Raw genomic sequence first — 71,298 nt, forward strand, 5'->3', positions numbered from 1 at the left:
ATCCTGCGGGGAGTACTTGATACACAGTGGGGACAGATGGCTCTTGGCAGGGCATGTGCCCCCACCCTGTGGGGACAGCTGCCCTGAGCTGGGCATATAACAAAAGCTTCTGGAAAACAGAGAGGGTCTGGGGCAGTAGGAGCCAGGGCACTGAACAGTCTGGAGCCCTTTGGGTTTAGAGGCTCATGGTGGGGCTGGTGTTAGACCTGCCTGATTCCTTCTCCCCAAATGACTGTTGTGGGGGCCCAGAGGTGCAGGGACCCTTCCTGCTCAGTCTGGCTTAAAATTTTCATTGTTTTTTCTCTTTAAGAAAAGAAACATATTCCCATGAAAAATTGGAACAATAATCAGAAAATGATAAAAAGAAACTAGGAAATTCATCCCATTACCTGCCCCTCTTGGGTGGATTTCCCCACTGTCTTCTCTGGGCCAGCCCCACAAGCTCCTTGTGTCTGGGCTGCCATGGTTAACATGACCCAGCACCTGTCCCACCTCCTCAGCATCAGAGTCTCATGAAACATGGTTTCAGTGACTACTGGGTTCCCAGTGCAGGGATCTCTCACTCATGGAACCATCTTTCTCTGGTCTGACACTTAGGTTGTTAGAGTTTCTTACTCTTATAAATGAGGCTGTGGAGAAAATCCTGGAATGCTTGTGTCCTTCTGGTTTCCTCCACAGGATCAATTCCTGGCGGTGGTTCATGGGGCCTTGGTGGAACTGGCCAGTGTCCACAGTCTCAGCAACACCACCACTGTGAGACTCAAAGCTCCGCTCACTGTTGGCTGCCCTACCTCTGAGGTGTGACCAGAATCAGAATTCAGGTATTCTGATTCATGCCCTACCTCTGCATGCTGGGCCCAATAGCAAGCCCAGCCCCACCAGTGCTCCCATCAACCTGACCTTGGAGACATCCTCTACCCTCATGTCAGACACCTTCACAGTCCTGGGGATCACTGGGCTTAGACTCTGTTTAAATCCTGGCTCTGCCACTCCTGGGTCTCCACACTGTTATCTGTCAGGGGCTGGCAAAACTGGCTGTGTGGTCTTATGGGCATTCTCTGAGATGTGCTCCACAAGCCCAGGCTCATGGATGTAAACAGGTACAGGGGGCTTAGGGTTCCTGGTACAAGGTGAGTCCTTAGGAGCCTCCCAGGTGGTAAGGAGAGAACCTTCACCATGCCAGGCTGGGCCCTGCCAGCCTCTTTCCACTGTGGTGGGACAAGCAGACTTGCACTAGGGATGAAAGGCTGTTTTCCCTGCTTGAGTTAACAGCCAGGCCATCCTCAGGGGTTGTCCCCTTGCCCTTGTTGCAGGGATTGGCTAAGGCTAGTTTGAAGGTTTAATAAATTGCTCAGGGCCTGTTGTAGGGTGTGAAGGTCAAGGGCATCAAGTTCCTGAGACAAAGGCCTCTGTAAAAGAGCAACCAGAAACTGTGTGCGGGTCAGATGCACACATGAGCTTGAGTGTGTGGGGGCTAGGGTGTGCTGGGCCTGTGGGCCATGAACACGTGTCCCTTCTGACTTCTTGTCACTCTGGAGGCTGTCAGCAGGCTCAGGGATCTGCCTTTGGATTGAATCTCTGAGTGGTGACTCATCCCCATAAGTCTGAGTTTTGTCCTTCTTTTTGTCACAGGGTCCCCAAGAACCCTGCAATCTTTTATGACCTCTCAAGAACCCCACAGTCCCCCATGACTCCCCACAGCCACAATGCCTTGGCTATGCAGCTAACCCCTGGCCTACCAGTTTGTTCTCACTCTTGAGTCCAACTCCCAATGTTGCTAAGTCCTGGTAATATCTTAGAAGTCCACATAAAACAGTGGCCGGTAACCAAACAGGAGGCAATGTTGACTCATTTGAGTAGCATGCAGCAACTAGGGAAGGCATGGGAGTCAATTAGCAAAGATTTCCAGGCAGTGGGGCCTCCATGGGCTCAGACCTAGGGGGGACGAGGGTCAATCTTAATGCTTCCTTCACCTATGGATTTACCCCCAATTCTGGACCTTGGGGATGAGGGGGTCCCATACTGTCCCAGGAATCTAGACAGGGTCCATGCTGTAGCCCTGGCCCTGGCTGTGGGCTCAGACTACACCCTTTCTAGGATGGACCTATGTCCCAGGAAGTTGTTTCTTACAGTCTTATAAGTTTCACATTGTTCTCCTCATGACCAAAGAGCAGCCTTGCTTTCTGGGATCACTCCCTTCTAGAAATCTAAAGATGCCATATAGGATCAGGTCCAGCAAAGAAGTCACATTGAGGTCCCCCAGACCAGGCAGTGGTCATCACTCTTCCCTCTCCCAGGGCTCTGGTGACCTCAGTTATATTTGCCCTCAAATCTGATTGCATTTTCCTCAGGTCTGGAAGGTCCCAGGGCAACTCCTGCCTTTTCAACATCCCAGGGACCTACTCTCCAGTTGGTTGGGTTTCCAGACACTCCCTGTTATTCCCTTTGCCTGGGGTCTCCTTCCCTAAACTTCTGCCTGTTGACAGCTTCTTCATCCTTAAAGCCTTAATAAGAATGCCATGCTTTCCTGAAGGCAGCTGAGTATGGACTCTACTGCCTCAGAGACGATGATAAGGTACCACACACAGGTCATTGGGATCCCCAAATGGGAGACAAGAGTTTTTTGTTCTTGTTTTTATTTTTGTTTTTTAGTTCTAGGAATTGAACCCAGGGGTACTCTGCCACTGAACTATATCTCCAGCTCTTTTTTATTTTTTGAGACAATGTCTTGCTAAGTTACCCAGGCTGACCTCAAACTTGTGGTTCTCTTGCCTCAGCCTCCTGAGTCTCTGGGATTACAGGTGTGTGCCACCATTCTTGGGAGACAATACACTTCTTAGAGAACTGAAGGTCTCTATGGCCAGGTGTGAACTTCAGTTATGAAGCATCCTCCTATGAGTCATAGACCCTTGAGAGATGGGGACATCTACCTTAGTACCACTTTCCAGCCTCAGAGATTCAGGGCCCAAGCAGGGAAGGGCAAGAGTCTGTTCTACTAAGAGCATTTTCTGATAATGAGCTTCTTCCATGAGCAGGGGAAGGCCCTCTTCACTTACCTTTTATTGCACAGCTTGAGATGTCCAGATAGGACATCAACAAAGCACTGATAAGGAAGCACACTGTAAAGGGCTGCCTCTCCTATTCAGGCCAACAGGGTAGGCTGGACTGTGTAAGGCTACAGCACCTGGTCTGGATCGATGGAGCAATGGAATCCTGTATGTTCTATGACTTTGTTGGACACAACAGGAAGATCTGCCAGATGGGAATCATTTTGCTATTTGTGTGAGGTTGGATTTGTGGACATGCCCACTGATGTGAATGAATGAGGTCTGACTGAGAGGGCTGAACATCCATCTGTCTTCTATGGAAGTCCCTGCATACTCAGAGTGAGCTGAAGAGAAGTGAATCCTGGGGAAACCCTGGTTTAAACAAGGTTCATGTGGCCCCTGCAGGATTTCTTGTGCTTTTAGCATCCAGATGAAGGTTAGTCTAAGAGATGGGCAGATACCTGGCTGTGAATGCCAAGGTTACCACCTCCTTGCTCTGTCCAGGACTTGTGCAGGGTCTTGTGAATGAGCATGGATTGTCTGGGACCCTGGGGCCTGGAGAAACAGTGGGAAGTGGGAATCTCAGTCCCCAGGAGATATCTCTGAAATGGGGTCAAGAGCAAGTCATTTCATGTCCCTATTAGAGACTGTTACAGGTGGCAACCAATAAACACTGCACTGATCAAAGGAATAGCTTTCTGAGTATCATATGGGGTGCTTTTCCTGTCAGCAGGGACTTGAGGCAGAGTAGTCCCCACCAAAATGTGACCATAACCTGTAACCCAGGTGTGACCCAGACCCATAATTGAGGTGTGATCAGAATCAGAATTCAGGTATGACCAGGAACCAGAATCATGGTGTGAGTAGCCTCATAATTCAGGTGTGACCAGTACTCAGAATCTATGTATGACTAGGGCCCAGAATCCAGACATGACTAGGATTGAGGATCCAGAGGTGACCAAGACCCAGAATTCAAGTATGAACAAGATCCATAATTCAGGTGTGATCAGAATTCAGAATCCAGGTATGATGAGAATCTGTAATTGAGATCTGTAACTGTCTCCAGCTTTGAGTGGAGCTAGAGCCACTGGACAAGGGTTTGGGACTTCAGTAGGCCCTGGGCCTCTTGGGATTTCATAACATGCTTTGTTTTCATTCTATTTGCACGGATACCTTCTATTTGCTGCCTGCGATGCTTGCTTTCCATTTCCAGTGGTGCTATAAGATTTTCTTTCAAAATATAATCACTTAAGTAAAAAAATAAAATCCATTTGAAGAAAACCCTCAAGTAAACAACAGAAGCAGGTGGGTGGGTGTAAGGTGGAGTGGAGCATGCTTGAGCCTCCACTGCTGGGTGGTACACTGAGGGTAAGCCCAGAGGAGAGGAGGTAGGGAGAAGAGGTGGGAGAGGGGCAAGGAGCCTCCCGGGGACACTCCCAGCTCTACCCTGGTTTCTGTGGCTGTCTGGTTCAGAAGCCAAGGTGGCCACCTGGTGCTGCTATAGCAGTAATCTGTTTGACCCTGAGTTCCAGAGTTCCCTCTGGTCTCATGGTCACTTACAGCCTTGAACCTGGGACCAGCTGGGTTTTTGATTTGCCTGTTAATCTTCCAGGATAATTTTTCATTAGAAAAGTGACAGAGTATGGGACATCTTAGGGTAAGTCTGGTGTGTCCTGTGTCAGCTGCTCTGGGTGGCAGTGATGTTCAAAATTCTGTAGTCAAATCCACTACAGATGGCATCTTTCACCCATAGATTCACACAGGAGATAGCAAGGACCAGTTGTGTTGGGCCAGGCCCCTATGTACCCCCTTTTACACAGACAGTAAATTGAGGCCCAGGGCATTGCCTGTTACCTGAGGCTGCACACATGGATGAGGCTAGACCCTGAGCTTTGTGCTTCTTCCCATGGGTTGGTAGGCTATGCCCAGAGCAAGTGTGTGGACAGCCAGGAGGCAGGTGCCTTGGGGATCAGACCCTCCTTCAACGTCACCTTACATGCTTCTGAGGCTTGTGTGTTGGAATTTTGTGGAAGTCATCCTGATCTCCTTTCCTGAAGAGGACAGCCAAGGGAACCTGAAGAGTGAGATGTGGGGATGACTGGGACTTGACTGCAGGCCCAGCATGACAGAAGATATTGTGTCTACACAGGCAGTGTTCAGAATGAGTACCTGCTGGAGACTGGATACCCTAAGATGAGTTGGAAGTAGGGGTGATGGATCTCTGCACAGACAGGAGTGGCTTAGGGCCCTAGGAGCCAGAAGATATAGGTCAGATTCAAGTCCTGACTTAATCACCTGTGGTGAGAACATCTTATAGGCTGAGGATGCTCTGCCCAGCTGTCACCTCCACAGTGGGTTTAGTGAGCCATCAGCAACCTAATTGACTAGGAGCTAGAGTGAGAAGGAAAAGGCAGGGGGCAGGTATTCTAGCCTCCCACCTTAGGGGCTCTCCCTGAGTCATCCAGTGGGCTCCACAAGGACTCACAGGGGACCCTTAGCAACTGGGAAGGAGTTTCAGAGTCCAGGGAATGCTCATTGGACATGGGATGGGGAGTTCAGGCCTCCCACTGTGCAGACAAAGAATTTGCAGAAGGTTCTCAAACAAGCTGCTAAGATCTCACAAGGCAGGCAATAGAACCAGGAGTAACCTACCAAGTTCATCAGTTCAGGAAGCCCCAGTCCTTACCACCTTCCCTTTACTTGGGGGAATGACTTCCACTGCTAATTTGAGTGAGGCCTTGCCATCCATCTTCATCCACCTCTCTCTGCAATGCTTGGATCTTAAGTGGGCCATCCTTGGGCTATGTGTAGGCCATTCCTAGGCCATGCTGGGGCCATGCCTGCCTCAGACCTGACAGGCCTACTAAACCTTGACCATTAAGAAGCATGCACCTGTCTGCTCCTCCCTATGACTGTACTGGGCATTTATGTAAAATGTGTGAAACACATGAAGACAGAAGCCACTAGAGCTCAGTCACAGTGGGAATGGCCTGTGTTGCCTCTTCCAGCTTTTCTGCCCATGGGGCCTGCGAGAAGACCATGTTGGCACTGTGTCCATGGCTTGTTGTTGGAGAGCCTGAAGTTCTGTCACTTGTGCACTCAGTCCTGTGTTGGACAAACCCCAGGATCTGGATGTGCTAATTGTGCCCTGGATGTCATGGGTGTAAATGATTCTGGGACAGATTCTTTAATGCCAAGCTCAAGCAGGTGCCACCAATTGATTGAGGGGGATTCCTGGCAGCAGAATCTCAGGGAGCTGGCCTTGGATTCCATCTGCCTTCCCACTCCCAGCAAGCAGGGGCACTTCCAGAAGGTTGTAGATGCTTCTTGTGGGTGGAACAGACTCCCTGCCTAAGGCTGGAAGTGCAATCTGATAAGCAACTGTAATTCTTGAAGCTGCTTGGGAGGCTTCAGAGATGTAGGGTGGAGGTGGGTGGGACAGGGTCACAGGATGGGCAAGGTACTCAATGGGGATTCACAGGGCTGGCTTGAGCCCTGTAGGGTACTGGTATGAGGATTAACAGAGGGGATGCTTTGTAATAAAAAGCATGAAGCTGCTCATGTCCTCACCTCTTCTATACCTTTCTGACCACCCCCCACCAACAAGATCACACCTGCACATGCCTCTGGGACAGGTGCATTCCTGACCACTCCTCTCTAGATTCTCTGCCTGAAGTTATTCTTGGTTCTGTGGGTTCTCTGCCCTAAGCTTCTGAAGACCTAATCCTTCCTCCTAGGACCACCCTTTCCAACTTGGGGTCTTGTGTATGTCTGTGTGGAGTGGCCCTTAGGAGGGGTGGGTGCTGACAGGACCTGGTCATACTTCCCAGGAGACAGAGGTGACAGCTATATGTCAGGACTAATCTTCCCTGGTGTCAAGTCTCAGGATGGGTGCTAGCCAGGTAGATGGCCTGCTGCTGATCTCTGCTGCCTGTCCCAGAGCAATCTTTCTCTTCCTTGCCCCTGCCCTCTGCAAAGGCCTGTGTGAGCACTGATCATATGCCTAGGTTTCACTTAAACCTTAGATAGCAATACAGGTGGGAACCTCAGCAAGACTGGAGGAGCTTGATGGAGGAGGGGTTGGGGTGGGAGGAGAGCCTGGTAGCCATCTGGACCATACTTCTTGGTTATCCATGCCCCTGATTGTCTCATCCCACCTACTCCTGACATTCCCAGCTCTAATTCACATGGGGACATGTTCTCTTCCTCCAGGGAGCTTCCCAAAGACATTTTTAGACCTCTATGTTCTGACCTCCTCTAGGTTGGTCTGCCTTTCTCTGGTGCTAGACCCTGAATTGAAAGGAAACCCCTTTGAGCCTCCAGCAAGAACTTGGTTGGGCTTGTGTTGGCACTTGGAGCTCCTTTCCCTGCTCCTTGGAGTTTCCCTCAGTGACTAGGGCTGCCATTTACTATTGCCCCTGCTTGGCTTCTTTACTCCTTCATCCTGCCTAGGGGTTTGTGGGCTGGCCTGGCTGGACCACTAACCTTGGGAGGGTAGACAGAGAACATTTTCATAAGGGCCCATTGAACACCAACTTCTAGGCATCTCATGATGTTTCACAGGTGAGGAAAAGGCACCTGTGTGAGTCACAGAGCTGCCTTCCAACTCCAACATGTAGCCACATCTCCAGGAAAGCAGGGCTTTCCAGGGGCTGCTCATCAAGGCAACGGAATTTCAGGCACTTGGATGAGCCCTTCTTGAACCTTAAAAGGAGAGGAGGAAGCTGTGAGGCAGGAGTGGACATGGAGAAGACTCTCCCTGGGATTGACTTGCTTGGGTTGGTCTGATAATACCCTTGTCTGTCACCTTCACAGATAATAGATTGATCTATCACATTTTCCTGTTGTGTCACCCTGTGGGGGTCTGGGGACCCCCATGACTTGGACCGTTTGCTCACTTGCTGCCTTTACCAGTTGCTCCCCACTGTGTGGTCTTTCACCATGTGCTGAACTTGGCTGCAAATCCTTGGCCTTAAAATTTCCTCTCTGTGAATATGTGTTTCATGTTCTCCTGGCCTTGTGGAGGCCTCCTCAGCCTCAGTCAAGGCTCCTGGAATGAGTTTCTTGGTGCTGTGAAGGCCAAGGCTTACCTGTCCTCTGTCCCTTCTGGGCTCCTCCTGTCCTTGCCTGAATCCCAGGCCATGGCATTCCCAGGGCAGTGGCAGTGCAGTGGAATCCATTCCCTCAAGGATGTGGTGTACTGGTGCTTGCTATGGCTGGTGACCACTGACTGTTCCCATGGGTTTTTTCCAACTCTGAGAGTAGTGACATCCCATTGGTAGCTTGGAATTTGCAGGGGTGGGAGAATTTACACCATGGCAATTGGCAAGCCTCCAAGTCAGACCCACCCCCTGCTCCCAGTTAGTAGCAACTCACAGGCTGGAGGAAGCTGTCCTCCCATACTGTCCAGGCAGCTGCCACCATGGGACTTGCCAGCACTGTTGTTGGTGAACCCTCTGCATCCTTGGGGTGGATTCTTGGGGTGGATCCTCTGCATCCTTGACTAGAATGTCCATAGCCGGCCCCAGGCCCACCATGAAGGGCCCACCATGAGCCAAGACAGGAACCTATTCAGATGCCTTGTGTGGATAGGAAGCTGGGGATTCTGGAGGGCCCCACACCCAATACTGCCTTGCCTTCTAAACTCCTCTGGGGCTTTCACAGAGAGTGAACTCAAGGAAGAAGGGACTTAAGTGGGGAAAATTAACCTGGGAGTGTCTTGGCTTCTCAGAAACTTACCTTTAGTTTCCACAAAACAAGCAAATAACCCACTCAAATAGGAAGGCCTCCAGGATATCTGAGGCCCAAGAGTGAGCATGACCCAGACCCAGGCATTCATTATCCCATCTGCCTGGTTCTATGTCTATGACTGGGGAGACTGTTCTGGGAAGCTCATTCCTGGGGGGCCTTCAGGGTAGAGGCCCCTGGCTAGGGGGCAGTAGGGTGTGTGCTGGCAAGTGAGACCTGTGGGGTAGGGTGAATACTTTCTGGCTGCTTTGCCTCCATTCATCAGCCTTCAGGCCACCCCCAACCCCCAACCCCTAGCCTTTGAAGCTGCAATAAATATTGATTCAAGCAAATCGATGTGTTTCTGAGGACCTGGGTCGATAGCAAAGTTACAAGGATCAGGGCAAAGTCATACACGTGCCTAACTCCAGCATCAGGAAAGAGCCAGCAAGGGCTAAAACAAGATTGGCTACATGTCTGGGGTGCCAGTGCCATGGCCAGAGGATCCCAAGGGGATGGGGCAGGGGAGGGCTTTGGTAGACATTGGCCCCGAAGCACTCAGCTGGCCACAGGCAAGGCAGTTGATGGGCAGGGTCCAGCTACCTGTTCCTGGCCAAGCAACCAGCTGCATCACTACCTCTCTCCACCCTGTCCAGGCACCAGGACCTGAGCAAGTCTTCATGTGATAGTGCAGAGGATACTAACAAGACAGTCTCCTTTGAGACTTTCTCTTTCTTCTGCTCTTGCCCTCTTGAGAGGAGCTCACCATTTCCTAAGCTGCCTCTCTATCTCTGCCCCCAGTCATACCTCACTCTGGCTCTGGGAGCCACAGAGGCAGTATACTGCCTTCTACCTCTTCCAAGCACACACATCTATGAGATATCTTCTCTCTGCTCAAGGTCACCCTGGCTGTTCCCCTCACCTGGCCTGGCCCATTCATTTTTCTAATAGGTTTCCCTGAATTGAGTCCAAATCCCTGAATGACTGTGGAGTCCCAAAGGACCTGTCTTCCTCATCATCCCCCTGCTTTGGGGCTTTTATACCTGCTGCTGCTTCTGCCTGGAACTCATTTTCCTTTCTCTTATACACTATTCACTGTTGCACACTCCTCCCATCCCATTCTTCCTCTGAGCTTCGCCCCTGCCTGGAACTGCACTCCCCAGGGGGCACAGTTTGGGACTTAGACCCTGGAAGGATACCACCCACCCTCTGAGTCCACCTAAGTGGGGGAACTGACTGAAGTAAGCTTCAGAGACACCAGCTGGGCAGGTGGATGTCTGAGCTGAGCCCTACTCCCCTTTCTTATCATCATTCCCTCTTTCCATCCCACCCAGTTAGTTTCCCTCCTTCTCTAATCAATTCTCATGGCTCTGACCCACTCTGCTGCACTTCCTCCCATTGAACTTCAAGGCTGGGTCTGGTGTGCTCCAGCGGAGCCACTTTATTTATGAGAATTTGGCAAATGCAGATGTGCTGTTTCCAGCTAATAGCCCCAAATCACTCGTGCCGCCCCATTAGCGGGGAAACTGGCCTGTGTACATTACACACCGCCTAAGTAGGAGCCGAGGCAGCGGTTTTATGACCCCATAAAACTTTGGGAGTTTATTGCTATTGAACAAACATGTAATCCGATGCTTCAAGTTCAATATATGTTGCCAGCGGCATATACAGAGCTGGCTGTGACTGTGGCTCCCACAGCTGGGTTGATCTGTGGAGACATTCAGGGTCTTTGGAGATGATTGGTGATTGATCAGATGTAGGACAGGTGAAGGATTTATTGTGGTCATGTGGGGGCTGGTCTTTTGGCACACTGAACAACCTAAGGACAGCAAATGGAAGTTGCCTGGGACCAAGGGCAGGGGGTTGCTGGCAGAGGCTATAGCAAAGAGTGCATGCTCTCTGGGGACAGGTGGGTCCTGGCAGGTAGAGGAAAAGGGACAGACTAGGGAGAGGTTGATAGCTAAGCCTTATTCACTAAAGGCCCTCACCTATCCATCAATCCTTTGGACCATCCTTCAACCCATCTATTCTCCTGCCAATCCTTCGGTCCATCCATCCATCCACCCACTCTTTCATCCACCCAACCACTCCTCTACTTACCTATCTTTCCATCCTTCCATCTATCTGTGTTAGCCAATTTTGTTACTATAACAAATACCCAAGATAATCAACTTATAAAGAGGAAAGATTAATTTTGGCTCACAGTTTTGGAGGTTTCAGTTCACAATTGGATTTTGGACCTGTGATGAGGAAGCATATCATGGTGGCACCATGTGGCAAAACTGCTCACCTCATCGGGGAGAGCAAAAGAAAAAGAGAAAGGGGTTGGAGTTCCACTATCCCCTCCAAGGGCATATTTCCTCCTAAATATTCTACCACCTTCCTATAGTGGGGGCCACCCTTCAACACATGGACTTTTGGGGGACAATCCAGATCCTAAATGTACTACTACCCATCCCTCTATTTTCTATCTATCCACTTATCCATCCACCTACTCACTCATCCATCCATCTGTCTGCCCATCTACTGTGTGTTCTATCTACCTGCTCACCTGGCCATCCATCCTTCCCTCTCAGAGTTCTTATTCCTCATCCAGGGACAAAGCTATCCTTCCAGTTCCAGAGGTGACCCATACCTTTGTGGCTTACACTACCATGCAGAAGATTTTAGCTTTGACCATAACCAGGGTACCACCCTTAATTCCTTTCTCATGTCTGTGTCTCATATATTTATTTTAAATAATGGTGATTCTTGGGGCTAATGAGAGTTTTTTTTTTTATCTCCTCTTAACCTTGTCTATGGGCACACTCTTCCAAGTTCATATGTAACTCTTGGAACTTGTCGATTCTTTGCATTTATCTGATCCTGTTGGATTCCATCATAAATAACACAAGCCCTTCCCTGTTATTGGCTATCATTGTAGTCATTTCCATCTTTTTTGCAAGTTTCATGTAATATTGTGAGCTTTGTCTCAGGCCAGGTGTTTAGTTCTGTCCAAGTTTTTCATCAGGATAGGTTCTAAACAGGGCCATTCCTGGGCTGAAGGCTAAACCTTTCATGATCCAGGATGTCTGTCTTTTGACCTCTAAAACCTGACTCTGACCCATGCCCTCAGAGGAGGAGGGACTTCTGTGGTTCCTGGCCAGAGAAGCGGAGTGTGTTCACTGTGTGTTGGATTGGGGGCGGGGGTCACATGTAGGAAAAGTGGGGGTGGGGCCCCTGCTTTGCATGTCTCCTGTCATTATCAGGGGTGCAGCCATCTGTGTTGCCTCATCTGCAGTGTACTCACGTCCTTCTCGGTGTTTTTGCTTCAGATCAGCTTGTGCCATGTTAATGGTATTAATTTTTTGTCACGTTAGTGTCAAAAATTTACCCAACTCATTGCTTGCCTTTTAACTATGTTTTCTTGGGAGTCACCTGAGAATTTAGCTTTCACACAAAGTGTACTCATCTTTGCTTTTATTCTTAGAAAGTTCTTTCCCATTGGGGAATCAGTAAATACCTGCCTCTGTTTACTTCCTGTTTTTTTCACTTGTTTAAATTCTTCTCTGTTAGCACTGCCTTATACCCTACCCCATATCATTGGGCCCCACATTCTCATTTTGTGGATACACTGGGTCCTTTCTCTCTCCCTCCTTTCCTTCCCTTCTTCCTTTTTTCTTCCTCCCTTCCATCCTCTCTCTTTCCTCCCTCCCTTCCTCCTCACTTCCTTCCTTTCCCCTCCCTCCTTACTACCCTCCCTCTTACTCCTTTTCTTCCTCCTTTTCTTTCCCTCTTCCCTTTATGTATAGACTTTTCTCAGTATTTTAAGGCTGCAGATACTGATGGGACTAAGACCTCAGAGCGGCTATTCACAGACATAGCAGCACAGTCATGAAGAGCATAGAAAGTGGACATTCACTTTCCAAGAATAAGATGGGGCTAAGGGCAGGGAGCTGAGTAGAGAGTGATGGGGTGAGCTGGAGATTCCATAACATTCTTGTAATGATGACTGACATGGGGTAAGCAGGCATTGGCCAGGAGTGCAAGGGTGTCCTGTGCCAGGTGTTCAGGACACCAGGACAGGGCTGATGTAAGTGAGGGAAAGGAGGAGGCAGGATAGCAGAGCTGGGCAGGAACAGCTGATCGTGGACTGCCTCCCTGTGGACTGAGCTGTCATGGGTCCTGCTCAGTGGCTCTTGTTGAAACACAAGGTAAGAACTTTGAGATCACTGAAGGGGATGGGAACTGAAACCAGTTTTGAAGGATGGGCACAACTGGGAATGCTAAGTGTCTAGGCCTGGATGGTACCCATGGCAGTGGGTGAGATGTGCCCAAAGCAACAGGACATTGGTGCACCCTGGATTGCCTGGCTCCATTCCACTTGCTCTACTATGCCCTGTCCACCCCAGGACACCTCTGTCTGCTGGCTTCTCAGAAGAATGTCCTCCTTTTGTCTACATCTATAGGACACAGTTCTGAGTAGGCTCCAAGAGGTCCTTAGCAGGAGTCCCAGCTCTTCTGCAGATGGGAGATGTCAGTCAAACCTCTGCCATCTTGGAACCCCTGCCCATCCTATAAAATGGGATGCTCAGTCATTGAGGTAACGTGCGGCATGCCCATGCCCAATTAAGTTACCTGCTACATGGGAAGTTCTTCTGATGTGATCCAGAAATGTTTTCTCCAAAGGACTCCCTGGGCCCCTTTGTCATTCCAGCTCTGAATTCCCAGCTTTAGTTCCACACTCTTCAGCCCCTCAGTGGGTTTTATGATTGCTCCAGGGGTCCATGTGGATCTCTATGCTTATGCTTTCCCCTATGCTCTCAAGTAAGACCCCCCAACTCTGATAGCAGCAGAGTCTTTGTGGATTGATAGAATTAAGTCAATGGAATAAACCTTTTCACTTTGTGAAGCTGGGCATAAGTCTGGCTCCTGCAGGGCCAAGGACATTCTCCTAAAATGAGGATCTCATTGCCTCTTTCAGTTGCTTCCTGCTCCTGCAGAAAATGCACCATGCAAAGACCCACAGTGGCATTTCTTGCCTCTGAGCAGTGGTATGTTGAGGTGTTAGCATCCCCAGATGTTTTCCTGTGTCCCAAATTTCCTGTGGCAGCATTTCCTGTCACAGGTGACCTTGGCAGTGACTATGGGGACTGTAGATGGGGGTATGATGGAAGCAGAGCTCAGGAGGGGGACCCTGTTCCTGTCCCTCAGCAGTACTAACAGCTCATTGGAGCACCCACCTATGGTGGGGGAGGAACCTGAGAGACAATCTCTCCAGGACCCAGTACTCTTACCCTCAGCTGATGGCCAGCTAGAGGGTAGACACTCTAAGAGGAGGCATTTTCTAAGAAGGGAGTCAGTAGAATGGGGGTCAGGTCCTGGGGCAGGCAAGACAGTGTGCCTGGGGACACTGAAGAGCCATTTCTAAACCAGGTATGGATGTAGACTAAAATGAGGCCATTGTATGGCTGGAACAAGATGGAGCCTCATAGTAATGTATTGGCCCCATTGATGGCAATGAATCCAATGATTTAGGCTTGACTTGTCATGGAAAGGAAATAAACTTAAAACCAGGTTAGAGAGTCCCATGCTTCCACAAAGTAGCTGGACATTGGCTCAGATGCCAGTTCTGGCTACATTAGCAGAGATTGAGTTCTAGAAGGATGGAGGAGATGGGTCTATTCTGACCAGGGCTGACTTGGCAAGGAGGTGCTTGAAGCTGTTGCAGAAGCAGGTACCAGTTGTTTAATGTGGCACTGTGACTACCACGTACAACTGGATATGCGCTGAGTGGCAGCTTAGGCTGCCCTCCCAGGAGGAGGGTGAACTTTGTGCAACTCTGGGGCAGCCCAAGTCCTAGCAGCAGAATTGGTAGGTGGAGGCTCAAGGCAAAGTCTCGAAGAGTTGGATCTGCTCTGATACAGGACTGGGGCAACCTGCTGGATGTATCTGTCCCTTAGGGTTGCAGGATGGTGAGTCAGAAGCCCTCAGGAACAGTGTTCTGAGAAAGAGACAGCAAGCAGGGCAGGGCAACCGTCTGGAAGAGAGTGGGGAGACCCTGAGCCCCCTTACTGGGATAAATGTGTCCCTAGAGCTGGCCCAGCTTCTCCGGTAGAGCAGATGTGTCATCATTATGGCTGAAATTCAATCCATTTGCTGTGGGGTGGGGCAGGAGCCACATCCAAAGTACTAATGGACAGGGAGAGAAGGGACTGTATGACTTCGAAGCTTATTGAGTTAATTATCAGCCTCGATTAACACTTGACCTGGCCTGCACCTGGTGCCTGTCAACTCATTACTACTAATTGCAGGGACTCAATTGGTGGACCCTTTGGTCTTGTCACCTTGATCATAGTCCTCTGCCCTGTGGAGGCTTATGGAGTTGGGGGAAGTCTGGAGGGGAATGGGAGCTGGGGAACTGGAAGCAGAGTGAGCCAGAACCTCTCTGCTGAGCCTCAAGTGGCCTGGAGTCTCCAATAGGTTTGGAGCAGACCCTTTGGGAGAGGGTCTGCAAGGATGAGCATGGTTCCATGGAGGCAATGAGTGTGGGTCTCACTTCCTTCTCTGTCCCTCCTCTGTTCACCCAAATTTTTCTGCTTTGTGACTCTTTTTCTTTTTACCCTTCGCTACCTACAGGATTGATCCAAGTATTTGGAGAGAGATTTGAGATTCAGTCACTCATCACTCAAAAAATCTGGTTATGCAGTGCTGGGAATCTGCACTGGGGAATGACTTGGACCTGCCAAGGCATTAAATTGTTCAAGTCATCAGTTGTCATTGGGACAAATGTCTCTCTGGAGGCGTGGATTTATAAATGTCCCGCTAGAGTGACATGACAGGGCCCCAAACTCTCAGCTACACCTAGGCTCTGGCATACCAGTGGTATGCTTGAAAGGTATAGTTGAGGTAAGCTCTTCCACCAGGGGTGACTAGGGTCATCTCCATGGTCATCCTGGGTGTGACTGCAGGCATGCAGATAGGTCCTTTGTTTGCCTTGTTTATTCTTTAGCTGCCCTGGCCCCTGCAGGCATAGTCTCTCTGGAACAGAGTTGGGCTCCATGATTCCCTGGTAGCAGAGCATAGGATTCTCCATCTGGCATAGATTTAATTACAGTCCCTAAATCCTGACACATGCTAAAGTTGGCTATTGGTCCTATAGAAGTCAGCCTGGGAATGGCCTGGTGTCTGCACTTGGCTTCTCTTGCTGTTCTGATGAACTGGTGGAACTTTCTTTGTCATGGGGATCTAGTGCACCTTGCTTCATTGCATCTTTCCTGAATTATGAATTTAATACTAGAGGAGCCTCATGGGGCCACCTGGGATGCTCTGTGGTGGTTCAGGAACTGGGGGAGGTAGGGGGCCTGGGTCTGTCATCGCCTCAGTGCCTGCCCTACTCCCTGTTGGTGCAGTGGAAGCAAGCAGAGGGGAGATTTATCTTCCCTGGCTTTACGAGGTACTAACCGAGAGAGGGCTGAGAGGCAGAAACTGAATAATAGATGGCTCTGGCTCACTGGATGATCCACCAAAGCTGACAGGCTGGGGTGTGAGGTAGAGGGGCCTTGTGTGCTGACCTCACAGAGCTGGGAAACCATCCTGAGGATGGTTAGCATGACTGGAGGACGCTAACTCAGGATATAGGCATCATAGATATCTTGGGCAAGTATCAGAAGCTCCAGCACCTGGCTCATGCCAGCAGGGTTTTGGGATACCCAGGAGCTGAGTTCAGAGGACCCCATACACTGAGTGTCCTCCCATTTGTCCATCAGCCCAGGAATCCCACCTCCTTATCAGTCCTATCTTCAATGAGACAGGCTGATGGAGGGCAGGGTAACAAGGGTTCTCATTCACTTGAATGTTGGGAGATGAGTGGAAGATGGGGCATAGTGTGGGGGCTGGGGTACCTCCTCAGTCATCCCCTTTCCTGACCTTGGCCTCTCTCCCAGGAGCACTTGCACTTCTGCTAGGGCATTTGACTTCTCCCCATGTCTCAATCTTCTCTGTCTCCTTAGTGCCACTTCCAGCCAAGACACCACTCTCTGCTCCAGGACACAGAGAGGGACAGGTGTACCCCCTTCCCCTAGAGCCAGGCTGAGTTTGTCAGTCTGGCCCTGGGGGTGGGCGAGGTGCCACTCAGGGCAAACTAGCCATAGATCCCTGACCATCCAGGACACTATCCCTTTCTAGTAGTTTAATTTGAACAAGGGCTCTTGGCCTGGCTTATTCCCACAGACCCCCATACCACAGTTCCTTGAGAAAATATTGCTCACAAATTTGCTCTCCCTCCCAAATCCAACCAGTCTCTTTACAGTGTAGGGATTTTCTTATTTGCATTTTATGAAATTTAATTTTGCTATCCTCCCTTCTGGCTGGTTGGTCTTGTGAAGGTTACCCAGGTGAGTTTTCTAAGGCAGTGCTCAGGGCAGGGGTGGGGAGGCATAGAGGCCTGTCTGAGGACTGCTGCTGGAAGTGGCACTAGCCACATGGTCTACCTATCAGGCATCCAGGTTCTGCTGCACTGAGTAGACTTCAGTTCCAACCTGCTTCAGTGTCCCTTCCAGTCCTTGCCTGTGTTCAGAGTCCATGGATAGGTTCTGACCTATAAGACCCTGGCCTCTGAGGCTTTTCCAGTTGCTAGAATGGATGGGATAATAAAAGACTCATGTACAAAGCTTCTCACACAGTAGGCCCTGGGCATCTAAGAGGGTCACAGGGAAGAAGACCCTGTCACAGTGAGAAGATAGAGTCACAGGGTCGAAGGGTAGCCTGAGTCACCCTCTGTTGGTTCCATACTCCTCCTGTGTACTGTTCTAGATGCCCATGACCCTGTACCCCTTCCTGGCCTTGCACTGTGACCTTGGGCCCAGTGGCCTGTGACCTGACCCTGTTCCCCTCCCTATGGCCCCTAGAAGCCCACATGTGAGCAGGTGTTTACTGGGCCAGTCAAGCTCAGGTGGATCATCCCCCCTGAGTTTGTTTTCAATTAACACTTGTTTAGTGAAGTTTTTTCTCACCAAATCTCCCTGCATGCAGGCAGGCACCCTCTTGGCCCAGCGTAATCTGCTGAGCCCTTGCTCAAATATAAGCAGCTTTGCCGCTTTCTAAACATGACTAATCCAATTTGGGTTTTGGGGACTGGAGGTGGGCAGTGTCAGGCAGCAGACGAACCTCTGTCACCTCCAGGTACAAAAAGAAGGAGCTGGAAGTGGGGCTGTCTTGGGGCCTGGAGGGGGCCAAAGGTGAAATACTGGGCATCTCTGACTGGACTTAATTATATTGTCCCCTCCTCATCTCACTGGGACCTCCTGCTGCAGAGTGAGGATAGTGACCAGAGAGGTAGAGCAATCTCATCCCCTGTGCCCATCCTGACCACATTCCTCCCCATCTCCTGGCCCCCCCACTGTCATTTCATCTGCCCACTCTGTACTACAATCACCACAGTGCATAGTGTAGCCCTGTAGCCCTGCCAGAGAGACCAGGCCCAGATTGTGTCTGCCCGCTTCCTTTTTTCCTAAAGTACCAGCCAGGTCTCAGGAGTGGTAATGGTGGGGCTCCACATCCCTGGGGACTAGAGCAGACTCTCCATAGCTCCAGCACCCCTCCCAACTTGCTGGCACTGTGGGAGCTCCTTGTTCCTAGACCACAGGCCTCTTGCTCTAAGTTGTGCTCAACTGAGGCCTGCAAGGGGCCCAAGCGTTGGATTTCGCTTGCCTGAGGCAGAAACTGCAAAACGACCCAGAACACACATGGCTCCCAGTTGACGGATTCAATTCAATTTCACAAATATTGACCCTGAGTCTAATCCACTCGTCCTCCAGTGCCAGCTCATTCCTCTGAGGGGCTCAGCACGGCAGCCGCACATCCTATTTAATCCCATCCAACAACGTTACCAGTTCTTGGTGAAGGAGCTGAGCTCAATTGGGCTCTGGCAGGAAAGGCAGGAGCTGGGGTCCGACCTCTGTGTCCAGGTTGGCCAATGACTGCCATGGAAGGTGCCAGGGGGTGTGAGAGGTCATGGGTCCATGTGCTGGTCAGTTTGGGCTGAACCACAGAGAAAAGACTCCAGCCAGCTGAGGTGAACTGGGAGTCCAAACCCATGTTTTGAAGCCATAGTGGAGAGGGTCCTGGGACTCAACCTAGGCTCATGGGTAGCTGGGTAAGCCCAACTTGCCAGAGTTCAGACCCATGCGTGGGACCTCAGCCTGGCCTGGTGTCTGAACAGGGGCTCCTGCCAAGCCTCTCCATGTGGCTCTCCTTTAGCAGGATAGATCCAGGTACCTGAGACACATAGCAGACACTTGGTATGTGCTCCAGGCATCTTCGGCCCCTTCCTGAGTCAATTCCTCTCTGCTATGGGGGCTTCCTTTTCCTTTATCTGGAAACCTGACTCTACCTCTCAAGGTTTTACCTGGACTCTGTGTGACTCCAGGGCCAGGGGTGGAGGGCAGCAGTCTGGTGAAGAGACAGGCTGATGGAGGGCAGGGTATCAAGGGCCATGAAGGGGAAGGTCTTTGGGGAGCAGTTGGGAATTGGCTATGTGGGAGCCCTTCATGCCTGCAGGGGCCCAGGTGAGAGGCCACCGTAAGGGTAGTGTCAGAATTGAATTCACAGGGGTCTCTTAGACTTTGGTTTTTGGTCAGAGATAGCAAGAACAATCATATCCCATCTTAGCAACTCCCTGTCTAAGTGTCTTGGAGGCTTTCCCAGGTAGTACCCTTGAAGTTCCCCAAGTTCATATGTGCTTCCTCTGGTACTCCTCCCCTCTTAGCTTAGTCTAAGGCTAGGCCCGCACACTTTAAAGAGAGTGAGTGGACTCTAGTATTTCCTGCTAGGCAGGGCCTGGATCTTAGGGGTGGTCTTGGAGCGGGACAGGACTGTACATATGTGGGGAGAAGTGTGGGGAGTATCTGTCCTGAGCTGAGGCCCCAGGACCGTCTCTGCCCACCAAACCCTTGCCTTAGCTTTTCTGACTTAGCATCTAGCATGTGCTGGGCACTGTAGCTCCATCGTGAACCCAGCACAGGGACATTTATCAGAAATGGAACTGATGGATTAAAGTGGAACCAGGTGAATTGATTTTCTTCCCCCTGGGCACTTAAATGCTGCTCTCCATCAGGCAGTCAGGTCCCAGGGTGGGGTGGCTATGGGGACAGAGGCAGGGGTAAAGGAGTTGATGTGGCAAGGGGGTGAGGTTTGACTGTGGGGACAGATAGAGAGTGATAGTTCAGCTATGGACAGTGGTGAAGGACAAGGGGTGGCTATGGTAGGGAGGGAGGGGGTCTGTAGGGACAGACACAGGCTTGCTCCAGCCCAGTCTCTGGCAAAGGGGATTTCATTAGAGAAGTTCTGTCCCCTCCAGGGTGATGGGAACTGAAAGCTGATTCCTCCCCCACCCGCTGTGTGACACCAGGCTAGTTGTCTAGCCTCTGAGCCTCAGTGACCTTGGAATAACCCTGCGGGAGGGGAAGTCCAGTGTTCATTCACTCATTCATTCATGCAATCACTGAAGCAAAGGAAAAGTAATGAGCAGTTCCAGGAAGCAACAGGCAGGGACGGCAGCAATTCAGATGGGGCGTGCAGAGAGGTGGGAGAGGTGGGCTGTCTATTTTCTTGGAAGGTCTGGTCTCAGGTTGTGCTGAGGTCTTGCTCCCATGCATACTCATATCTACTCTGCCGTGCCCCACCTGGTCTGTCTACCCTGCTCGGCACTGGTTTTATAATAGTCCCTCTTTTGCTGGGGGTGCTAACTAATCCTGACCCAAGTGAGGACTAGGTTGAGCAGGCTGTTTCAACTTCTGGGCCTGTGAATACAGATGGATGTCCTATGGGCATTGCAATACCCTGGCTGGGAAAAAGGACCCCATGTGATCCTTTTTATCCACCTTTCATCTTGGCTGCCATGGCATTGGCAGGTGCTAGACAAGGAAGGACAGATGAATCAGTGCTAGGCCTGGCCTTCATGTCAGGAGCTAGAGCCAGCCTGATCCAGGGAGGCCAAGAGAGGCCCAGGGTGATAGGTAAGTCCCCAAGAGGCATGGATGGTGACTGAGTTCTTTGGAGTCTGGGAGAAGAGTACTATGGGAGAATGCCTTGCAGCCTTGGGGCCTAGAGGCAGGGCTAGAACTTGGCCCTAGAGAATATGGGGACTCATTTCAATGTTACACACTCCCTAATGTACACCACCCCTTCCTGGAAAAAGGTGTTGGCACAAATAAAACTCTGGAGTGATAGCTGGGATTTCCGAGTCCAACCTGATTTCCCTGTAGGAAGTTCTGAGTCTGACCAGGAGAGTAGGGGATTCTAGTGCTTGTGAGGGGTGTATCTGAGTCTCAGTTTTTTCCTACATTTGACCCTGTAAGGGTGAGGTAAAGCAGCAGATGCTCCCCTCTCCTCCAGATTAAACACCCAGCTTCAGATCATGGGACCAGAATGAGACAGGACCCCTGTGACCCACCTACCCAGAAGGTTTCTGGCAGCCTCTCCTAGCTGTCAGCAGGAGTGCCTAGTCAGATGATGGCCCCTGACCATTCGTGGCATGGCCCTGATTAATCACAGGAAAAGTGCTCAGCCAGAAAAGCAAAGGGCATCTGAGGGCCCAGCTCCTGCAGGATGGGGCACCAGGGAAGAGGAGTCCATAGCCCACCTGGGCCAATGACTAGGAGGTCTGGCCAAGCAGACCACATCTTTACATTTGCAACCTCCTACCCTTGCCATTCTGGACTCAGCTTTGCTGTCTGCACCTGGGATGGGCAGCAGGGATGGAGGTGTGTCACCCCTCCATGGCAAACTCTGAAAACCTTATTTCATCTTCTGCAAAACAATAGTGAGCCAGGATACTCTCTACCAGCCAGGTGGGCTCCTCTCCTAATCCCATATTGCTTTGGGAATGTCAGTGGTTCATACCCCCATAATCTCCCTTCTAGAAAGCTGGGGTTTCCTGATGATAGAAACTCTTACCTCATCCTAGCTATATATGGGAAACCTCTGCTTCAGTCTAAGGGTGGAGCAGCCCCCAGGGGCAGCCTTGTTCAGACTGTACCCCTTGTGCTGAGATGCCCAAGGCCATGCCTGGTGGGGTTCAGGGGTCAAGTTGCAGGTGGACTTTGATAGGAGACTCTGGAGGCTGAGCAAACACAGCACAAACTTGGTAAACAAGCTTGTTTGATCTGCATGAATTGCTCTTGGCCTCTCAGTCCTAACCAGGGGCCTGCAAAATTGGGGATAGTCAGGGGTTTCAGGCCTGGGCAGGGGTTGAGGACTGAATGAAGCCTCAGGGAGGGGGTGTGACCAGCAGAGGACCCAGATTGGAGCCATGCCATTGCAGATGGCTTGTCCAGATACCCTTTCCCTGTCCTCCTGGCACCAGTTGAAAACCCCCAATCTGCTCCTTCTCTTTTGGATACTTGTTCTGGGGTAGGAAGGGGTGTGGGAGTTGTCAATACTTGCCTCTGCCTGCCTTTCCCTAAGCCTCTTTCCCTTTCCCCCTGTCCCTGCTCCACCCTGCCCTTTCCTCCTTGCTCCTGCTTCCCCTTCCCTTAAGCCCAACCCCAACCCTGTCCACACTGCTCACTTGGGGACTCAAGCTGAGTAGGTTCTTGCTTGGTGCATGAAGGGGGCTTGGCTGCCCCTGGTGAGAAGGACACCTTCATGGCTGGGCCTCTGCCTGTGGTCAGAAACTCTTGGAAGTCAGCCAGCTTGAGCCCCAGCAGGCTCATCTCCTCTGAAAAAGTCTGGCCTTGATGACCCCACAGCTGCCATCACCCTCAAAGTCACATCAGACTGGCAGCAAAAGGCACAGAGAGCCCCATGGGTTGTGGTTGCAGCTCTCATGACATTGCCAGGAGGGCACATCCTGAAGGTCACATGGTTCCCTTTTCTGAGCCAGTCTCTCTGCAGACACAACCCCTGACCTCTGGACAGGGACCCTTATGACCCTCCCAGACCTCCTGATGAGGGTGAAGGGTGGACTGTGGACACTGATGCACTGCTGCTCTCGCCACCCTGCCTGGGCCACTGAGTACTGGCAACTTTGATGCCACCTGGAGGTCTGCATTGCTGTCCCAGGCAGCAGGTTCTGTATGCAAGTTCCACCCTATATTGTCTAGGGAGGCCTACCTGAAAATACCCCTCAATCTAGCTCCTAGTGCTGGGGCCCCAGTGATCAACCTCGATCTTGGATGCACAGCTTAGTTAACCAGGAGCCAGAGAATAGGAGAAGGCTTCAGAGAGGGGCTTCATGAGGATGGTGATGGTCTGACCTGCCAATCCACCACCCAGCTTGGCCCCCTACCCATCAGGATGCTGGACTTGGCTTGTTCCATGAGGATACTCCTAATGAGGTCATCTCAATATCATGTTTTCCAGAACTTTGGAAGTCTCAGGAATAAATTTCACATGGGCAGGGACCTTCACCCCCACCTTTGTGGTCTTATTTCTGTACTCCCTCATCTGGCCGAAGTCCATTTACTCTGGGATCCTGCCTGTGATCTTTCTGCTGTGGATCCCATCATCTTTCTTTACCAGTGATGGCCCTGGACCCAGCCAGACCTTAAACCCTGGCTCCCACTGCTGAGTCTTCAAGGTCCCTTACCCTGTGTCCATTCAGAGTCTCAGGGAAAGTTGGCCCTGTTTTTGAAGTGCTGAGCAGGTGGGCAGCTGAGCAGATACACTGGGGATGGAGTATGCTCCTCACTCACCCCTGGTGAGTCTGGCCCTTTTTCCAGTTTCTGATTAGCCTGCAGACCTGCAGGAAAAGCACTAACAGGGTGGAGATGCCATGGGGGCTCACTGAATGCACCCTGCAGAGGTGGTTGCTGTATTGTCCTGCCCCCGTGAACCCTGATCTCCTCTGGCTAATCTCCACTGTTAGCCATGGCATATGGGCACTGTGCTGTGTCCTTGTAAACCTGGAGGTGAGAACAGCTCTCTGAATGGGGGCGTTTCACATGCGCAGCACGTGTTCCTCGCGCCTGTGGGTGTGCAGGGCTGTTTGCAGTTACATGAAGATTTCAGACCCAAGGTGCCGAGCTGCAACTGAGCAGTGCTCAGGGAGGGGTGAGGAGGAGTGTCTCAGCCAGGAAAATGGGGTGGCTTTGACCTTCACCTGGAATGATCATGGACCTCTGTGCCAGCCTGACTTTTATCTGGGAGATACACTGCTAAGATTCTGCAAGTGGCTTGCATGTTTGTGTCTGAGCAGCCCCTCCCCACCAGGGCATCCTGGCACAGCATAGTGTGCTGAGGGGCCCTGGTCGCCCCATAGACACCATCACACTCCTTCTAGCAGTAGAAGTCTAGACACACCTAGTTTGTTGTCCACCACCCCCACCATTGAGGGGAGCTGCTCTAATTTGGATAGCCCCCTCCACCACACCCCACACCCACCTCCCTCACAGCTATTCCAGCATCTCTGGGCAGGAGTGGGAAGCCGGATACAGCAGGCTCTGTTGCTGTTTTAGGAAAAGAGGGACTTGAGACAGGGAGGGCCCAGCCCATGTTCCAGCAGGGTTGCCTGGCTGGGAGAACTATGCCTTGCCCCTGAGCTCCCAGGTTCTTGGTATCCCTGCCTCATGCACGTGGCCTTCTGCCTGGCAGGCCCAGGGCCCCCAGCCATTGCCCACCGCATCATGGGTGTGATTTCACAGCAGCGTTCTCCTCGCCAGCTTGTGTCTCACATAGGGGATGTTTCCATTTTTACAGCAAAAGGAAGCCGATTCCAAGTGCCTCAGCCACAGTTGGAGTGCGGCAGCCCCCGGGGAGCTGCTGCCATGTCAGGTGCTTTGGGAGGGGGGAGTGGTACAGGCTTTGCTGCCAGCCATGGCCTTAATTGCTGTCACTCAGGGAGCTGGCTCTAGCCTGGGGCAGGCAAGAGCTAATGGGGAAGGGTCCACAGGGCAGACACCAGTCCCTGGGGGAATCAGGACCTCTGTCTGGGTCTCTTGACAATTCCTTCCCAGATCTGGAGCAGTCCCAAATTCCATGTCAGAGGGGTCTGTGATTTTGGGGTGGGGCTTTGTCTGAGGGACACTTGTATCTGGGCAGTGCGTCCAGGCTGAGTGGGCATTAGCTCAGGTAGGTTCAAATCCTGGCACTTCTCCTTCCAGCTTAGGGCTATTGTGGGGATAGAGGCCACTATACCCGGCTCCCTACCTGGCACAGGGCATGACTTGCAGGTGGCTCTTCTGCCATCACCATTTACCTGATTCTGTTCTTTTGCCAAATGCACTTGGGCAATGTCCCTGGGGTGGAGGGACACTGTGTCTGCTGTTACCTCCCTCTCTTGCTTGGGGCTGGTCCCCCAGGATGCATGAACCAGATTTTCTTGGAAAGAAATATTTGCTACTCAGAGCACAGAACAGGTCCATGAGCTTGACATCCAAAGGTCTCATAAACCAGTATGAACGCAACTCTGCTCCTGAGAGTTGGAAAAAAAAGGACAGAAAGGGCAGCAAACGACATACACACTGCAATTTACAAAGAAAATAATAAAAATTCTTAGGAAACAGGAAAAAGATTCAATTTTACCTGTCATCAAAGTTGTACACTTTGAAGGAATAGGACTCTGTTTGCCTCATCACATTGGCACTGGGGGACACTGCTGTATACAGGGGCATCCTGCCAGCACTGTAGTCCTATAGGAAAGGGGAGCAAGAACAAGGACTGCAGCGGGGGGATCCCAACCCTCCAGGAAGGTGGGGCAGATGTTGGATCATGCCTCCACTTACTCTGTGGGTTGACCACAGAGGATATCTAGAGGCTCCAGAAAGGAGGAGAGGGTAACTGAGGTATGCAGGGCCCAGGTTAGGCATGTTCTATGGGGTCAGCATGAGAAGAAGTGTCCAATTTGAGCCCTGGGGTCTCTGCTTCTCCATGGCTGGTCCCAGGAGCCCAGGACCTGGGTGCACGGTCGAAGGACTGATGAGGTGGCAATTAATAAGCCTTGGCTTTGCTTATTAAGACAAGAGGACTGTGGAGGTGGCCACTGAAGGACCAGTGAACTCCCAAACAGAGCAAGGCAGATGCAAGAATGTCATGTAGTGGCACTGGGTCAAGGTCCCCCTAGAGTCCACTGATGGCCATGGAACCAGGCCTGAGGGAAGCTGGTCACAAGTCTCACCTTACTCACAAAGTAGCCAGAGACCTGAGGCCATGTTGCCCTCTCTGCCTCAGTTTTCTCCTGTTACCTGATCTTTCCAGGTCCAGCTCTGGTGAGACATCCATGTTCCTCACTCACTGCAGGCTCAACAGGCTGCTCTAGGCCCAGAACCTGGTGCTGCAAGGGGTCCAGCCTCCAGGCCTTTGCTGATGCCCTAGCCTCCATCTGGTATGCCTCCCCAGCCCTTTCTTTCAGGGCTCTTCCTTTTCTCTGACTCCTCCTCATCAGGGTGGGAGCATTCCTTCTTCACAGAGAGACCCCATTAGCACTGGATAAATAGGAGACTAGGCAAGGATCAAAGAACTGGCAGCTGCTTCTCCTGTATTGTGGACCTTGGTGACACGGGCATTGCTGTTCATTCTCTAGTGGAATAGGAAAGGGTAGCAATGGAGGTGGATACAAATACAACTAAGGCTCCTCATGCAAGGTGGCTGTTTGGAAGTGACATAAGCAAGGGCAGGGAGGGGAGTTGAGCAGTCTAGCTTGAGGTTCCTACTGGGACCATGCCATAAGCAATGTGTTGTCCTATCATTAAACCCATATTCAGTGGAATAACATTTCCAAAGCATCTGCTATAGGCCAAGAATCTTCCCCAGGGTCTCTGGCCCCCACTGGTGGATCTGAAAGTTGGGAGTTCCCTCTGTGGTAGCACATCCAACCCTCCAGAGACCAGTTCAGTAATTCCTGGCTCCTTGGTCAAAGCCTACAACCCGAGCCTCAGTTTCTCCTTGTTAAATGGAGTGTAATCTCTATCTGAGCAGAGACAACTCCCCCACTCTCCCCAGGCTTTCACTCTCTGTCCATCCATGTGTCACTATCCCCAGAAGATGAGGGGAGATGCTTCTAGGATCGCGTCCTTCTCAGCTGGGGAGGTTGCCTTGTCCTTCCCCAAGTGACAGAACCCATACTCCAGGGGGCTGCTTTCTCTGCCTGTGCCTGGATTTGGGTGTGCTGGCTAGTTGAGGGGGTCACTAACCTAGCCTCTGCCCTCCTGCATTTTGGTCTGGGCACAGATGCTTAATGTACTATGGAGGGCAATCTTGGTCCCAGACCATTTAGGAATTTGTTCCTCTAATGTTCTCAATATATAATAGCATAAGAGGATGCAAAGATGCATACACATGTTTACACACATGCTTGCATGGACACACATACTACATATGTACACACCTACATAATGCTCACACATGTATATACATTTGCCACATATACGCACGAGGTACACCTATACATGCACACCCACATACATGCTTCCCAGCCTGGGGCATGCCCAAACATGTACCTCATATTTGCTCCCTGGGCCTTCCCATCTCTGGCAAGGCTCTGCTTTGTCCCTGACCCCAGCCCTGAGGGCTCAGCATCATACTTAGTCTCATCCCACTACGGCTCCTGTCTTGCCAGCTGAGTATGGGGCCATGATGGGGTGGGGGATACATGTACACATCTCCCATTACCCTCTGCTGCATGAAAATGTGAGTAGCCTTCAGAGCCTAGTCTTCCACAGCCTCATCTCTCCATCACATACTTCTCTGCACTTTCTTGCACCCCAGCCTCAGCATCTCCCGGCCCTGTGCCCCTTGAATGCCTCTGGAACCACCCATGTGTCCAGTCACTTCTCTGAAGAAGTGACTTCCCAGTTGGTACCCACTAGCTCCACTGCAGTTGCTAAGTCCTGCCTGTCACCATAGCAGAGATGGATTTTCCTGTTGGGCCCAGAATGGGGAGGCCTCTGGGGAAATTGAGGCTGTATAGCTAGCTGGTGATCACCCTCCTCAGTCCGCTGATGTCCCTGGCCTCAGAGACTCTATCCATCCCCCTGACAGATTGATGTGTAGAAGGGGCAAGAGTGACCACCACTCTAACAGTGCTGCTGGGGTCTCCTGGTGTGGTCGGCTGTCCAGCCCAGGGTAAGGCTCTAATTACAGCAGCCCTGGGCCCAGGTGGTCCCTGGGAGGTTCTGCCAACTTGAGGCAAAAGCTCACTTCCTGATCCCCTGCAGCTGGGCTGAAGCCCAGGCCTCCTCATCCCAGGTGAGAGAGGAGCTTAACACCAGGGCTGGGGCCCAGAAGATGGGGTCACCGTGCCTGTGCTTATCTCTGTACCTGCTGGCAGCACTGCCCTGGTAGTGCCTTATGACCCCCCTTCACTTGCCCTATGAATTCATCCTGGGTAGTTATGGGGGTTGGTTTTATGGCTGCCTGTTTCAAAACAGTTTTTATTATTATTCAGCTGTGGGGAGGATGTCTCCATCAGGAAATGACTGTTATAGAAAAAAAAAACAAAAAACAGTTTATACTCACAGCTCCTGAGAGAAGAGGAACCCCATGCCATGGGGCCCCATCAGAAGTACAAGGACCAACCAGAAAGAGCAAGGGGGCAATGTGGGGTAAGAAACTATATCATGGCTTCTGTTGGGAGGAATGGGTAAGGTAGTGTGACTGACTCTAGGATGGACCAATTTGAATGATTTCTGAAGGCTCTGGGGCCTAGAAGCTGTCCACAGTGATTTCATACCTGGTGCTGGGGTGATTAGGGCAATGGGTGTGGGGCTGGTGGCCTGTAGTTTGAGAATCAATGAAAGAGGTGGTTGGGGTATGGGTTCTTGCATATGAGAGATGTGCTCACAGGGTGTCCTTTACTATCCCTGTTTGTTAATCCTGAGAGGGTCAGCAAAGCCCCAAGATGTCAGAGCATCAGAAATACAGAAAATGAATGGTATGGTTAATATTGCTCCTGCAGGGAAGGTACATGGTGGAGGAGAATAATACTGTACCTAGTAGGTGCTGAGAGTCCAGCTTCCCTGGCTATAAGGGAATCTTGTAGCATACTCCTTGATGACTGTCACCAGTTAAAATCCATGAATTGCCTGAGTGTGGGTGAGCCAGAGCTCCAAGAGGACAGTGCTCCTACCCTTGCCCTAGGCCTGGTCCCTCCTGACTACAGTCCGACCCGTCTTTTTCTGGAATTTTAGGCCAGTGCCAACCCAGTCCCCCTGCCTGTCCCTCACATTCCATAGGGAACTAGATTGGACAAACAGAGCATTGCTTGTGTCTACCCAGATCTGGCACAAGCTTCCCAGGGATACCAGGACTCCCACGAGGAGCCCAGGTCCCACCCTCCTGGCTGTTCCCACACACTATGGGGCTGTGGATTCAGGTGCCTCTGTCACTGAACATGGTCCTCTCCACCCCACCACATGAGGACTGACCACCAAGACCACCTCTCTGAGAGGCCTTTTTATTATAATTTTTGTTAGGAAAAATTTAAAAATACAAGAAAGTACACCACCCACAGACACAATATGCTAATGCAACCCATTTCTCCCAGTCTTCTTGGGACCTTGGACCTGGCTATGGACCCCTGGCTGAGACCAGACTACAATGGAAACAACCTTAGCCCCATCATGTCTAAACATCCAACTCTCTGGTGTTTGGGGGGTTGATTGTCCTGGGAGGGGAGGAGCTGTCCCTTATGGGAGGGTCCATCTATCAGGGACCTCTCTGTCATCAATATTTTTGAAGGAAGCTCTTACTTCCTTCCTCCTGTCCGTGTCCTTTTGAGAACATCATATCTGTCTCTTTAGTGTCCCCAAGCCTAGCACAAGCCCAACCCACAGAGACCCTTCAGTATTGTTGTCCTGTCCACCTCCCTCCTTACATACCCTGCCAGGAGCTCCTGCCTGACCTGGGCCTTGGCCTCCAGTGAAGCTGCACTGAGGGCCTTTCATTGCTTTGACCTATCTAAGGGCGTCTGTCTTTTAGAAGGGCGATTTGAAACCTTTTCATCACAGCGTGACTGATGCCTGGTCTTGCTTCGGTCGTCCAGTTTTATGTGTCCCATTTTACGCTCATTTTCCTTCTTGTTTTTTTCCCCCTTTTAACTAAAATGATCCATTTATTGAGTTAAAGATTGTGTATTCAGGACATTCACTTGATACGTGATTCTGCATCATAAATAATATGATGAAACATATTTTGTATATTTAAAAATATTAAATGGCATGTAGACTTGTAATACTTTTTTTCAAGGGGGAGGAGGGTGGGCTATTCTATTTTTCTTTAATTCTGATAAAATAACCATACTATAAAATTCCTCATTCTAGCCATTTTTTAAGGGTGTATTTTGGTGGCATAAGTACTTTACCATCCTTGTGCAATCATTGCAACCATCCATCCACAGAACTTTTTCATCCTCCCAAACTGAAACTTTGTACCTATTAAACATCTCCTCAACCTACCCCAGCCCCCAGCCCCTACTTTCTGTCTACAAATTTAACTACTCTCTGTATGTGTGAGATCATACAGCATTTGTCCTTTTGAGACTGGCCTATTTCACCCCTCTGTTGTATACCTTTGGTTGCATGGAATTTTTTCTCTTTATGTTCTGTGGCAGTGGGAGGTAAAGTATATGTCCTGCTTTTAATTCTGAGGACTTGCTTCTCAGTTTTCAAAAACACACTTTAATCTCTAGCTCTCCAATTATCAAGCATTTGCCATGAAATTGAGGCAAGAGAGAGAAATGGGGAATTCAGAGAATGGGATCCCACCTCCTCAGATTAAAATCCTAGGCTAAAGCTTGTTTTTCTCTTCCTTCCTTCCTTCCTTCCTTCCTTCCTTCCTTCCTTCCTTCCTTCCTTCCTTCCTTCCTTCCTTCCTTCCTTCCTTCTTTCCTTCCTTCCTTCCTTCCTTCCTTCCTTCCTTCCTTCCTTCCTTCCTTCCTTCCTTCCTTCCTTCCTTCCTTTCTTTCTTTCTCTCTTCTCTCTGCTCTCTCTGTCTCTCTCTCTCTCTCTCTCTCTCTCTCTCTCTCTCTGTCTCTCTCCTTCTTTCTTTTTCTTTTTTGTTTTTTTGACTGAATGACTGGAAGGTCCCACTCATGGTTTGGATGCCCATATATTCTGTGGCTGTCCCAGGTTTCCTTGACTATCCTAACATTAGTCAACCCCAAAGAGTTGTTTTGAACCCAAGAAGTTTTTTTTGTTGTTGTTTTAAGGAACAAGTACAGGACAAACTCAGGTTAACAAACACGTTAAACCATCCCATTATTCCTATAATTTAATAAGAAATTAAGATTGTACACCTTCACTGGGCTCGGTGGTGCACACCTATCATCCTAGAGGCTTGGGAGGCTGAGGCAGGGGAATCACAAGATCAAAACTAGCCTTAGCAACTTAGTGAGGCCCTGAGAAACTCAGAGAGAGACCCTATCTCAAAATATAACATAAAAAGGGCTGGGAATGTGGGCCGGTGGTTAAGCACCCCTGGGTTCAATCCCCCAGTACCAAAATAAAAAAAAAAAATTGTACACCTTCAACTGAGTCAGAGACAGAGAACAATCAAGAGGGACTTTCCACTGAATAGTTAGTTCCTCACCAAGACAGTATAAAAATCCCTCGACAGAGTGCCACTAAAGGTATTCTCTTTGGGACCTCTCCCAACCTGTGGGAGCTTTCCTTGCTTGCCTCTAATAAACTGCTACTGAATTTTCACTCTCTCTGTTCTTCATTCTTCAGATATGTGAGACAAGAACTCTCCTATGCTCATACCACCCTATTACAAAATACTTGCCACTCTCTAATATTGCAGACTCTGGAAGAGACAACTCAGACAGTGTCAGGATCAAGTTAAGTTCCTGGGTTCTGCACCCCTTCTACCCACCCTATTACCAGACAAGAGAGGGAATACTGAGTTATTAGAACATTCACATTAATTCCATAACTATGTGCTCTCCTGGACTCAGAGTTCTGAGTCAGGTAAGTATTTCAGGACAGTGTGGATGGGGATCTTGTGGGCTCCCAGAATGGCCTTGAAATCATGGGGGTTATAATCAGGATTGCATCTCCAGACCCCTTCCAGGGAAGAAGGGGCTTTTTTTCCTGCTTTGGATTTAAAAAATTAAAGGAAGGATTTTGATTGATATGTTTCAAGAGAAGAAATGCTGTTATTGGTCCAGCTTGATTCATGAGCCTGCCCCTGACACATCTGGAAGGTCTGTGTCTTAGGGTTTTGTTATCCCAATAGCACTGCCACCCTGCTGAGCTGTCAGTCCCACTTTGCAGGGTCTCAAAAATGAGAGTGGCCTGTGAGACATGATTTCATGGGAAATCAAAGCTGGGTTTTGTGATTCCAGGTAGATAAATTGAGACCTAGAGTAGGGAAATATTTACTGGAGTCACAAAGCAAGTTGGTGGCATGAATGGTTGCTCTGACACACATGGTACCAACTCTTTTGTGAAGCCTTCCTGGCTTGGCCAAGTCAGGCCTGGGGTGGTCACCACCTGATGTCACATTTGAGGGTGAGACAGGATTTCCCTTATGCACCTATCTCCAGTGTCCAGGACAAGGCCTAGGACAAGTGCGTAATGTACAATTACTGGATTCAGTCAGCCAAGATGAACTCTCCGCCTTGTCCCCAGAAGGTTTGTGGAGATAACAATGTGGGTTCCAGGTTCTTCTCATCTTTCAGCATAGCAACTCTGCTCTGTCTTCAACCCCAAGACTCTAAGCCATGAAACTGGCTTCTTCAGCTCTCTGCAACCAACTCTTATGTTGATGGTTCTAACTGTACCTTTGCCTTGTGCCCCAGTGTCACAGAGCTCTTAGTCTGTGGGATGTGCCAGAGTTTCCCCTCCTGCCCATTGAAGGATATGGTGCCGCCTCATTACAGCCAACGCAGCATCAATTTTGTAAATTATGAACATTTGTGTTTATGGAGCCCTGTGTGATTTTGGCATGTGTGGCTGATGATTCAGGGGGGCACATGAGGAAAAGATGAGCCTTATAAATGAAAACTTGCTGAAATGCCCCATTGTGGAGATTTACACTGATCCTTAAATATCAGAGATTAATTTTTTGAAAACATCTATAAAATAAGAGATTTATACCTAAAACAATACCATATACTGTGACAGGAAAGGATTAGAGTCAATTTATTCATGTATTAGTCAAAAACTCAATTTCATATATTGTGCAAAAAAAATTAAAACTCTTTCTGCATTTTATTACAAATTATGCATTCTCCATATATGGAGATAAATAATTGATGGCATTACAAATACTTAATCTAGAAAATATTTATTAGGAACAGACAACTCATATTTTATGTGTTTTGTTGAGGACAATATTGCACACTTTAAAAAATTAATGATGACTTTTTGCATGAGAAAAAAAAAAGCCACTATATCCTAATTTTTTTGTTTAACATCATGTTCAATCCCAGAAAAAGCAGCTGGGAGGTGAGGCCTGGGGGCTGGAACATCTACTCCCTTGATCCTGACTGTGGATAAACCAGAGGGCCTCAGGTGTCATGGCTCCTAGCTCCAAGACTCTAGCCTGGGAAGGTTCATTTGCAGAGTGCCAGCATATTGTTTTTATTCTTCAAACTCTCCTTGGTTTGTAATTTTAAAATAAGTGTTTCTGATTTGATCTCTGAAAAAGCACTAAGAAATGAGATTTATGGAAAGATTCTCAGAGCCAAGAAATCAGGGCTCACCAACTTTTAGCCCAGAGAATTTTGGAGCCCATGAATTATCTGGACCCCTAGCAGGTTTCAGGCTCTGGGTTTGAAGGAAGATGGGCTTTGTGGATGGTATGAATTGGGGCTTTGGCAGAGGGGCAGTGATCCTGCACCTCACAGGCTGCTGAGCCTGCCCTTTGGTGTTGGGTGGCCCTGCTACTTTCTTCCCACCTTGTGTTGTCCCTGTTATGGGAAGCTCCTAGCCTTTGCCTGGAACTCATCCTTGCCCTGGACTCCCACAATCATCCCATCTGAGGCCTCTGATGAGAGGTTGGAGGAAGTAGACAGGGGTCCCAGTACCTTTCAGTCTCCATACAACTGTGCTGCAGCTCTGACCACTGCCCTCTGCCCCCACTGTGTGCATGGACGATTGGGTTGGCAACTCAGTGGGGCCCTATGACATTACCCTGGCAATTTCTCATTGCCCCTGTAGCAGTTCGCCCTGGGAAGAACTCTGGATTGAGTAAATAACTGCCATATTTATTAAAAAATAAATTTTGTGCCTAATGGAAGTGTTGCATCTATACATAGAAAAATATTTAAAATAAAGACCAAAACAGTTTTCAAAGGCACCACAATATTAATTATTCATCTTTTACTAATGAAAACATGCTTTTGCAGGCTGTAGGGCTCCCTCCCTCCACATGTGGGTCTCAGGTCTCCCAGGAAGCCTGGCTTGAGGATTGATGGTAGAAGAGGTGGGGGCGAGGGGCCTCTGTGTGGCAGCTCCCAGGAATCAGTGTAGGTGGCTCTGAGCCTCAGCGTCCCTTGAGTAAAATGGGAATAACAAGGCCCGCATTACAAATACCCTCATGGGTATTTAGTGAGTATGGGTGCTGGGTCTACCCTGTGGTCAGGTAGGGGCTGCTTTAAGACTTGGGGCTCAGCAGGGGATCAAAGAGATGGACTGGCCTGGAGGAGTGAACAGTGGGCACTGGTCATTAGGTGGGTACTGGTGACCAGTTCACTCCTTTTCCTGGACAGGCCCAGGGAGGTTTGAGGGCTGGGCTAAGTGATAGAGCTGCCTCCTAGAGGAAAGAAATAGGGACAAAGTCTGGAGACTTGGTTCTGCCAAAATTATTCAATCTAGGGAACATCTGGGTGAACATGGCTCTGAACCAGCCTACCTGAACAAAGGGGGCTACAACTCCCAAAGGAGGGACCAACTTCATGGTAGCCCCATGGCCCAAGATTTTTTCCCGTCTTGCAGAGCTTTTGGCTCACCTCAATTAATCCCCTCTCTGGGGCTCACTTTCATGGGGTTCAAGCCTACAGAGATTGCCTGCCCCTAGACTGTGGCCACAAGGGGGCCTTTCTACCCATGCTTCCTAGGCAGCCCCAGATCTTGCTTAAGGCCTCATTTTTGTGTCCAGAGAAAAACTAGTCTGGTCTCTGTTCAGTGTAATAGTCAGGATGAGTGGGATACGCCCATGTTAAAAACAGTCCCAAACCTAATGCAGCAGAAGAGAATTTTAGGCTCTTGCTGGTCTTGTTCTAAGTCATTGGATGACTCAGAGTCCCTTTGGATGTTCCTAGATTCTGGGCAGGGGGAGAGAGGGAGCCTACCTACAATACCTCACTCCTGCCCAACTTATAGGCCAGAACCTTGCATTTGGCAATGTCCCACCAGGAAGTACCAACCTGGTGGGCTGTTAGCAGGGGCATTTGTGAGATTTCGGAGAGCAGTGACAGGCCCGTCCACCCTCCTCTTCCTTCACCTCCCCAGCAGGCTGCAAAGTGCAATTTGCCCACCATGTGCAAAAGGAGAACCTCACATGACATCACTGTTTAACACAGGAACCAAACAAAGCTGGGTTCAGGGCCTGTGAAAAGAGGTCCTATCTAAGGGATCATGGAGCACTTTTCTCCTACATAACCTGGGCCAATTCCAATATGTGGGGAGGCTCAGGATATTTGTTCTTTCATTCATTCATCCACTCATTCATTCATTCATCCATTCATTCACACTCTTGCACATCACTAGGCATACTCTGGCAGGTGGATCTCTTAAGAAGGGAGGGTGCTGATCCTATTAGTCATTCTCAGGCTGAGCAAGGGGTCTGGAGTGCCTGGAGGGAGCCTCTCTGTGCTGCAACTGACAGCTGAAGGCTGGCGGGGCACAGGTGGTAACCAGGGCAACGACTCCCCTGGGTGGAAGATGAGCTGTGCCCTCAGGCAGCAGCAGTAGAAGGGAACCCCAGCAGGGGCCTTTGAAGCTCTTCCAGCCCTTGGGGCAGGTAGGGGAGAGGGAAAGGTCCCCAGGGAGGGGCCCAAGCAAGGTGGCTCCATCTCTAGCAGGCTGCCTGTCTTGGTCAGCAAAGGATCTAACCCCCTATGCAGGGGCCCATAGGGTTGTGGAGAGGCATCCTTACTTCTAGTGTCCATGGGCAGATCATGACTGGCCACAGTACCCTCCAGTATCTGGACTCAGTGTTCCTCTGCTGGGTGTCTCTAAAGTGTAGAAGGAGCCCAGAGGGGCCTGGCCTGTGATTGTCCAGGGTGGCTCACTTGGAAGGCATGTGGGGAGCAGGACTGGAAGTGGTTGGTCTGATTTTAGCTTGTGAGCTGGTGAGGGGAGGTGGCCTGGCCCAATGCCCAGGTGCTCTTTTACCTCCCCTGCCAGCAGGTCTGACCTCACTGGAAGCATCCCTCAGCTTGGTATGGATTTCCTGTCTTCACTGAGGCTGCTGTGCCAGCTGTGCTCAGGAGCTAAGAGAATGGCCAGGTCCTGTGATGCTTTGCTTTGGTAGTTGGGGCAAGGGCTGTGTGGACCCCATCATTCCATTCCTTCTGTTTGTGGTTCCTTACTTGGCTTGGGGCTACCCAAGCTGGACCTGCCCTACAGTGTGGACAGCTGTCCAGCTTAGGCTCTATTTCCTATTCCAGGATAGGATGCTTTGCCTGTTCCCCAGGTCAAGAAATGGGTGCCCCTAGCACCACACCAGGGCCTTTAAGATAGAGTGAATGTGATATAATTTTTTAACTTGGTCTGTGTGTCAGGCATGTAAATAACCTCACTTAGGAGGCAGTGTGGTGGTGGCAGCCCCAGAGAAGCACATTGGCTATTGGTCACGTAGCTGGGTTGGGAAAGGCACACATTCTGCTCCTTGATTTCCCTCACTGGCACTGGGTGGGCTGAGGAGAGGCATGGGGAAACCCTGGGAGAGGAAGAGAAAGACACTGAACTGAGGGGGAGCCAGGACCAGAGGCTAAGATAGAGAGAAGGTAGGGATGTGAAATCAGGAGGGCAGAAGCTATGGCAGGCAGATATACGTATACATGTGTTTACATATGTACATGTGTGCAGCATGCCCCACACATGTGCATACAGAGAAACACACATGCACATGTGTGTACACATTGGCAGCATGCTCACAGACATACTGCACAAACATAAGACCAGGTCACAGACACACAGGTACACAGGTAGCACACTTAAAGATGTGAACTCAGAACATGCTGTGGAGTCTGTGGTGAGAACAGCAGGGGTATCAGGCAGGCAGAGTTGGCTACTTCAGGGATAATTGGACCTGGGTAGAAGGGTCTGACTCACCTCCAAAGCCAAAGGGTGGCTGCCAACCTCTTACTCTGGGGAGGGGTCTCTGAGACCCCCATGTCTACCCTGAAGTAGTTTATGGGAACTGCCAGTACATGATAGGTCTCTGTAGTATGGTCCCTGAGGTTGAGAGTTGCTGGATGTGCCCAGGCCCTGCAAGACCCCCATGTCTCCCATCCTAGCAGCAGTGGAATTGGGGTGAAAATGGAGAAGGGGAAGGTGGTGGACCATGCGGTACAATTCTCATGCTCAGCTCTTGGTGAAGATGGGCACAAGAAACTGGTGCCCCCAGCACCAGTGAAGATGGGCATAGGTATTCCAGACCTGGTTCAGGGCTCTGTGAGGGTCTCAGCTATCCAAGCTCAGGCCTTTGTGGGATCTGTCACTCCCTGAAAGAGAAACTTGATCAAATGTCCTGAGGCTGACTAGGATCCAGGCCTGTGGTCTTTCACACCTGTCTGGGGCCTGGTCCAGGTCTAGGGTCCTCTAGCAGGGCATGGGAGCTCCTGGGGCTACAGCTCCCAGCTGCACAGAGAAGAAAACTGTTGTGTTGTTAAAACAATTTATTTTGCTCTCTAAGAAACTAGCAGCTGTTTATAGTCAGCATGTGGGAGCTGCTCTGGGGGGTGATAGATCTAGCCATTCCTTGCCTTCTAGTGAGGATTGACCATTTCAGGCCAGGGAAGGATGGACTGAGTAGGCCACTGGAGCTGAGCTATGGTCTTCCCAGTCACATCCATGTCCCCTTGACCTCTCTCATGATCGGTCACTGGAACTCAGACACCTTTCTGGGAGAGTGCAACAGTTCAAGATAGAATGGTACCCTGTGAGACTGATTCATGGTGACTGCAGAGGGAGGGGATCTGGGGTGAGAATTGACGCTTTGAGTATTGGAATGCAGGGGGATGTCAGGAAGTTCTGAGAAAATGGCTAGGAGCACAAGCCCAGGGGAGGAAGGGAGGAACCAGCAAGTGAAAAGGCCTAGGAATGGGGTGCTAGTAACAACAACAACAAAAAAAATTGTGCTCTGATACCCTTAAACTTGTCCAGATCTCCTTATCTGTGTCCTGTGAGGGGCATGAGACTGTCTCCCTCCACAGGGTGCATATTCAGGAGGCACTCAAAAACATTTGCTCAATTTGAAAAATGATAGTGATGGAACAGAGTATTTTGAGGCCCAGGACACGCACATTTAGGGTTCTTCTGCTGCCATCTGCATCCTTGAGCTGGTCTTTCTGGATGTAGATTGAGGGGCTGCCAGTGTTGGAGCCCATGCTTGCAAAGGCTCTGAGGATGTGGGCAGAGGATAAGGTACCTCCTACCTCGGACACCCCTGAGATTCAAAACCTTCTGGGGCTTCCTACTTGCCTATTGCAAGACCTTATAGGGGTGAGGGTGGCTGGCTGGAACAGTTCATTTTTCTCCTCAGCACCTGCACCTGCAGAGGCCAATGATCTCCAGAGGGAGGTTTTGAGGCTGGGGAGAGAGTTGCAGTAGGACCAGGGTCAGGGAGTGTCTATCAGGCTGGGACAGATAGGGTGATTTTGGTCAGGATTTGGGCACACACAAAGGCTTCCTATGGGGCAATTTAAGGTCAGAGAGACATGATAAATGCAAGGACATTAGTCAGAGGCTCCCTGTGGGAACTCCTAGGTGCAACTCCTGGTAACATGTCTGAGAAGCCAGATTCTCCCTCCCAGGTCACCAAAGCACAGTGAAATTCTGGCCTGAACAGTCATGGGGTCTTGAGGAGAAAGGTCCCTTGGGCAGTGAGCATTGATTTGGGAGTGACAGAACCAGGGCCTTCAGCCTTAAGGTTCCAACTTTCAGCCAAGGATAAGCCAGAGAAGCCTCCCAGAACAAGGAAGCAGAAGATGAACCCAGGCAAGGAGGCTGAAAATTCTCAACCTGACCCCATAATCTCCCTTGTGCACATAAGCCTTGGAGCACAGCTGCTTACCAAAAGCCCAAGAGGGACCAGAAAGAGGACAGTAGTGTGCCTTGTAGGTCTCTTGTGGAACAGCTGTTCTCTCTGACTCCCAGTCACCTGAGGAATGTTTCCAATGACCACAACTGGGAAACTTCCTGTCCATATCATTGGATGTCCCCCAACAGGGCCTAGTCATTTCTGGTGCTGCTGTCCCACAACTTTGCAAGGGTCCCATGCTAGGGAAGAGCTTTGTATCTGTTTTTTTACTCTGTTGTAGGGCTAGGGCTTTGTAATCACCCTCCCCCATCTCCGGACTCAGCCCTAATGTGGATGTACCCTTCAGGTCAATCTAACCTCTCTCCCACAGTTCACAGCTCAAGGAAGTGATTCAGAAGAATTTGTAGCACCTTCTAATTCTAACAAGTGAATGGTGAGTAACACATCATGTAGCGATGAAGAGCCATGAGAGCCTTTGAAGTGAGACAGGGGTTCTGGAGTCTCTGCGTCTGGAGTCTTCTGGGAATATGCCTCTCCAGCCCACCCATCCACTCTGAACTGGCCACAGGGTCCTCACAGTTCAGGCTGAGCAGTGCCAGGGAGAAGAAGGTCCAGACTGCAGACCCCAACTCAACCTGAGGGCAGGCTTCCTGGCCTGAGCACCATACTCATCGCAGTCCTCACAGATGAGAAAAGTGGATCCCCTTTCCCATCTTTATCTTCCCAGTGATGAGATGACAATAAATGCTTCTTCCCAGTCATCTAGAGATGACAATAGATGGTAGCACAAGGGTCCTTCCTGGGGCTGGCATGTCAGGAAAAACCCACTCTCAGGCAGCTTGGTACCCACAACTGGAGCTGGAATATTCCCATGGGGAGCTGAGCTAGGAGCTGCATCTGGGGTGAAGGTCCCTGTGCTCACGGTTTCTGGACTGGGCTCCCACGTGTGTTGCATGTTGAAGAAGGAGGCCATATGTGAGAAACCAGGTGAGAAACAGGCCCCTCAAATGGAAGATCCCAAATGGGGAGACCTAGACAGGGGAAACCTCAAGAGAACAAATTTGTGAAAATCTCTACCCCAAAAGATGATGGGCTGGCTGACATGGTGGTTCTGTACTTGAATCATCTCTCTGAACACCATGCATACATGTGCCTATGTAACAACCCATGCATAGAGTGTGGCTTGTCCCTTCCCAGGCCCCACCTCCAGTGCTGGGCTATGACTGGAGCCTGGTTTCTTGGGGAGCACAGAGGATTTGGCATCTCAGCTTCAAGGCTCCTGTCCTTGCCAGCATTGCTGTGATTCACACCCATACCATGTTACAGAAAGGACAACTGAGGCCTGTGGTCAGTTATTTAGGAACATCAAAGCCCCTCCAGTAGCAGGTGGCCAGCCTGAAGTCCTTCCCATCTTCCTCCTAGGCCTTGTCCTCCCATCTGAGCCTTTACTTGTAGTTTCTCCAGTTACCAAAACCACATTTACTCTTGGTTGTTTTTGCTGAGTTCTCTCCATTTGAGGAGCAGCACTTTGGGATCTGTGTCCTAAATGTACCAACACATGAGTCACTCAGGACACTGGATCAGTCTCAGATCCCCCAAATGTGCCAACCTATCCTCTAGCAAAGGGAGCTAGACTCAAGTTTTTAACAAGAACCCAGAGATTCCATGAATTGGGCAAGTTGGGGTTGGGAAGAATTGGTTTTGGAGGAGCCTTTATGTTTTGCCCGGTTCTCAACAAAGGTTGTATGACTGGCTTCAAGACAGTTGAAATCTTGCTGCTCTTGGGTCTTGCTGCCCAGGCTAGTCCTTGCCTGATGTTAATGGCACACATTGGCTTAGCCTCATACTTTTGGGCATGGAACGGGCTCCCTGAATCTCTGAGGAACTGTTGGACCCCGAACCAAACAATGGCTTTGAGCAGGTGAGTTTGTGCACTCCCACCCCAGGATTTGCACCCTTCTCTGCTTCTGCTGTGGGACTCCCAGGGCCTGGGAGCTCTTTTGGCTGCACTGGCCTTTCCACTACCTCCAGCTTCAAGCAGATAGTGCAGACATCAACAGAACAGGTAACAAGATGCCCAATTAGGAGGGGAAGCATGGAGGCAGGGCAGGCTCTGCCCAGTACACAGATAGCACTCAGGACTGGCCAGTCAGGGGAGGTCACATACAACCTCAGTCACCAACCTCAGCCCTTGGAATGTACAGCTCTGTGGTGATAATGTTGGGTGGCAGGGGAAGTGCCAAGCCTGCCAGGACTCTTACCCAATGTGTCTGGGTGCAGGAAATACCACACAGGGACACTGTCCTGAAAAGTCATCCAAGGACTGCAGAGGTCACCAGAAGTCCCCACTGACACTTCTTCTTTGGGGTCTCAGGGAGCAATGGAGGGTTAGGTTCAAATGGAGACCCCAGTGCACTTCTAGGCTGGGTGCCAGCTCTGGAGTGCCAGACAGCCATGGTAGAAAAGAGCAGGGCCTACCCATGTGCCTGGGGCACGGGTCTATCTCACAGGGACTTGGGAACAGGATGCTGCATGTGACACCCTTTACCAGGCCAGGGGTCCCCTGAGTCACAAATCCCAAGTATAAAAGCATGCTATTTTCTTTTCAGACTGATCATGTAGGGGAGGAGCCATAAATCCCACCCCAAGGACCAGGAAGGAGGGCTATTGCTCTATTTAGAGGGGGACTTCAGGGTAGGTCTTCCTGAATGACTAAGCTCCTCCTTTCTGCCAGTTCAGGGTAGTTGGAACTGTTTGGAAATTGAAGAAACTGAGATGAGGTGAGGGAGGGGCCCTACTACCTTGCTGTCCCAGGCAGTGCCTGGGCCAAGCCTAGGCTCTACCCTGCCCTGCCTGGACTGGTCCCTGGGGTCTAAAGGTCTGGAGTGTGGGTTTCAGGGAGCAGGCTGCAGGACCTGGTGGAAATGGGCTGGGCCATAGGACCTTGTGGATTTTATTGATCTCCTTTCCTGGGTATCATCACTCACTCCTGGGTTCAGCTTTCCCAGGACTTGGCCTAGGCATGGGACTAGAAGAGTGACTGGGAGAGTGAATCCTGCAGGAGATGGGTGTGGTTACTAAGGGCCCTTCTGAAGGTCTAACAGATGGATGAATGACTGGGCCTGACTGCCCTGTAGCCAGCTGCAGAGGAGCTGTGATGTGGGCATAGGACAAAGGCCAAGTACCTGAGCATCTGTTGTAGATAGTTGAGGCTGGAAGCCAGAGACCCCTTCAACTTACTTAGCTAGTGGAAACTCTTCAGGAAAGCCCCTAGTGGGTGCAAGCCTCCCTTGGGTGGCAGGCTTTTCCTCATTAAGGTGTTCTCAGTGCATATGACAGAGCCACAACTGGGGGATTTCCTGCCACATCCTACCACATCCATCTTGGAGTATACCCTGGCCTAGGTCTTCAGGTGCCTACCTGGTAGGCACAAAGGGCAGGGTACACTCCCAGATGTGGCTGGCAGGGGTCATGGATATGTTGAAAGCTGAAGGAGAAGGGGTCACCAACATGCCAGGACTCAGTGAGTTCCTAGCCATACCCTCTCCTTCTACTTTAATCACTCTCCCACAGGCCTGGGCCAGTGAATACAGAGCTCATGAATTGGAGAGCTGACCAAGGAGGTCCTACATGGAGAAGGCCCATCTTATCTTCACTGGGCCCAGCCTAGGGAGGGGTTTCATCCTCTACCCTTATCTTGTGGTCATGGACTGTTCCATGAACGCATCCCACCTTACCCCCAATGCAGCGTCTTTTTCTTACATGTCATTCTTGGATCACCCACTCCAGAGCCCATCTTAGCTCTTGCTGAGGATGCTTAACTCATGTCCTCTGCCAACCCTCAAGTTCCCTGTAGGCTGGGTACAGTACAGCCTTAGGAAGATGAGGGACTGAGTGGGGTGGTGAGCCCTTCTCAGTACAGTTTTTTGTTTGTTTTGGGGTGCTGAGATTGAACCCAAGGCCTTTCATATGCTAGCCAAACACTCTATCACTGAGCTACATTCCCAGACCTTTCTCTCCTTAGTACTGAAGACCACCCACACTTGAAGCCACAGCAGCAGTGGTTTCAGCTGGAGAAAGAGGGTAGGAGAGACAAAATCGTGTGGGAAGAAGGGTCAGGCAAGCCTCCCATTCAACTCTTTCCACACAAGGGCTCATGGAAGGGTGGGAATGCCACTTACTGTCTACATGGCTTTGCCTACCTAAAGAGGTGGTTCTAGGACATTGGCCACCACAGTCTGGGTGTCCATGGAGCTGAGATATTTTTAGGCCCTCTCTGAAAGTAGAGGCTCTTGGGGGTCATTTGGGGTAGAAGGTGAGAGGTTCCTGGTGCCTGGTTCTAGGAGGTGGAGGACACTGTCCCCTGCATCCTCCATTTTGGGATAGCTGTCTCACAATACTGTGTGTCCTCCAGGCCCGAGAGGGCAGGGACCAGTGTGACAGCTCTAGGTCTCCTGGGCCTTGCCTCCTCTATTCCAACTCATGCCTGGCTGTCCCTAGTACCTGGATGTGAGCACCACCCCCACCCCCTGTGAGCCCATCCATATTAGCTTCTGTGCTTCTCGCTGATTTTGCAAGTCAAATCCTACATTATTGAGCTCCTGCTTTGCCTACAGTTTGATATATGGTGAGCTGGAGGACAACTGGGAGCAGGGAAGGCACTGTGATGCTGTGGCAGCAGCTGCCCAGCAAGGAGACCTGGGACCTCAGAGGCAAGGAGGGAAAACTCTGAAGCCCCATCCTTCTACAGGCATCTAGGATCACTCCCACCCTGCCCACTGACCTGGCTCAGTATTGTTATCATGGGGTCATATCCCAGGACTGTCCCAACTCCACCAAGGGGCCATTATACTCAGGTGAATAGTATGGTCCCTCCCTCACTGGGGAGGACTTCTTACTCTCCTGCCTCAGGGTCCCTGCAAAAGTTGTTCTTTCTGGATGCAGCCTTTTCCAGACTTCTTGCTTAGCCAAGTGGAGGGGTGGGATGATTTCTTCTTTTCATGGATCCTAAGGGATGAAGCAGCTGTGAGGGTGTGCAGCTGAGCATTCAGAACAGGGGAGGACATTGGCCACCTCAGCCTGGGTGTCCATGGAGCTGAGATATTTTTAGGCCCTCTCTGAAGGTAGAGGCTCTTGGGGGTCATTTGGGGTAGAAGGTGAGAGGTTACTGGTGCCTGGGTGCTTTGGCTCCTGGCCCTGTGGTCTGTCTATAGTTTTCTGTCTCTCTAAGTCCTACTTACCTTCTCATACTCACATTGAGGAGAGTGGAGCCCATCCCTCAGGGGCCACAGGAGAGAGACAGCCCCAATGACACAATGGACAACATGGTGCATTTCTAGGATGTCCCATGGAGGAGTAGGCTCAGGTTGGACCCTCAGTTGAACCATCCATTCACTCTGTTTCTGGCTGGTCCTGTGGTCTGAGGACGGTAGATGTTGTTCCAACGTCACAGTTGCTTTCAGTCTCCTCTCTAGACTGACGAAGGCTTTCCAGAAGCTGTTGGTACTCTCTCTTCTTTATGTTCATGGCAAGGTCAAGTACATGCTTGACACTCACCTGTCATACCCAGGAGATGGGGCCACCTGACTGGACTTGGATGGAGTCACCCCAGGCAATTTGGGGATGTCTAACCCATACCTAACATAATTAGAGCTCCAGTGGGCCACACAACCAAGTGGAGTGTAATCAGTACTAATTTTCAGGTGGTGGTGGCCCCAGAGTATGTAGGACTCATTGGAGTGGAGAAGCCCAGGTGTGGAATTCTGTGCCTTTCCTCTTGGAGCACCTACAACACTGGCAGGCACATGGGGACTCTGCCTTATATGCCAGCCTCTCGGCCTAGCAAAACTTGTGCACTAGGACTGGTTCTCACAGGGCTTAGGTACTGATATCAGATCAACATGAAAGTTGAATGGACTGGGGGATCCTCACTCTTCACCAGTTCTGGGGTGGGGGAACTTTTTGTCAGTCAAGGTGCAGTGACTGAAGGTACTAGGTCCTTCTCCAGGCTGTCTCAGCAAGTGGTTCCAAAGTGGCTGTCCCTGCAGCCTCCTGGGCTGTTTGTTTCACTCTGTGGAGACATTTTGGCTCTCTGACTGGCCCAGAAGTGCCCCATGCCCATGGTGAGGGGAATGGGTGGGTGAGGGCCCCATTGTTTAGTCTCCCAGTGGGGGTGCTCAGGGCAGGGTTAGCTGATTCCCCAGTGCCTGCCTAAGGCTGCTGTGGGGCAGGGTGCCAGGTGTTCCCACACCAGGGCAAGTATTTCTTACTTTTGGAGTGTAAGATATGGCAGCTTCTGTGTGGTTGTTCATTGAGATCAGACTTTACAGACTAGACCTTGTAGGGTGGCAACATCTGCACATTCTTAGGTTAATCTCAATGTGGGTAGTAGGCTTGGGGTGCAATCTTGCCCATTCAACCCCAGTCCCCAAGGCATGATGACCCCATCTCATGGGGTCCTCTGTAGGCAAGCAGGTGGGGCCAACATCCTCTGAGTCCCTTGCCTGGGCCCCTGAACAGACCAGTAGGACTGGGAGCCGAGCAGTGGTGCCAGGAGGACCCAGGAAGTTAATACCGAAGGCTTCTCCAAGTGTGGCAGGACTGGGAGCCATAGTGTGATTCTCCTGGCCTAGGGGTTCCCATTCATGTCAAGCTTAGATGCTTCACTGTCAATTTGTACCTTTGCAGGGACTGGTGGGGTCCTTGGATGAAGGTGGGGAAGGGCAGAGCCTGAATAGTGATGACTGTGGATGAGAAAGGTGGTAAGGCCATGCCTCCCATGGACCCCACCAGAATAGGGTTTGTTGAAGGGAAGAGTAGGACCTCTATTGAATGGAGTATGTGGCAGGTGCACAGATGGACAGGCACAAAGGGACAGATTGATAGGCCATTAACTTAGACATTCTAGTCAGAGAAAATAGAGGGAGAGCTCAGTTGTTACTGGGCTGGCAGACCTGCAGGTGACATAAGCAGGACCCCAGAGTGGAGAAGTGGGACTAGGAGCCAGGGAGGGCCAGCAGGAGAGAGTGTCAAGGGGGCAGGTCTAGCAAAGGGACCTCAGGGGGGGTGTCTGAGGCTGAGGCTGCCCTCCCCCAGCTCCTGCTGCTGAGGTTGGGACCATTTTACTCCCCCCACTGGATGCAGTGACTGCCTCCCAGAAGCTTCGGGCACTCCTGGAGGCTGCAGGCCCCTGTCCCCACCTCCACTCTCTGCTCCATCATTTTTCAAAAATAATTGCTTTGCAGCTGCATCAGGCTATGCCTCTGCCCCTCCCTGCAAGTTTTCCCACACCCCAGGTCACCAGCTTGGTGTCCGGAGACTCTCAGGCTAGCCTTACTGGCTGCTGTGTGTATTAAGGTGTTTTCCCTGCAAGGTCTTCATCATTCCCTAATTGTTCACATTTATTTTTCTCCTTCCTTGGTGAGCAGCCCCTGCAAGCCTTGGCGGCATCATTAATGTGGCTTCAATGCTCCTGTGTTGGGAGAGGACTGCCCCCGCCCCATCGGCCAAGCTGCCGCTCCTCTGCCCGCCCTGAGATGGATGTTTCTTTATTGCCCATAAATCTCTGCACAGCCTTTTGTGAAGACAAATCGGAGGCCTCCTGTTCCCCAGTGTTTGTAGGGGACGGTCGGCGGTGGGTTTAATTAGCCCTCAGCACAGGCAGGAACAGCTCTGGAGAGGCTAGGTGTTGGCCAGCATCATGCAGTGTCTGCTGAAGGGGCTGTTCTTTGCCCTCTCCCTTTGTCTAGGGGAACTGAGGCTGGGCCATGTGAGTGAGCAATGTTCTGCTCTTCCCTCACACATTCATCTGTGTAGACTCCACATGCCAGATCATGTAATGTGAACTTGTCTTCCCTGGGCCCACACGGCCAGTTGGCAGTCCAGGCCTATGCTTGCCCACGTGGCCCAGGGAGCGATGCTGATGGCTGCAGGAGTGCCCCTGCCTACCCCCAGGAAGAAGATCTATGAATTCTACTCAGCACACAGTAGGTACTTAATAAATGCATGGTGAACTTGTTGGATATCTGGATGAATGGGCCCTGCACCTCCCACTCCCTCTCCATCAAGCCCAACCAGAGCACTCACTGGTCAAGAGGGCAGAACCCTTAGGGAGCTGGGTGTTCACTGACACCATAGCAGATGGCTCTGCCGCTTGTGGTCAACAGGCCTACTCCCTGCCTCCCATCATCATATGAATCTGCTGCCAGAACAAGGGACATGTGCGTGTATAATGCTCAGAACATCAGGCTGTCATAGCCAGCTATAAGTGACCCCATAGGGAAGGAGGTGTTCGTGGTTGGCCAGGCCCAGCCCAATCTGGTTGCACCATTTGTTACATAGTCTTGAGGGACTCCCTTAAGCTTGGGACTGGGAATCCAGGTGTGAGTTTGGTACTATTATCTGAGGGCTAAGAAGACAGGTTGCTGGGTAGGAGGATGGCTAAAGGGAGGGATAATATGGCAGAAGGGCCCTATCTGATCCCTGCTGGGGACCTAAGCCATCAGAGCAATCTGGTAGTCCCTCCGGTGCTGCATAGCAGGGATTGCTTCCACAAGGGTTTACTCATTCCTCACAACAGCCAGGAAAACCAAGGGCAGGACCTAGGCATTGCAGCTCAGAGGTGGGTTGGGGAACAACCTACCTGCAGGGGCTACAGCAGAGATGTACTCTGGTAGGTTCCCCACGCCCCCAAGAGTAGATGTTAGCACCAGACCCTAACTCTGGGCAGGCCTCAGCCAGCAGAGCCATTTTCAGCCTCCAGACCCAGAGTTGGTGCTCTGGGGGAGCCTCAGGAACACCAAGTCCCATCACATACAACATCCCAACAAAAGCACAGCTCTAGAGGCCACCATACCCACCTTCATCACATCCCCTCTCCATGGCCTCCCAGCAGTGAGGCCCTCATGATCCATCTCATCACCTGCCTTCTTAGGGCCACTTGGGCCTTATATTGGGAAATCTGCCAAGCCCCCAGACTGTGATATGCATGGGATCCAGGCCTGTCTGACAAGGGCCCAGGGGTCTAGGGCAGCCTCAACCTGGCACAGGTTGGGGAAAGAGCAAATTAAGAGCAAGGTGAGCAGGACCAAGTAAGGAACTGGAGCATGAAGCTGCTCAGCAGAGGGCTGAGAAGTTGAGTTTAAGGCCAAGCCTCCCCCTGTAGCTGGAAATGACCTGGAGGCCACTTGACCAGACACAGAATTACCATGGTCGTGTGTTCCCCATAACCTAGAGTGTGTCTCCTCTCCCAAGCAACAATCCCAGGCGGAGAGATTGACACTCAGAATCCTGTGACATCCCTGGGTGTCAGAGTGAAGAGGTTACATAATGCTTTAAATCAGAGCCTTGGTTCACAGCTAAGCATCTGAACAAATGTGGCCTCATGCCCAATCTTGCCTGGACATGTCACTTCATGTCTCTGGTCCTATTTCCTTGTCTGCACACTAGGGACATCAGCAGTGTGTTCCTATGAGGACTTGAGTGTGAGGTCCTGCCCCACGTTGTGAGGCTGAGAGCTGAAGCAGTGGCCTGTGACTGAGACATGTGTCCCCCTGTTGTGAGAAGTGGGCCTTACCCTTCTGCTGCTGTGGCTAGTCCCTGGACCTCAGCTCATCTAACAAATAAACTCTCACTTCCCTCCAAACATGTTTCTGGCATGTTCTTGGTCTCACTGGACATTAGTTGATCATCAGCTGCTGAACATTCTGCTGCTTCTATTATTTCAGAACTAATTTAAGGATTAAAATATAATTCTCCCAATTACTGTGCAAAGCCCAGGGCAGACAGATAAACAGGGGGCAGGTGCTGCTGTCTGAGGCTAGCTATGCAGCCCCTAGGCAGCTCCAGGGATACCTTAGTCCCCAGAGGGCCAGCAGTGGTACCTCACTGCCCTCCCAGTGCTCCAGGGATTGGGGTCATTGCTGCCTGAGTTTGACCTTCAGGAGCAGCCCTGCCCTGAGCCCAGTGTCTTGAGGGCTGTTTGCTCCTGGCTTATTTACCCCAAGTGGATGCAGCTACTATAAACTCAGCTCCAGATGTCAACCTCTACTGATTATGGTTGGTGGCATGGCTCTAGCAGGGCCTGGAACAAAAGAATGAGCCTGTGAACTGTGAAGGAGTCTGTCCACAGGGAGTTCTGTGGCTGGCCTGGCATCCTTGGATGAGGTCCAGGAGCATCCATGGTACACCAGCAGTGGGTATCCAGGGGGAGGTTGACATGCTCAACAGTGCTTCACTTGGCTTTAATTAGTTTCCTGCTTAGGCCTGAGGGTCCTGGAGAACAAGGTTGGACATTAGCTGGCGGCCCACCCAAGCAGTCTAATACCTGACTTAGGGAACCAGCTGGTCCAGGGCTGGGCAGATGGGGATGAGGAGGGGTTAGGATGGGCAAGAGCTGATCCCCCAGGTTCTAGCCCAGCACCCCACCCCCTCCTGGCCTCTCGTCATCACCGGCCGGTGATCTCATCTCTTCCTGGGCTGTAAATATCACCCAACGCTCACGACTCCCAAATGTGTCCTCCAGCCAGGCCCCTCTCTTGAGCTCAGCCTGCACAGCCCACGCGACACCCCCGCCCAGATGTCTCCCGGGCCTCAACAAGGCGGCCGTTCCTCCTGGCACCCCCACCTCAGGGACCGGCGCCCCGTGCTGGCTGCTTAGGGCAGACGCCTGGGAGCCCTGCCCGCCGCCTCCGCCCCATCCTGTTAAGTCCAACTCCAAACACATCTACTGCCTTCTGTATCCTCCCACCCTTCTCTTCAGGACTGGCCAGACTATTGTCGACCACCTCCCAATCCCTAGGCCTTTACTGTGCATGCATCTGCCAGAGGACCATCTGCTAAAGGGACCATCTCAGGGACACTGCCTCATCTCACTATGAACCCTACATCCTCTGGGCACCCTGTCTTGTTTTGCTTCACCTTTACCTTTTGTGTCACCTCCCCAGGCAGGCTCTGTTCAGCCCATTGTCCCTACTAACTTGACATGCCCTGGATTTCTCCTTTAAGGGAAAAAGAGTGTGCAGAGCCCCAAAGGACAGGCTAGGGTCTCTGTTGTTATATAGAAGGACCCAGATTGGGGACCTGGGACTGTCATCTTGGTCATGGTTTTGTGTTCAGTCTTACAGCCTCCTGATTTACCACAGGGGGTTGGCTCTCAGCCCTCACCTGAAATTCAGTTGTTGGTGACAGCACAGAAAGCAACCTGAGGTTAGACAGGTGCCTCTCAGTGAGGAGTGGGCGCAGCATATGTAGTGAGATCCCTGTCCCAGGAGGCATACAAGGAGGGATGGGATTTGCTGTCTTGCAAGTCACTAAAGATATCAATAACCACTGCACGTGGTTCGTGCAGGTGGGCCTCAAGATTCTTTGCAAATGGGAGTTTTCCTGATCCTGACCCACATGCAGGAGCCCCCCACCCCCACCCCATGCAGAGTCCTGCTCCTACCTCAGACCTAGCAGTTTGGCTTTGTCTTCTAGGATGTGGCAGAGGCCACTTGGGATAAAACCAGATGGAGAAATCCCTGTCCACTCTCCCTCTGCCCATCAGATGTGGGCTGGCAGACTTCTGGGGTACAAGGGAACACTAATGGTGGGGCTTATAGGCACAGTGCAGACACTAACATCTCTACATCATGCTGTTCATAGAGCTGTCTCTGCTAGGGTTTTCAAGAAAGAAATGTGATCTCCTGGGGCTGAGAGGGACTGGGACAGAGACTTGGGTAAATAGCCTTCTCACCTACTTGAGCAGCCCCATCCCCAGTCCTAGGAGTGAGCAAGGTTTCCAGGTCCTGTAACTCAGGTGTGCTGGTGTCCACCATGCAGAGGAGAAACTGCACGCCTAAGTGTGAGCAACTATGCAGGGAGTGGGCAGTGCCTGTAGTTATTACCTGATGAGGAGGGTAAGGCCACACAGGACCACAGCAACTGAATCGGCACCTTGGGTGGCAGCACTGAGGAGCTGAAGGGAGAGCTGGGGGCTTTGGTTGCTGAGCACATTCCCCCACCCTCTCCTCCTCCCCTGGGCTTCTGGAGCCCCAGCCGCCCCCACGGCCATCTGGCACCACCAGCAACATTTCCCTCCACAGTTCCCTCCCCCAAATCACTGAATTTTTCTCCTCCTCCTCTCCAGCCCCTGCCCTGTGGGGGAGGGGGCCTTCCCTGTAAGCATCCTGCACAATTTCTTGGCCATGTGGCCCCTTTCCCTTTTGTCTCTGAATCCTCCCTGGCCTAGGCCTTGGGAAAGTGTGCACACGTGTATCTTCGTCTATGCTGTGGGTGCTCTTTTCAAGCACTGGCATGCATGTGTGTGCACATGTGGTTCCTGCCGGGTCATGTGTGTGTGTTGTGCATGCAGATCCTCAAGGGACTGCTTCTGGGCTATGGGTGTGGTATAATGGGAACAGGCTGTGATCTTGGGCAGTGGTAGGAAGGCATACACAGCTCCTTCCTGGCCCTGAGCCTGATTTTACCCTCTCAACTGTCCTTCAAGGTCATCACTGAAAAGGGGTGTCCCCACAAAAGCAGCCTCACCTAGATCCATGGGCCTGGCATGTGCTCTGGCAGTCCAGCTCTCATGGTAGGTGTTTGGGCTCAGAAGCAAGCTGAGAGGGTGGCAGGGATACCATGTCATACCTGGTATATTCAGCGGGGTGACTCCATTTCCTCTCAGGGGGCTTCTGTGATGGTATCCAAGGAAGGTGCTGCATGCACCTGGTCCCACCCCTGCCTCTCACCACTCACAGCACCTCAGCCTGAGAGGCCACAGTTTAAGAAAAGAGCTCTTTATTCCACGTCGTCCGATATTTTTACACAAGTAAAATAAAATGCATATCTCTATATACCGCGATCCGGGTGGGAGACTGCGTTCTGGAACAAACGCTGCCCCAAACCCTGTAAACATGATGGGGTGGAGATGGGGGTGGGCTGGTGGGGAGGCGTCCGTTAGGGAGGACTGGCCTGCCCAACGGGACCTGTCCCTGGCGCTGGCTGGCGGCATGGTGGGAGACCCCCTATGTACACACACCTGGCTGCTGAGAGGCTCTGGTGTCTGGTAGCTGGTCAGCAGGGTGCAAGCATTGTCCACAGCACCAGCACAAGGCCAAAGGGCACAAGGCTGCAGGCCAGGACCGGCAGGGCACCTGAACCCTCTGCGTCGCTTGCCCCACTGCCCCCACTGCCTGCCTGTCCTAGACGGCACTGACTGCGGGTGCGGTTCTTGCGGGAACAGCCTGGCCTCCGACGAGGACCAGTGGTGGGGACCCCCGGTGACTCAGACCCTTCTGGCCGCAGTGCAGTCAGTGGGGGCTCTGCAGAGCTGGGAAGGGTCCCAAAGGGAGAGTCATTGATGTGACGTGGTCCTGAGCCATTGCCTGGTGGGCTGTCACCAGGTGGCACACGCCCCTTGAGTGCATTGCCAGCGGAGGCTGGCCTCCCAGACTCTAGCACTGAGGCCTTGTCTGCAGCGTCTGGCTGGCAGCATTTGGGCAGCCCCAGTGGCTCCTCATCAGTGGCCCCACTGGTCCAGATGGGATGGAAGGGCCTGGCTGCCACGGCACAGCCCTCTAGGTCATTGGCAGCCAGACGCTTGAGGTCACGGCCAGCCAGGCGCATGGGCAGGCTGCAGGGCACCTCAGATGAGGAACCTCGGAACTTCTGCAGCCAGGCCCAGAGTGGGCGTGCCCGGCAGTCGCATACCCAGGGATTGTCGTTGAGCCGCAAATACTGTAGGGCACGTAGAGGTGCCAGGGCCTCTGCAGGCAGCATTGAGAGGTTGTTGGCAAACAGGTAGAGTGTCATGAGGCGGCCAAGGTCACGGAAGGCGTGAGGGTGCACGCGGGCCACACGATTCTGGTGCAGGAGGAGACGGTCGAGACTGTGCAGGCCACGGAAGGCGCGCTCAGGCACGCTGGGGATGCGGTTACCGTGCAGGAAAAGGTGTGTGAGGTTGCCCAGGTCACGGAAGGCATCATCTGGCAGTGCCTGCAGCCCATTGTCTTGAAGGTAGAGGTACTGCAAGGCGGCCAGGCCACGAAACAGACCAGGGCCCAGTTCCTGTAGACCACAGCGGTCCAGGTGCAGTGTGTGCAGGCGGCCCAGGCCTTGGAATGTGGCAGGGTCCACAGCATGAAGCTGTGCATTATCGCTGAGATCCAGTTGCTCCAGGAGGGTCAGGCCAGCAAAGGCGGTGGCATCAATCCGGGCCAGTGCATTGGAGTGTAGCCACAGGATAGTGAGATTGCGGCAGGCGTGGAAACCAGCAGCCGGCACATGGGAGATGCGGTTGCCATGCAGGAAGATGCGCTGGCTGGAGGCTGGAATGCCAGTGGGTACAGCCTGCAGGCCTTGCTGGGGGCAGCTTGTTGTCACTTTGGGCTCATTGTAGCACACACAGGCACCTGGGCAAGGTGCTGCCACCTGCCAGGCCTGTAGCCACAGCACCCATGCCAGCAGCCGGCTTCCTGTGGGTAGAAGAAAGGGTGGTTAGGGGTACGAGATCCCTAAGAGACTGGAAGGTCATGTTGGAGCCAGTGTGGTCCTTGAGACTAGGCCTTAGAAGGGGCCAGGGCCAGGTCTGAGATGTGGCCTGGAAGTTGGAAGTTTTGGAATCCTTGCTTTTCATACCTTATAGATGATGCGAGGCTATAATTTGCTCCTGGAGCCACACGCTCTGGGAAACCATGTCTACAGACTCCCCATTGCACCCTTTTGGATGCTCACAACCACCCATCAAAGTCAGCTTACTAGGGTCACCTAATCAACACCTATTTGAAGGATGGTTGCCTACATATGCATATACCTTCTTGGGACTCTAGTGAACAGAGTCCCCTGGGCCTGGTCTCCATCCTCATACTCCCAGTATTATTCCTGGCCTGCCTCACCCAGTCCCCTAACAGCTTGCAGGTCATGCTGAGAGAGGGGGAGATTAGCTCTTGGCAAACCTGTAGGACCAGTGAGGCTGAGCTTGTGGACTACTAGGGAATGGGGTTTAAGCAGAGGAGCTGCAAGCTAAGATTTATCCCTAGTCTGTTAGCTGCTAAGCTTTGGGTAGCTTCTGCAGCAACCCTCCTCCCAGACTGCAGAAGGGGCACACTGAGGTTCAGACCCCTATGCCCTTCTCAGGCCCTTGAAGCTCTTGATCAACCCTAGCAGCTGGGAGTCTGGGGAGCATCCGTCATGTCACAATGGGGAGCTGTGATTTAATGAAAAATTGCAAACTGTAGCTCCTAGGGGTTCCAGGTGGTATAGGGTGGGTCCCCCCAACTAGCACTTCTGCTATCACAGAAACAGGGTCCTGGGTGTAGAGAGGGCACAGGGTGGAGAAGTACAGTCCCCACCCCAGAGTACCCTGCCCCCAGCAGGCTGTTCCCTCCTCCACACATCCTCCCTTTTAAGCACTTCCTGACTTGGCTTGGAACACCTCCTGCAGCCTCCTCCCCTGGCCTCATTCTCTGCTTGATCCCCTCCCAGGGGAGGAGTTCACTTCTTCCCAGCCAGTCACTGCATGGTCCCAGCTGCCCTCAACCCTCCAACCCAGGTGCACACTCAACTGGGACAGTCTCCCAGCAGCAATCTCCCCTGCTCATGGTGTTGCACCCCCTTTTCTATTGCAGGGCCAGTCACTCCTGGGCCTTTAACAAGGCCCTATACCAGCAGTAGACTTTCCCTGGGGCTGGGGCGACCCAGCCTCAACAGCAGGGCCCTAGCATTCCAATATTAGATTCCCTGCTCCCCTTGAATGCTGAAGGTTCTTTCAGCCTGCCTCGCCTTCAGGAGGGAAGTCTATTAAAATGTGAATCCCCTTGGGAGGGTTATGGCTTATCAGCTAACACTTGAGTTATCAGCTAACACCTTCGTTGACAGCTAACACCTGCGTTGACAGCTAACACCTTCCTTGGCAGCTAGCTAAGAGCAGGATTCTGCAGACAGGAGGCCGGCTAAGTGCTGGGGTTGGAGCTGAGGGGGAGGAGGGACAGAGCCACGGTCCAGCTTCTACCAATCACGCCATGCTGGACCCCCTGACACAAGGGGTCCTCTTTTGCCTAGAACAACACAAATTGCTAACTTTAAATTCAGAGTCCCATCAAACTAGGTAAGTATAACAGTTACTAGACATGTCCCTAGGTCCTGTGAGCCTGTCCCCACAGCTCCTAGGGGGTTTCTTCTTCTGAACTCTGCTTTGCTGGGTTTGGGGCCATTTGTTGGTTGCCAGAGGGATGGGAGCCCAGGATGGAGGTTCAGAGAGTCAGAAGCCCAGAAGTCCCCAAGCCCTGGTAATCTTCCCAAGGTTGGCTATGCAGGGGAGGCATTTTGACCTGATGTTCTATTTAAACTGCTGACATCCCTGCTTCCTTCTTATGCATCCTCCCTGGAAAAGTGGGGCTTGGCCATGCAAGCTCCCCACAGTGTCTCACCTGCTGTCACAGGCAGGCACTGTGCTACATAAACAATTCTTCATAGCCCAGCAACTCAGGAAAACAGGGGCTGGTTGGGGTGGGGGCTCTCAGTGTTCACTGGGCAGGCTCACTGCCATGGCTGGGCCACATCACCAGTCAAGCAATGCCACAGACTGTGCACATCACCAACTGTGCCATGCTGTTGACTAGGCTTCCCTGAGACCGGGTCATGCCACCTATCTCCTTGTGTCATACTGCCAACTTCTCTGTGCCACCTACCATATGTGGTGACCATGTCCCTTACATCATGACTGAGCTAGGTACCACTGCACCATGTCCTGTGGTCCCCAAGACCTGAGGTGTGGTCTGCAAGCTCACTGGTATAGATGCCCATGTTGACTCCAGAACTGAACCACACAGTGGAGGCAGGCAACTGGGGGAGTGGCCATGTGGCACTCAGCCCTGCCAGCAGCAGGTATCGAGCACAAAGACAAGGCTCCATTCCTGCCGAGACAACTGCTTTTTGGAAACCAACTTCTGAGAGTCAGCCCTCCGCACCGGCCCTGCTGTCAGCACAGCGGCCGGGGTGGGCTCTCTTCTGCTGCAGCCACGGTAATTGGCTCCAGCCTGGCCCCCCTTGGGGCCTGCCCGCTGGTCTCCATAGCAACCCCTCCGCTGAGCAAGCATGAGGGGGCATCTTTATATGAGATAATCAAACCCAACTTTGCAGTGTTGTTTCATATTCACAGTGGGTGCCTGGGGAATACAGAAGACCCAGCCAGGCAGTGGGGAGGGTGTCCCCTGACCCTACACTAGAGTTGCCCCATCTGACCTCTTCCTGCCCTACACCTTGGAAGGCAACCCCTCCCTATCCCCCTGGCCTCTGTAGTCTTCTGAACTACAGGGCCCCTGACCTCCAGAGTCAGTCCCCTCCTTGCCCACCTCTCCTATTTCTCTCCCCAACCTAACCACTGATTCTCCCAGGAGATTCTGCCCTCTTCCTGGAGCCTAGCCTGGCCACCCCTGCCACTCTCACCATCTCATTCAGGTCCCAATTCTCAGTGATCATCCAGTGTGAGTGTGACTCCAGGCACACCTGGGGAGAAAACAGCCCTGCAGGACCCCGGTTCTCACACATACAAACCATGTGGATTGCCCCTGAGATCCCTGCAGCCACCCCAAGGCCAGACCAGCCCTGTGGCCTCCTGAGGCTGTGCACAAACTAGTGCCTCTCTTGTCATTCCCAAGTCAATTCTTGTCAGATTTGTCAGGTGGGGGTCTCCTCCAGGTCCTCCTCCTGGATGTCCCCTGTGGTGGTGAGGCTGGGTCATGGTTAGGGGCTTCTACCATAGCCTAGGTCTGGCTCAGAAGCCATGCTGGTAAGAGGACCATGATTGGGAGAGGGCTAGTCATCCTGCCCAGAAGGCTCTGAAATTTCCCAGGAAGGACAGTGACTGGATACTAGTCCAGGGTCCCCCCAGTGCAGCCAGATGGAACAGGATATAACTACTGAGCTACATACTATTCATCCTGCACCATCAGGTCTTATGAGCGAAAATCCCAGGTTCACATTCACTGCAGGAGGGAGGGCGGAGGGAGGGAGGAGGGAGAGAGAAGGGAGGAGGAGAGAAGAGAGTGCAGAAGGGGAAGAAAGATGGAAGGGGGGGAAGGAGAGGGAGGAGGGGAAAGAGAAGAGGGAAGGAGATGGGAGGAGCCAGGAAGAGGAAGGCAGGGCAGAGGGGAGGGGGCAAGGGGGATAGAAGGATGTGCTGAGGGAAGGAGGGAGAAGTGGGGGAGGTTTCTGGGGACTTACCCAGCAACCGCAGGAGCATAGGAGCCAGCGGAACTGGCAGGCTGCTGCTGAGGTCAGCAGCTCACCTTAGCAGCCCACAGAGCTGAGGTGGGATTGCCATCTTTGGTGTCTTCCCCAGGGCCCCTCTATTCCAGGAACCCCCTACTCTGTGCCTCCCCCTAGCCTGGGCTGAGGTCCCATGGGAATACCTCTGTCCCCGCCCCCCCCCCCCACAAGGCCAAGAGACAGTTCAGGGCTGACAGCCTTACAAGCCCAGAGCATTGACCACCTGCTCAGTGCCCTACTGTCTTCATACCTGCCACAAGAGAAACACTATAGAATCACTGGGAGATCTGATCAGCTGGTATAAAAAGGCTTGAGTTGGCACTACATAAGAATCAGTTTTCTTATCAATATTACCAGCCTGTTTTCAGATTAGGAAACTGAGGCAGTGAATGGTTAAGCCCTACCCTGTTCCTATTGCAAGACTATTCAGTAGGAAGGGAAGGGAAGGGCAGGAGACACAGTGTTGCCTGAAGGTGACCTTAAAGAGAGTCCAGCCCACACACAAAACTTGGCCACTGTGTGGCCTGGGCAGGAACAGTGGCTACAAGGATGTTGGAGGCCAGGATGCAAGCCCGTTGGACAGGTACTGGGAGCACATGATTCTCTCTTGTGCCATCAGTGACTTCAAGGGGACATTTCCAGGGAGGTCCTGAGCCACTGCCCTCTATCCTAGAGGCTGGGGTTAGAAGGCTGCAGAGGGATTGGGATATTGGTCAGCTCAGGATTCGCAGATCCAACAGATACCAACAATGTCCCTGTGAAGTGGTCACGTCACAGACCACAGTTACAAGGCAGAACAGCTCAGCACACTGAGACCAGAAATAGCTCCGGACGGGGGTGGAGGGGCCAGTGTCATCCCCATACTGGAAAGGGTCAGGGCACCCCTTACTGTGCCTACTCCCCACTCCTGCCAGCCCCCTATCACTGACTCACCACCCCCTACTGGCCATCTGTCCCCCTCATCCTCACTTTCTTCTCACATACGTTACCCACCCTCCACCCGTCCTCAAGCCTACAGACATGTGAAGGGGTAGCTCCAATTCCCATGGCACTTGCTGTGCCCTTCCCAGACCCTAAGTGCTGGGAATAGGAGGGCAGCAGCAGTTCTAGAGAGGGTTGAATCACCTTGTGTTTCCTAGGGGTGTGGCTCCCAGCCCCTACTGCCCTGTCCAGGGCTCCTGGAGGCCTCGTTCATTATTGATCTTGGCTGCAGGGATGGGACCTACAGTCAGGTCAATAACAGGCAAAGTCAGCAACCATGGCAGGAGAGCACCTGACACAGGTTGAGGGGCTTCAGGTCCAGCCATGTGCAGTGGGAGGACTGGTTTGGGCAGACACCTGCCTGCAATCCTACTATGACTAGGAAAGAGCTGTTGAGACCAATCTTACTATGCTGGGTATTCCCTCTGCCCCTCTGGCCATAGGCCTTGCTCCTAATCAGCCTGTCTGCTTTGTGATCCTGGGTTTACCTGAGATAATAGGGTACCTTTAGACCCAGGTCTGGGGCTGGGCCTTTAAGGGCCAAATTTATTGACCCATTTTATATATGAAGAAAATGAGGTTTGCTGGTTAGGGGGAAGCCACTTCCCACTGGACTAGTAGGATTCCTATCCCAACTCCATGGCAACAGGGGCACTAAAAGACTATCATCCCCGCCACCCAAGTTCCACTCCTCCCCCTACCAAAGAAAGTTTTCAGCCAAAACAGCACCCTTAGTGTCTACCTTGAGCCCTTTTCAAGTTAAGGACTTAGAGGTTGTCAGAGGAGGGCCCTGGCTTGAGGGCTCCTTCCTGAAGGGGCAACACTGCAACAAGGGCCATTCACTCACTCACTCCTCCTTGTTTCCCTCAACAGTGTGTCAGGAGGTCCATGCCTCAGGCTCTGTGCTAAGTGCTGCAGATGGAAGAACACCTATGATAGCAGGTGCCATACATGGGGGTTAGGGGCCAGAGAGGCCTGAGTCAACCTCAGAAAGTATTAGGATTTTGGGGAGAACCCCAGGAGCCCACTGTCAGCTTGAGGGCCCAGGAAGACCCTCTGGTGTGTAGGATTCTCGGGAATTAACTCTTAGTTAAAGTTGGGCTGTCCATCTAAGGGCTCTAGAACCTCACCTGGTCCTCACACACTCCCATCTGATGCCCACCTTTCTAGCCCCATCCTGTGAGTTTTGCACTGGGGGCCCACAACGCCAAGTACGTGGAGGCTCTTTCTGAAGTCCTGTACTGCCCTAGGGCACAGATAGTTCAGGCAGCCCCAATTCCATAAACTTGGTCAATGTCTCCTCCTTGAAAGGTGGCTGGTGGTTACTCCTGTGCCTCCTTCATCAGGTGACAAAAAATTACCTAATTACCTGGAGGATTCTGTCTCCAAGATAGCTCACTATGGTCCTGTGGCTAATTCAGTCCAGCAACCAGCCCGGGATCTAGTCCTGAGAAGTCCTCAGGAGAACTAATAAGGAACCAACCTGCAGCCCATATGCCCCTGCCCTTGGAAGTAGGGTCTTAAAAATGGAGGACTCTTATGCCATGGCCTGGGCACTGCTGTGTACTTGCCCCCACACCCATCTGCCCACGCTACCCCTTCCCAGGATACCCAGCTTGGCAAGGTCCACAGTGCTGGGTCTTGCCATCCCTTGTGCCCCACACCCACTCCCAGGTCTAGCATCCCGACCTGAGCCCCGACCCTGGATCTTCTGTTGACCCCCAAGCTGACCACTGCCTGTGAGGCTTAGAGTGTCAGCCTCTGACAGGGCTGCCTGAAGTACCCAGATGTATACTAGGTGTACTGAAATAGGAGCACAGACTCAAAGGCACAAAATCAGACAGTAAGAGTGCATGGGGGTGGGCAAACAATGGGAGGGAATGCTGAGGGTGCACACAATAGGAATGCATTGTTAGCATAATTAGTATGCAAAATAGGAGAACTTACTGGGAACACACAACAGGAGATACTTAGGCCTTGGGCTGCTGGGATTGTTGTGTTGGGGTCATGCAGATCTGGGGAGCTGGTAGAGGGTCTACTCTCGCTGTAGTGGGAAGAAGTGGGTGGGCACTTCCCCACATGTTCTCGAACCCTCAGCACTTGTTAAACATGACCAACCAGGCAGGTGAATGGCCTGTGCCCAGGCAGAATTCATTCTGCTATGAAAAGTTACATGTAGGTCTTGAGGCCACCCTCTGGGATCAGCCCATCCTGCCTCTTAGCCTCTTGTTAGGAGAACAGCCAGACAGGCTGCCACCGAAGCCATCTAAGTATAGCGCTGGTCTGGCACATCCTCCTGACCAGGGGTTGCTCCTGTTTCCCAGAGGCCTTTGAAGCTGGGGGAGGTAGCAGCACGTGGTACAATGACAGCTCACAAAGAAGCCCTGTGAAGGCTGGTGAGTATACCTGGCCAGGACAGGTAGGATTCCCATTGGAGTTAACACCCAGTGAGGCCTGAGTGAACCCAGTCCAGGATGCCAGAGAGAAGCCCTCATCAAAGACAAGGGGCCTTCTTATCCTCCTTTTTTGCATGCTCTTGGGGGCCCAAGAATTGGCTGCTGCTTTTGTAAATAATGTGTTTTTGGCATATGGCCACACCTATGTGTTCATGCATTGTCTGAGACAACTCATTGGCAGAGTTGAGTTGCTAAGACACACTACCATGTGGCCCACAACACTAGGGTGATCTAGTGTAAAGGGTATACCCTTTACAGAAAGTTTGCTGATCTGGTTTGTGACTGACCCCCCACCACATGTGGGTGTTGCCACCCTCACTGTCTCAATGACCCAGCAGAAGCCACTCAACCTCTCATCTAATGAAAAGGAAAGCAAGAGCCGGAGAAGATCACCATTTTGCTGAGGCCATGTGACTGGGTATACAAAGCCCAGAGGCATCTTACTTAGTGCAGGGTCGACACCAGGAGACCTGGGTAAGGTTCGCATCTCACCGAGTTGTGGGTGAAGGATGTGAGGAGAGAAGTACTAGATTCTAAAATACTGCACAGGTCCATAGAAAAACAATTATTTTGCTGAAGAGGCTGTCAGGAGACTTGTAACCAAACATGCGTAAAAGGACAACTTAAAAATACAAAGATCTGGGTGAGGTGGTGCATATCTGTCATCCCAGCGACTCGGGAGGCTGAGGCAGAAGGATTGCCAGTTCAAGCCCAGCAACCTAGCAAGGCCTTCAGCAACTTAGTGAGACCTTGTCTCAAAATTAAAATCAATCAATAAATAAAAAGGGCTCTGGATGGATTTAGTGGCTAAGCACCTCTGGGATCAACCCCTGGTACTAAAACAAAACAAACAAACAAACAAACAAAAAAAGAGAATATAAGGAACAGACAGCCATCCCTAGGCACTGGGGGGAGGTGCAAAGTGACAGAATCCTCACATGGGAGGAAAGGATGATGGCACTTCAGGGGAGACAAATCTAGGGGAGGTGGTTTCTGAGAAGTCAATAGTTTAGCTGGGGGGGCGGGCTCTGGGGCCATGGCTTTTCCATGCCAATCCAACCACCCCCAGGATCTGCCGGGGTTAGGTAGCCTCTTTCTATACCATGCTCCAGGGATTCTGGTCAGTCATATCAAGGAGGCTTGCTGACCTACTGATACCAAGCTGAGTCCTTGGGCTGGGCATGTCCTGGAAGGAGCATGTATGTGCAGGTCAGTGCCTCTTTACAAACAGGCAATTTTGGACCACCTTTGGTGGCCTTAGGCCCAGTCACTTATGGAGTCTCATGTGTAGCATCATGAAGGGAAAGTGGGCTGTTGAGTTATCTTCTATTCTTGTCATTGATATCATCACCACCACTACACCATCATTATCTTTATCATCATCATCAGATGTCACTGTGTTAGTCATCTTTCTATCACTATGATAAGATATGTGAGATAATAAACTTCCAAGGAGGAAAGGTTTATTTTGGCTTATGGTTTTAGAGGTTATCAGTCCATGGTCTCTTAGTCCTATTGCCTTTGGGCCTGTGGTGAGGCAGCACATCATGGTGGGAAGACACAGCAGAGGAAGCTCCTTAGCTCATTGTAGCCATGAAGCAAAAAAAGGGAAAAAGAAGAGGGGCCAGGGTCGCAGTGTGCTCTTCAAGCCCATGCCTGCAGTAACCTAACTTCCTTCTGCTACAAAGATTCCATCGTCTAAAGATTCCACACTTTCCAATCCTGCCACAGGTAAGAGACCAAGCCTTCAACACATGGGCCTCTGGGGGACATTTAAGATCCAAACTATAGCAATCACCATCACCATCACTATTATCACCATCATTACCACCATCACCACCATCACACCAATTTTATGCGAAGCCTTTGAAGGGAGAGCAGCCTGGGGCAGACTTGTAACCCACATGGAACACAGTCAGTCTCACACAAGGGCAGAGAGCCCCAAAGGCAAGTCAGTGGTAGTCCAATGCTATGTAGACACCAGACATCTCTGGGCAGGTGCCTTGGCCAAAGGACATCCCATTCCAGCAACAGAGCCTTGGGGGTCATACAGAGGCTTTTGGGATAAGCATCTGTTTCCTAAGGAGGCACTGTCAGTACACTGTCACACCCTAGTCTCACACAGGGCTCAGTAGCAGGGCAGGACAAGTGAAAGGCAGAAGGAAGATGGGATCTCTGGTTTCTTTGGGACGGTCCAATGTGAAAATATTTCTTATTCCTGGAAGTTTCATGACATCTCCACAGTGCATTCTCCCACAGCACAGTAAAGAGGTGACTATCATCACCATTCCTCAAACAAGGGTCTTGAGGCATGACAAGATCACCAGCAGGGCATCAGAGGAGATAGGACACATAATTGAGGCTCTAGGGTACTGCTCCATTATGATCAGAGCCGACTATAACCCCAGAGACCACACAGCAGGGAGAGGTAGCCACTATGGGCTCCCTGACCTCCTAAAGCAGCTCATCTTTAATCCAGACTTCCTTCCGTGGCTGGCTGAGGGTGGGCCCTGGGGTGGTTCTTCAGCCCTGGACTCAGACACAGCCTTTGCATTCCCTCTCAAACTAGTTGGAGAAGCTGTCAGTCCCATCTGTCTGTAATCACACCAACAATATGAGGATGATGATGGGCTAGTACCCACCTCCCCAGGACCTCAGACATGCCCTCGCCCAAGTATAGCCTCTGTGAATAGTGTCCTGCCTACCTAGAGGCCAATCTGGGCCCTGGCACTTAAGACCAGTACAGGAAGCATTATGGTGTGACCTTGGCCTTGCTATATGTAGGCAGGAGCCCAGCTGTGTCTAGATTGGAGGAAATAATGATGGCCAGGCTGCACTGCAAACACACCTATAGTCACTCCCCAATCACCTCCACAAATTCAGTCTCAGCAGAGAAAGGAGGCTGGCAGATAGGTCTACAGCCCAGTATAGCCTGCCTCACCTTGAAAAACCCCCACCCTTATTCAGCATTAAGTTGCTGCTGCTTTTCATATAACACTGGTGGTCCCCCTCCTCTTCCCACCCACCATGTTAGACACTGTGATATGTTAGAGACATGTGTTTATCCCCTTTCTGAGATGATGGTGATATATAGCACATCCTTAGAAAGGCAGGGAGCAGGATGATGGGCTCTATCCTATGCAAACATTCAGAGAAGAGGTCTCCATCACTAGCACCTGAATGGCTCCTGCCTGATGCCTGAAACTTACCAGAGGATAAGCTCCATCTCTCCCCAAATTAGAAGAAAAATCTAATTAGTATCCTCCTACTGATAGAAGGGGATTTAAAACAAGAACAGGGTGCTATGACCAAGGAGCCATCAGAGAACAAGAAAGAATGTCTGGAAATTAAAAATAGAATTGCTAAAATTAAAAAAAAAATCAATAGAAGGGTTGGAAAACAAGGTCAAGGAAATCTCTCAGAAAGAAAAATAAAAAAAGGAAAAAATGAATGAGATTCAGAAGACAAATATAGGTCAAACATCTGTCTTAGGGTAGTTCCATAAAGAGGAAACTGAGAAGATAGAGAACTTAAAAAAAAATCAAAGAAATAATACCAGAAAATTTCCCAGAGCTGAGGACCTAGTCCTTCACTATGCATTCATGTCATAATACAATTTCAGACTGCAGGGGGTCAAGACAGGCCTGACGCTCCAGGAGGAAAAGTCGATCACAAAACATGCAAGGTGGCATTAGACTTCTCCACAGCAAACTGGATGCCAGAGGACAACAAAATTGTAACAGCTTCAAAACTCTGAGGGGACACTATTTTTTAAATGACATTCTGGAGCCAGCCAATCTAGCTATAACAAATTTGCAGACATGGGAGGACTTAAAGAATGATTGTTCACTATGCCTTCCTTAGACAGTTTAGTTAGAGTTGTGCTTCAGCTTAAACAAGAGTGTAAATGCAAAGAAGAAACTGCATCCTGTGAAAGTTAGATGCAACCTTAATGGTGGTTAAGGGAATCCATGGGATAGCAGAACAAGGGCCTGAGATCTTTCCAGGGAGAAAATAAGAGACCCACTACAAACTCTGACATGGGAATGAATAAGCCCATGAGATGAGACAAGAGGGAAAACAAAGCAAAACACTCAAAAACCAAAGTCAGGAAAAACAAAAGACCATTCAAGAGAGGGGCTAGACTAGGAGCCTCAGAAATGGAAAGGTAACCATTAACAAAGTCAGGAGATAGGTATAACAGTGGCTGCCTCCAGGGAGGACTATAGGCAGTAGTTGAACAAACTAATTTTCCAGATCAAGAGCTGGGTGGAGATTTTAACCTTGTGCAAGATATTGTTGACCAAACTGTCATAGTTTAAAAACAAAAGTATGCATATTTGGCACTGAAATTTTAGAGATAATAAAATGAAGAAAGGAAAGTGGAGACAAATGTCAGTTAGAAACAGTTGTCTCTGAAGTGTAGGAGAAGAAAGCAACTGTACAATCTCGGTATCTGGCATCTGGTGCAGGGTCTGGGCCCTGCACACTGTTCTGTGACCCCTGATTTGGCCAAGGGTGGCTGAAGATACATCAAGTCTCTGAGGGCACTCTGGGCTTTTTGTTAACAGAGGCTTCTGCAATCCAGGCACTTGCAGGGGCAGCTTCTGGCCTAAAATTCTATCTGTGCTCAAACTTTCTTTCACTACTCCTCCTTGTTTTGCCTTGATGTCTCTCCATGTCCACCTGGCCCAGCCCCTAACATCCTGACAAATTCTTACCCCTGGACCCTTCCTCATCTTTGTCTGCTCCTGTCCTCTGTTACAAGATCTGTGCACAAATCTGCACCCACACCCCAGGCTTGTGGGTCACCCAGCAGGGGTCACCTTCCACTGGATTAGGGTCTGCAGCCCCTGGGCCTTGGCTCTGACCTTGGCTGGGTGTGAATAGGCATCTTCCACCTCTATGAGAGACCCCAATGCACTCCTGCAACAGAGCCTGCTGTGCGCTCAGGCAGGGACAATGTGAATAAGTAATTGCTCTTTTATTAACGAGTGATAAATTATTCCTATATGATTGTGTGTGATAACTCTTGCTTATTTGAAATCAATTTGGGATGGAAATTGTTGGCGGCTTCTCACCTGCACGGGTGGGAGGCCCAGGCGCTGCTGCCTCCTGGAAAAGGAGGTCAGTGTATTTTGGCTACATCCCTACATCCTGAGGCTGACACGCTTGCTGGGTGCTCCTGCAGGAAGGAGGGAAAGAGGGTGAGATGCCCTGGGGCTGTGGAGTAGGTGGAGGCAGGGAGCTTCCAGCTTCATTTCCTTAGCACCTTGGTCCAGGACTCAGAAGGGGTCAGCTCAGGCTTCCAGAACTGCCTCTCACCCACCTTATTCACTTGCAGTTCTTAAATGAGGCCTATCCCACTCTACTGGCCCAGGACACTCATGCTCCTAGGGCTGAGGAAGGACCAGATTCAGAGAGGAGACTTGAAGACTAAGGTCTCATGGGGGACCACCACAGGCACCAGGAGTCATTGGCTACCCCCAGATCTCATTGTATTCATCCTCCCAAGTGACTCCTGAGGATCTATGCTGCCTTATCTTTCACCCCAGAGGACACACCTACCTCCCAGTTGGCACCCCTGGATCTCCAGCTTAGGCTACTCACAGCTCTCAAGTTATCAAACCTGAAAGAGCTTTTGTCTTTTTCCTAGTAATTGTCCTAATGATTTCAGAACACGACTACCCTATCTCTTTCCCTTTCTCCTCTAGCCAAATACAAAAGGGTCCCTGGAAAGCCTAGGCCTGGGTCAGATATACTTGGCCTCCCTGCACCCAGTGCCCCTGGCAGGTCTCCCACTTCCAAAGATTCTTAAAGCCTGCTAGGAGCAGTGCCCAGCACCCCAGCCCAGATCTCAGTACCTAGTTCTGTAAGTGCACTTTTAAAACCCTACATCCCACCCACCAGCAGTGATACCTCCATCCCAGGCCAGGCCCTCAGGAAGTCAAGCCCTGTCCACTTGCTTCTATGAACATTCCTGACATCCACCATTTACTTCCTGTGCCTATTCTACCTCATACCCTGGCTGGTCAACCTAGCAGACCTCTGTTAGGCTTGTTTAGGTTAGGCTGTTAGGCTGTATGGCTTGTTTCTGTTGACTGTCCCTGGTCTGTGGGCTCCATGGGTATATACCATGGTTGATTGGTATGCAGTAGAATGCCACAAAGGTGCTTTTGGTTTGTTCTGATTGGTCTTGTACTGATTCTAGAACAGGTGAAAGGGTGGGTGATCCATGAGTCTCTGTGGTAGGGCCCTGAAGCCTCTCAGCACTCATTCCTCACATGGAAAACAGAGATCATAAGATCCACCTCACAGCGTGCTAGAAGGCCACATACACGTAGGGCAAATGCAAGGAGGAAATGCCTGGCTCATCAGTCTAGGACTTGGCACCTTGCACCTGGGCCTCTCTGGGAGGGACCGTTGTCCCCACTCTATAGCAGAGAAAGCTAAGCCTAGTTTCTGAGATCAAGTTAGATCTAGTTAGATCAGATTGCTGGCTTCTGATCTGCCCTGAAATTTGGCACACTAACAGCATTGTTAGGCTCTGGCTTTCTCATGCATGCTTTTGCTCAGGCAAATCTCCCTCCAGTGCCTGCCGTAGTCTCAGGCATACTCCCTCAGGGTTGCTTTTCTCCTGAACCTCACTTCTGCCACCCCTAAAGAGGCTGGACTCTTTCCAACTCCCTTCTCATCTATACCACAGTCTTGCTCCAAGGATCTGAAGACCCTGGTCAGGGTCATTATCCATTCCCAACTGTGGAGTGCTTTGGTGGGGAAAGAGCATCAACCTGGCTGAGTGAGGTCTCCACCACACACTAGACTTGGTAGCCCCACACAAGGTGGGGGCAATGAACATGTTGTCTGGTACCTAGCAAGAAATGAGCCACTGAGGTTGGGAGTTTGTAAGTCTATAGTTCTCATTGAAGAGCGACATCCTGCCACCCACCAAGGGCCCTTATTATAGATGAGACCCAGAGGCAGCATGATGAAGATTGTCATGTGACCTGGGTGCTTGGGATCCCAACTTCCAGAGTTCCCTAGACATCCTGGGACAGCGATGACACTCCCAGGTGGGAGGGATCAGGATGGCTAACTGGAAGTGAGTTCAGCCAGAAAGAGGAACCAAGGTGTTCCTGTCACGTACCAAGACTGAGGCTCAAATGTACTCTGTCCCAAGGGCAGGGAGGTAGAGATGCTGGGACCCTGGGATCCCTGACTTTGACAGAGGCCCTGTGGGCAGGGAGGGAATGGGCAGGCCACAGTGTCGGGAGGGCTCCATTGCCTTGGGGCTGGGTTGCAGCTCTGGCAGCAGCTGAAGAATGGAGTCCATTAGGGCCACCATCTGTCTCAGCCGTGACGGGTCCTCCCGGTGACATCCGGGAGGTATGTAGATGGAATATCTTTATGGGGAGAGTTTTTCTTTTGCCAATTTTCGAACAGGAAGCCAGACACTTGTCACACCTGTCCCTGTGTCAGCCTCTGCCTGACATAAATTGGGGCCAAGGCAAGGAGATGAAAGACAGCCTGGACACGGCCCAGTGTGCAGGGGCCACGTGTCAGACCGTGGAGCACAAAGAGTCGCTGGCACGCCTCCCGCTGGGACAGTGGTGGGAGGGTAAGTTCTTTATCTATTCCCTTTTTCCCACCCCTCCCCAACTAAGGCCAGGCTAACCCACCCCCAACATCCTCATCCAGTGCCCCACTCACTCCCTCAGAGCAGGGGGCTGTCCAGCATTCTCCAGCCTTCCGCTCTGGGAACTCTAGCAGCCAAGGACCCCTCCCCTTTGGCCAGTGCTTCAGCATCTCTATGAGACTTGCTGGGGGCCCTATGGTTTTCTCCACAACCCCTGTTGGCACCTGCTCTAACACTTCTCTCTCCCATGGATTTTTTCAGCATCTTCTTAGAACCTGGGGAAGTCTTGAGAGCAGACTATGTTACAAGATTCTCATGGTCCCTGCCTCCCTGCTGCAACTGATGCCAGGAAGAATTCACTGAGAGAATGGAGGCAGAGGTCAGAGACTCCTAGAGACTCTCTCATGGTAGACCCTGCCCAGGTACTGTTCTCTCTCCACTAAGTGAGCATCTTGGTGCCTGCTAACCCTGTAGAGGGTTGTGGGGAAGAGTCCTCCCTACGGGATGCTTCCAATTCACCTGCCAATTCACCTGCCAAGATCACAGCCCTTATGGCCTCTGCAGGTGGGACAGGAGACTCTCCCAGCCAAGGGGATACCAACAGTCCTGTTGCCTCCTCAGATGTCCCTGGGGTCTCATTTGTAGTCCTCAAGGAATTCAGAGGCCAGGCCGAGGCACACATAGCCCTTGAAGGCCCCAGTGAGTACTAGAAGGTAGGGACTGGGCAGGGTGTGACCAGACAGCTATGTGCTCTCTGAGGACAAAGGGGACTGGATGTATCCAGGGAGACCTAAGAGGCCTCCACCAGGGTAGATAGGAGAAGTTGACAGTTGAGAACATATGGGAGGGCATTTGATAGGGCTTGATGAAAGGGGAGGTGCACTAGGGTCAACTCCTAGGTTCCTAGCTGGGTTCAGCATGCAAACAGGTAGGGCCATGAAAGCTAGGTATGGCACCTCCTGGGTGACCTTAGGATGGCCCACAATCTTCCCTTCTTAATTATCCTGTTGGCTGGCCAATACTGTGGAAGTAGTATACCCCAATCCCTGAAAACTGATTTTTCTATGGAATTATGCTTCCAGATACATTTTGGGAGTGCAAAGAGCTTCTGGGGTGGAGGCCATATCCAGAGGACAGGTGGGCCAGCCTCCCACTGCCCAACCCCTTCCAAGGACCAGGCAGGAATACATCAGCCTCTCCCACGGCACCATAACCAAACCAGCTCAGAGTGAACGGTGGGACAAAAACCTCCAAACTTTGAATGTACCTCTGAGTCAGCACAAAGTTCCTATGGCCATCTTCCTGTCCAGGAACTCAAGCTAAGCCTCAGTCTCCTCACTTATAAGTGGAATATCCCTTTCCTCTGGAATCCCCAGCTGCTAGACCTGCCTGGAACCTGTGCAGCCCCACCCTCATCCCACCATGGCTTAGGTCTCATTTGGGCTCTGCACAGCCTGAACCACTGCTTTACTCCTCATAGAATGGTCAGTATGGACCTTGATGGAAAAGGACCTGTGTGAGAGAGGCCAGGCAGGGGTTCCTTCTCCGTGTCTCCCACAGCTCAGCAGAGGTTTCTGCTCCAGGGATCTCTGTGGGATGCACATGCCTGTCCCCTTTGGCTGCTTGGGTTCTACCCTGAATTTCTCTGGGGTAGGATAGGTAGGAAGGAGGCTCTGGGAGATTTAGGCCTCATCTCCTACTAAGGGGCCCAAAGCGCCATCACCAGTCTCAATTTCCTCAGTGAGTTTCCAAGCTCAGGGCATGAAGTGTAGGAGGGTTCTAGGGTGCATGGGAAGGAGTCCCAGGAGCTGGCCAAGTGTCCAAAAGAAACTCTCAGTAGGGTCCAGGCACTGTAGGCAGCACTCCCTCAGCAGTGAATCCACCTTCACACCACCCATGTATGGTCAGGGAGGCTGGAGGTAGAGTAAGCGCCTGCAAGTTTGCACTGAAGTTGAACTCTTGCAGCTGTCATGGCCAACTAGACCATGCCAGAGAGCCAGTTCTAAGGGCACCCAGCTCTGGTATCTCCAAGAGCTGACTCAGGGGCAGATGGGTACCCAGGCATGGCTCCCACTGGTGAGAATGCTGCTTCTCACTGAGGGCCCAGTTGCCTCTTGGGCTCTCCCTCTGCAGGGTGCTGCAGGTGTGTCTACCCCACTGTTCATGGCTCTCTGCACCCTCGTGCCAGGGTTGGACTATTTGGGAGACATGGAGATGGGGTGATAGGAAATAGTACCTGGGGTACAGAGTTTCCCCCAGCAAGGGTGAAAGAAAAGGTTCCTATATGAGACCCTCTGTGGTCCAGGCCCTGAGAAGTAAGGAGAAAATACTTCACCTAGAGGCAGTCTTGGGAGGTTTTAGGCAGGAGGAGCCTGACTGAAAACAAGGTTTGGGAAAGCACCTTGGAGCCTAGATGGAAAATAAGATGGTAGGCAAGGGTGTTTGTGGTCATGAGCTGGGGTTGGGTGCAGGGGATGATCTAAGGCAGGCCTGCCATGAGGAATAAAAGGGAATGAACAGGGAGAAGGTCTTGACTTTATACAATGGACCTGTCTTTGGGGACAGGTAAAGTGGGGAGAACAGGATTGTGGCATTGGATGTCATGTACAGAGGAAATTATATCACCACATAGAGTGAATCTGGGGGACCTGGGATGCCCAGGGGAATGCAGCAGTGTGCAGGGGTGATGTGGAGCTGCCAGGAGATAGTAGCCTAGGGAGCTTGAGACCCCCTGCTCAGACCTGCATAGGTCCGACATATGGCAGGGAGGTGGTCATCATTCACTGACCAACCTTCCTGACCTGAGAACCAGTGCAGAGCCCAGTGACAAGACAGGCTGAGCTAGATGTGGCATGGGTTAGGGAAGTGGGGCCAACTAACCATGGGAGCCATGGTTTCCCAGCCAGCTTAAGCCCTTTTCTACCTTCCATGTCCACTCACTATTTTTACTGAGCACCTACAGTGTGCAGGGTCTACTCCAGGCCCTGGGGATGCTATGGGATGCCACAAGCCAACTGTCATCCTGGCCCTGCACCCAGCCCCACACCCAACAAACCCAGGACTTGGAGTGTTT

General features: G+C 51.4%; 1 protein-coding gene and 1 long non-coding RNA gene across 2 annotated transcripts in view; one reads left to right on the forward strand and one right to left on the reverse strand.

Annotated features, from left to right (window-relative positions):
• Positions 1-16,500: 16,500 nt before the first annotated feature.
• Positions 16,501-31,800, forward strand: LOC306668027. Its single transcript, XR_013765712.1, has 3 exons — positions 16,501-19,058; positions 25,956-26,076; positions 31,491-31,800. It is a non-coding gene; the product is annotated as an uncharacterized lncRNA (long non-coding RNA).
• Positions 31,801-51,661: 19,861 nt separating this feature from the next.
• Positions 51,662-71,298, reverse strand: part of RTN4R (reticulon 4 receptor) — a 25,643-nt gene continuing 6,006 nt past the window's right edge. Inside the window, exon 2 of the mRNA XM_079151195.1 lies at positions 51,662-53,359. Within this exon, the coding sequence (XP_079007321.1) occupies positions 51,960-53,359 (1,400 nt within the window). The 3' untranslated portion in view covers positions 51,662-51,959. The remainder of the gene's footprint in view (positions 53,360-71,298) is intronic.

Source organism: Sciurus vulgaris (assembly GCF_902686455.1).
Source record: "Sciurus vulgaris genome assembly, chromosome: 8".
Lineage (NCBI taxonomy): Eukaryota > Metazoa > Chordata > Mammalia > Rodentia > Sciuridae > Sciurus > Sciurus vulgaris.